The 56,692-nt window shown below is 47.2% G+C and overlaps 3 protein-coding genes, 1 non-coding gene and 1 pseudogene across 5 annotated transcripts; 1 reads left to right on the top strand and 4 right to left on the bottom strand.

Moving 5' to 3' along the window:
- Nucleotides 1–305: 305 nt before the first annotated feature.
- Nucleotides 306–13,930, top strand: RFC5 (replication factor C subunit 5). Its single transcript, XM_061602624.1, has 11 exons — nucleotides 306–477; nucleotides 2,107–2,171; nucleotides 3,836–3,972; nucleotides 5,550–5,629; nucleotides 5,914–5,987; nucleotides 6,637–6,796; nucleotides 7,637–7,718; nucleotides 10,043–10,172; nucleotides 10,763–10,840; nucleotides 11,613–11,667; nucleotides 12,818–13,930. Exons 1-11 carry the CDS (start codon nucleotides 413–415, stop codon nucleotides 12,912–12,914), a joined length of 1,023 nt encoding a protein of 340 aa, XP_061458608.1. The 5' UTR covers nucleotides 306–412; the 3' UTR covers nucleotides 12,915–13,930.
- A 361-nt stretch (nucleotides 13,931–14,291) lies between these two features.
- On the bottom strand, nucleotides 14,292–29,420 carry WSB2 (WD repeat and SOCS box containing 2). The gene is made up of 9 exons (XM_061602623.1): nucleotides 29,299–29,420; nucleotides 27,636–27,810; nucleotides 26,414–26,634; nucleotides 25,169–25,303; nucleotides 23,103–23,203; nucleotides 21,620–21,792; nucleotides 19,768–19,881; nucleotides 18,474–18,581; nucleotides 14,292–16,697 (listed from the first exon to the last, which is right to left on the bottom strand). The coding sequence occupies exons 1-9, from the start codon at nucleotides 29,354–29,356 to the stop codon at nucleotides 16,535–16,537; spliced, it is 1,248 nt and encodes a 415-aa protein (XP_061458607.1). The 5' UTR covers nucleotides 29,357–29,420; the 3' UTR covers nucleotides 14,292–16,534.
- On the bottom strand, nucleotides 24,489–24,607 carry LOC133373580 (5S ribosomal RNA; annotated as a pseudogene).
- A 3,664-nt stretch (nucleotides 29,421–33,084) lies between the features above and the next one.
- VSIG10 (V-set and immunoglobulin domain containing 10) lies at nucleotides 33,085–52,766 on the bottom strand. Of its 2 annotated transcripts, XM_061603087.1 has the most exons (9): nucleotides 52,577–52,766; nucleotides 48,493–48,777; nucleotides 45,988–46,293; nucleotides 40,648–40,920; nucleotides 39,240–39,533; nucleotides 36,977–37,087; nucleotides 36,626–36,638; nucleotides 35,450–35,583; nucleotides 33,085–35,237 (listed from the first exon to the last, which is right to left on the bottom strand). In XM_061603087.1, exons 1-9 carry the CDS (start codon nucleotides 52,647–52,649, stop codon nucleotides 35,167–35,169), a joined length of 1,560 nt encoding a protein of 519 aa, XP_061459071.1. In that variant the 5' UTR covers nucleotides 52,650–52,766; the 3' UTR covers nucleotides 33,085–35,166. The 2 variants fall into 2 exon arrangements, with proteins under 2 accessions (XP_061459071.1, XP_061459072.1); XM_061603088.1 differs by lacking the exons at nucleotides 33,085–35,237; nucleotides 36,626–36,638 and having other exon boundaries at nucleotides 35,456–35,583.
- On the bottom strand, nucleotides 40,321–40,439 carry LOC133373548 (5S ribosomal RNA). The gene has a single exon (XR_009759692.1). It is a non-coding gene; the product is annotated as a 5S ribosomal RNA (ribosomal RNA).
- Nucleotides 52,767–56,692: the final 3,926 nt, after the last annotated feature.

Genomic DNA, 56,692 nt, shown 5'->3' with positions numbered 1-56,692 from the left:
AATATATATCGTAAGGAGAAATATGGAGCGCTTTGAGGAAGGTGTGCATGTGGGGGGAGGGACTTATCACATGCGAGCATCTGAATCAGCAGACAAAGGGACCGCGGGCGAGGCGAGGCGCCCGGCAGCGACACCGACGCCGAGAGCGAGCGAGCGAGACCTTGCTGCTAGGCACCTGCTTTCCCCGCAAGGTTCCGGCAGGCCCCGCCCCTTAGCTACCAGAAGCCGCAGCAGAGGCGGCTTAGCAACGAGGAGGCGGGGGGGGGGGAGGCGGCCTTGCAACTTTATCAGATGATGTCACCGCACGGAAGTCGCGCTTTTTTAAAAAACCGTCTCGCGAGAGGCGGCGTTTGGGTTCTTTGGCGCCAGCGACGCGGCTCCGTGGAGGTTCTGAGAAACTAGAGCGTTCGGTATGGAGCGCGTGGCTGTGGCTTCTGCGGAGAGTACGGTGGCCGGGAGGAACGCGAACTTGCCCTGGTAACAACAAAAAAGGAGGGGCGCTGTTGCTAGGAGTCGTGATGGGGGGTTATTAGTTTCTCTGCCTCTTCTTTTCCCCATCTCCTCTGTATCTGTTCGGGGGGGGGTTATATTTTGTGTCAAGGCTACGCCCCGGAACCTGTTTCCCAAGCCAGGCTTTACCTTGGAATGTTCTGTGTTAGTAATGCCAAGAGCGTCCCTAAGCATGTGCAGAGTGTTCTCCTCACTCAGCCACGTTGTTGTTTTATTCGGCCCTTCACTTGCTTCCCAAGCTAGGTTTTACCTTCCAATGCTCTATATAAATAAAGCCTAGGCTCTAGGATGCCCCTGAGCAGGTGCAGAGTGTTCTCTTCACTCAGCCATGTTGTCCTAGTCATTTAAGGGAAGGGCTGGTATTTTAGTGGTAGAGCATTTGCTTTGTACGCAGGAGGCCCCAGGTTCAATCCCCGGCATGTCCAGGTAGGGGTGGGAGGGGCTTCCCTGTCATAAACCCTGAAGAGCTGCTGCCAGTCAGTGTAGACAATACTGGGCTCGTTGGACCAATGGTTTGAAGCAGCTCCTGATGTTCCTATGGTCACTTCTATCTTTATCGAAGGAGCTCAGGGAAGAATACCCTGTTTCCACCCCTCTTCTTGGCATCATCATCATAGTTTAGTTCACACTTTTGTATATCACCTTGGGATAGGAAGACAGGAAACTGCTTTACGTTGAGTCAGGCCATTGGTCTGTCTAGCTCAGTTGTGTACATTGAGTGACAGCAGCCCTCCAGGCTTTGAAATACTGTAGGGGTCTTTCCTCAGCCCTGGAGATGTCGAAAATTGAACCTGGGACCGTCTGCATGCAACGCAGATGCTCTACCACTGAACTATGGGCCTTTCTCAGCTCTCACGAAAGGCAGTTAAGAAAGAGAGACAGACAGACAGACAGACATACAGGATCTTTAGAAAGAATGAGGGGGCAGGTACAGGCCTTGAGGGATAAAATGGCCCATATGTCTGTACAGTTCCATTCTCTGCTGAGACAAGTTCCAATTGGTCAGCGAGCAAGGCAGCCTTTGATCTTTTTGGTGTCTGTTCTTTCTTTGCCATCAGGCATGGGGAACCTGTGTCCCTCCTGATGTGGTTGGACTACAGCTCCTGGCATCCTTGACTTTTGGCCATGCTTGCTGGGACTGATGGGAGTCTTGAGTCCAGCCACATCTGAAAGGCAACATGTTCCCCATGCCTGCTGTCCATGCTTCTTATAGAATGTCTGCTTCCTCCCCCAAAATAGACAAACCCCACCTCCAAACTTCCTGAACTGTAAAGTGGTACTGCCCAGGATTCTGTCATCTGTGACTACCCCTCCATTCTGGCTACAAGCCACAATGGCTATATTCTACCTCTGCTGTCGGAGGTAATATGCCTCTGAAGACCAATTGCTGGAAATCACAAGTGGGGAGAATGCTGTTGTGCTTAGGTCGTTCCTCCAGGCCCCTGGGTATCTGGTTGGCCACTGTGAGAACAGGATGTGAACCAGATGGGACATTGGCCTGGTCCAGTAGGTAGTTCTTACGTTCCTCTGCATGCGTAGATCACGCCTACACCAATGTGGACAGGATTTTTATCTGCATTTATCTTTTATCGGTAGGGTAGAAAAATATCGACCTCAGACACTGAGTGATTTGATTTCTCATCAGGACATTCTGAGCACCAGTAAGTATGGAATATTTGCAGCATAATTTTTTAAATTAATCTCAAAACCTTCAGCAGACACACAGTACACTCTCGAGTCAGGGGTTCCCGATAGTGAATCTCCCCAAATAGAGAGGAAAACGATCCAAGCCTGTCGAAAAGTAACAAAGCAAAGAAGGGCTGTTTAACTCATGTGATAACAACAAAAATGACAAGCAAACTGAAAGAAGGAAGGAAGGGAAGATATTAAGATTTATTTATTTATTATTTATTTATTTCATTCCATTTCTATACCGCCCTTAGCCTATGGCTCTCTGGGCGGTTCACAGCAAGGAATAAAATACAATACAGTAAAATAAAAGTAGGTAAAATCACTAAAAACATACAAATTTGAGCATATAACAACTTGGTATAAAATTAACTTAACAATGAACATTAACATTAAAATGCCTGGGAGAATAAAAAGGTTTTAACCTGGCGCCGAAAAGATAGAAGAGTAGGCGCCAGGTGCACCTCATCGGAAAGACTGTTCCATAATTCGGGGGCCACCACTGAAAAGGCCCTAGATCTAGTAACAGCCCTCCGAGCTTCCCTATGAGATGGGACTTGGAGGAGGGCCTTAGATGTTGAACGTAGTGAGCGGGTAGGTTCATAGCGGGAGAGGCGTTCCGCAAGGTATTGTGGTCCCGCACCGTGTAAGATTCAAAGAAGGAGGGTTGTAGACTGTGAAAGAGTATCCCATTTTGTCTGTCAACACACTGCAGTGAAGGAATACCAAGACAGTGGTTGTATTTGGACATCACAATAAACCATGGTTTACCATGACAGGGATGGGTCTGTGCAAATCTTGGGATCATGCACTCCCCCTTCCCCTTTCCTCTCCTGGCATGGCAACAAGGAGATGAGAAGCTTCCATTATAGATTAGTCATGGTTGAGCATGTCATCCAAAACCTAAATTGTGGTTCATCTCGAGGATGTTTTGTTTGAAACAGACCAGCTTCATGATGCATGGCTTGACGTCAGCTTATGTCAAACAAGCCGTAGTTAAGACAAATCACATTTTAGATTGTGGATGACGTAACAAGTTCTATTGATAAAATAAAACTTTGGAATTCCCTCCTTTTAAATATTAGACAGGTGCCATCTCTGTTATCTTTTCAGCGCCTACTGAAGACCTTCTACTTTCAACAAGCCTTTTCAAGACCTTATCCCAGTCTGCTTCTGTGTTGGAATTGCTTTTTAATTTCTTTTCAAACCTTTTTTAAGAAGATGTTTTTAAAGCTTTTAAAAATGTTTTAAAGATATTTTGTTTTAATATATTTTAAAGTCTGTTTCTATGATGTTTTAAAGTGTTTTTAGTGCTTTTGTTTGCCGCCTGGGGCTCCTACTGGGAGGAAGGTCAGAATACAAACAGAAGCAGGAGCTTCTGATCTCAAAGCTGCAGTAGAGTGAGATTGGAGTGGCTTGGACCAACAGCTAGTTGGCCTCTCACCACCCAGAAATGTCTTTGCCTGGTCATTCGGTAATTTGGCTATGTAACTTGTTGTCAGGGTTGGTACCTGCTTATTTTCTTCCCTCCCGGCCCCTTTTGTGTTGTGCCTATCAGTTTGCAAGCCATTTTCTTAAATTTGATAAAGCAACCTTGTGTGTACTGGCAAATATGTCCTTTCAACTTTCCTACCAGTTCAGAAGTTCATCAGTGAAGATCGGCTGCCTCATCTCCTCCTCTATGGACCTCCAGGGACTGGCAAGACCTCTACCATTTTGGCTTGCGCTAAACAGCTTTACAAAGAGAAGGAGTTTGGCTCCATGGTCCTAGAGGTAAGGAAACGGAAAGAGTTCCTTGCCTTCTCTAAGCACTTGGCCATTCTGTATACAGGGGGGCGGGGGGGGGAGATAAATTATTCTGAACCCATCATTTTTTGTTATATTTTAAATGTAAATGTACTGCCTTCAAGTTGATTCCGACTTATGGCGACCCTACAAATAGGGTTTTCATGAGGCTGAGAGGCAGTGACTGGCCCAAGGTCACCCAGTGAGCTTCATGGCTATGTGGGGATTCGAAGCCTGTTCTCCCAGGTCATAGTCCAACACCTTAACTACTACACCGCATTGGCTCTCCTTGTTATATTTTGCTACCCTATATTTTACTAGTCTGCTGAACCCAAACTCTCAGGGGGTGACAAGATTTTTGTTTGTTGTTCATCTTTCTGACAACCCCATAAGGCAGGGGTTGCCAACTTGGCACATATCTGCCTGTACAGACCTTCCCTGAAGTGTATAGGGTCTGCACTCCCACCCACCCCAAAATTTGGCTTGAAAGAAGCATTCTGTTTTAGCCTACAGAGTAGGTTGTGGTGTGTGGTGTCTGTGTGGGGTGCCCGTGAAAGTTTCTCCAGTTTGCAAATGTGCCCATGGGACCAAGTTAGTTGGCATCCCCTGCCATAAGATATGCTGCTGTAGCATACTTGTACAGCAAGGGTGGGAAACCTCAGGCCTGGTGGCCAAATGTGGCCCTCCTGGCCTCTTTATCTGGCCCTTGGGCCAACTAAAGAAACCTGGAGAGTTGCATTCAGCACTCAGGCCTGAGATTCCCCACCCCTGAGATAGCAAGGAAGCAGTAACCAACCACAGAGATATGAGCATCACTGCTCTCCAGCATGGGCTTCTCCCTTGAGATCCAGCGTTCCCCTGTGCTTTACCAGGCATGCTGTTATGAGAGAAGGCAAGGCTGGTTTGCTTCTTAGAGGGTACATCTTCCAAACTGCAGCCTATCTCAGTGCTTCCAGGTGGAGCTCTGTTGTGGGATCAGGTGCTCCTTGTGTATTCAAGTGTTTCAGTGTCCAGATGACATTGTTAGCATCAAAATACCAGCCTATATTTCCCTGCATTTAATCCAGATTAATCTTTTCTGCAGAAAGTCTGATTGGGATAAAAAAAATCCCCCAAAAACTGTTTCCAGTGACTCATTTGTGATATCTTGAATGACCCATTTGCAATACTGATTAAGAAAAACCTTTGGATCGACAAAAACATATAAAAACTGCAATGTCAAGCACTATCTTACGAGTCACCTCCTCTGTGAGAGAATACTTAAGTTGATGCAACAGATACCTGCATCATCCACAAAAATAAACTCTGTTTTGCTTTAGAACTGCTGTCGTTTTTCTTGCATGCAAATTAATTGACATTAACATTGATATGCTTCTGAATCAACAAAGATTTCATTAATTGGATGAAACCCCTGCTCCCTAGTAATCGGCTGCAGTGACGTCTTTATGGTGTTCACATCTGTGCCGTTACTTTGAGACAATTAACACCACAGCCTCCTCTTGCCCACCTGCTCCCTGCGTCTTTATTTCTGTCCTTGTATCTTAAATACTGCTTTCTCTTTTCAGCTGAATGCATCAGATGACAGAGGTATTGATATTGTCAGAGGGCCCATCCTGAACTTTGCCAGCACAAGGTCCATCTTTAAGTACGCGCTTTTGAACTTAACCTTGCCCCATCATCGCCCAAGCTCGCCACTTTGGACCGTAACCCAGAATAAGTGTCCCAATTACCTGCAGCAGCTGTTGCTAGGGCTGTTCAAAAGATGCTGCTGAGACATTGGCAGAGGCAGAGGTTCATCAGAAGATGCGGTCTCTTTGCCAGGCTTGTCTCCATCTATTTCTTAAAGCTGGATTTTTTTTATATATGTGTGCCTTTTTGCTCTTTAAAGTTCCATGTTAAACTTCAGCTCCTCTCTCTGCCTTTTGCCAGGAAAGGCTTTAAGCTGGTGATTCTGGATGAAGCAGATGCCATGACACAGGATGCCCAGAATGCTCTCAGGCGCGGTAAGTTTACCTCATGCCAGGTGAGCGATGGGTGTCAATTGCTAAGGCAGCTCCTGTTCTGTACAGTTGCATGTAGCTCGGATCTGAGATCCGCTGCAGAATAGGACTACTGGTGTGTATGCAAATCTGACCTCTTTCTCAGTCTTAATTTTGTTCAGTAAGCCTCTGTCCTGCCTTCAGCCTTAAGTGGGGTCATCTCTCTCCCAAATTATTTATTTGTTGTTGTTGTACTACTAAATAAATTTATATCCCGCCTTTCCTCCAAAGGAGCCCAGGGTGGCAAACACATAAATACTGAAACAATACAATTAAAACTACCTTCTAAAATCAGTTCAAAAATCCTCAAAGCCGTTGCCTACTCTCAAAACTAATAAATTCAGGGTGGCAGAACGGACAGAACTTTCAGCCACTTAAAAGGCTAGGTAAACAGGAATGTTCTAAATTCCTCCCAAAAAAATTAATAAGGAGGGAGACTGACACACCTCACTAGGGAGGTCATTCCACAGATGGGGAGCCACCACTAAGAAGGCCCTGTTATGGGTCACCGCCAACCAGGCAAACCCCAGTGGTGGCCTCACCAACAGGGCCACCCCTGCCGATTGTGGGACCCGAGATGGTTGATCTTGAAATCTGTGTGCTGCCTTCCCAGTGATAGAGAAATTCACTGAGAACACCAGATTTTGCCTGATCTGCAACTACCTCTCCAAGATCATCCCAGCCCTGCAGTCCAGATGCACCAGGTTCCGCTTTGGGCCCCTGACTCCTGAGCTCATGGTTCCCCGGCTGCAGCACGTCATCGAGAGAGAGAAGTGAGTAGAAAGCCCAGCTGGGCGGCGTTGTGACTCTTCCCTTTTGACTGCTCCTGACAATCTCCTTTGTGCAAATGTTGCATTGCAACCCTCTGTTTAGTGTTGGGAGTGTTGTCCATGCAGCATTCGATCACAGCTTCTATCTCTCCTGCATATTAATTGAGTTCTGTGGAACTCCAAAGTTAGAAGGGATCAAAGAGTCCTCTGCAAGATTGCACATTTTGTGGCAGAAGTGGGGAGCTAGATGTTGTTGCCCTACAACTCCCATCAGCCCCAGCCAGCATCGCCAGTAGTCTGAGATGATGGGAGCAGTTGTGGAGGGCCACAGATCTCCCACCCCTGTCTTACGGTATGTAAATGCATATCAGAACTATTACGAAACCTGGGCAGGTGAGCAAAGGGGTCCTAGATGCTACGCCCAGACTGGTTTAATATCACCGATCTTTTATTGATCCTTCTTCACTGTTCTTGGCTGCCTGTTTAGCCTGGAGTTAAGGAACCTCTGGCCTGGGGGCAAACGCAACCCTTGAGGCCTCCCCAGGCCATATCCTCCCCAGGCCTGTGTGCACCCCCCCCCAGTGTTTTTGCTTAGCTGGAATGTGCCCTTGGACTCTAATAATACGTCTTGCTTGTTTGGATGGAAGATAGAGAGAGGTGAGAGTGTAGAAAGCAGCCTAGTGTACAAAGGTAAAACTCATGTTAGTTGCTCCTCCTGCTTTTGCCTCTGGCCCCGCCCACCAGTGGCATGTGGACCACAGAAGGCTGCCTATAATGGAATGTGGCCCTTGGGGTGACAAGGGTTCCCCACCTGCCGATTTAGTCTGTCCTTTTCTCTTCCAGAGTTGACGTAAGCGATGATGGAATGAAGGCTCTGGTGACGCTGTCCAATGGCGATATGCGCAGGTCTCTGAACATCTTGCAGGTATGTGTGGCTTCATAGTTTTGGCCTGCGGCAGACTCTAGAAAGAGCCATCAACCCGATGATGATGTTTCTCCTCTCCTGACCTATTGTACGACCCCTGCTGGAGCAAACCAAAGGTTCTTCACCTCCGTGTGTAGTTTTTCCCCCAGGGGGCAGCCATGTGCTTCCAGAAAACCTACCAGCAAAGTAGAAATACATTGTTTGTCTCCAGCAAATGTAAACTGGAGATGAAGGGCCTTAGCTCAGTGGCAGAGTACATGCTTTTGCTTGCAGAAAGCACCCCAATTCAGTCCCCAGCTATCCCCAGGTAGAGCTGGAAGAGACCACTGTCTCAAACCCTGGAGAGCTCATGCTGGTCAGTGTAGTCGGTTCTGAGCTGGATGAACCAAAAGTCTGACTTGGTATAAGGCAGCTTCCTATATTCCTATTTAACTCAGCTCTTTATTTAGAACCATGAGGACTAGAATCTTTTTCTTTCAGGAAAAGGGCCATAATGCTGTGGTACAGCACATGTTTTGCATGCCAAAGGTCCCTGGTTCAATCCCCGACATCTCAGTAGGGCTGGGAATGTCCTGCGTCTGAAACCCTGGAGAGCCGCTGCTAGTCAGTGTAGATGGACTGGTGGCGACTCCACCTGGTATAAGGCAGCTTCTGAACCTGGCAGTCCCATTTTGCTGTCATGCGTTCATACACAACCCACCACATGCAGTTTATTGTCTAGAAATAGCATGCAAGTCTCTGAATTGCTTTGCATTTTTAAAAATACACTCTGCCCTGTTTATTGGAAGGAGTCGTCAAGTGAAAGATGAAAAGGGGCCTAGGAGGGTATACTGAGTTAGCAGCTCAGTGCCTGTCCGCCCCACAAGCTTCTAAGGGCTTGGACCATCCTTGGCTATACTCTTCTGTTTCCCAACACTCTGTAGTAGATGCTCATCGCTTGTTTTTAAACACATGACCATCTACAACCGCCTGCGTCTTCCCTCACCCCGTCGCTGCGGAACCTGATCGGTGCCTCCCCACCCCCAGCTAACTTCTGTCTTTCACCAACACCACCACATCTACTCCTTTCACTCCCCGTTTTTTTATATAGGAACATAGGAAGCTACCTTACACTAGTGTTGTCTACACAGACAGGCAGTATCTCTCCGGGATTTTATACAGGAGAACATTCCCAGACCAACCCGGAGATGCCGGGGATTGAATCTGGGACCTTCTGCAGATGCTTAACTGTGGCCCAGCCCTTACACTTAACATATACAGGTGAGGAGACATAGCCCAGTGGCAGAGCACCTGCTTTGCATGCAGAAGGTCCCCAGTTCAGTCCCTGGCATCTCCGGGTAGAACTTGGAACTTCCCATCTAGAAAGCCTAATGAACTCAGTACTGGAACATGGATACCTGCCTTAGGCAGAGGCAGAGCGTTGGGTCCATCTAGTTCAGTATTCCCTACACTGACAGGCAATGGCTTTCCAGGGTTTCAGGCAGGGGAACATTTCCAGTCCTAGATAGAAAGATTCCAGGGATTGCTGTACCACTGAGCTACAGCCCTTCCTAATGTTCATGCCACCACTGCCAATTAGTCATGATGACTAAACGGAGCCTCTTACGGTCAGAGGCCCTAAGCCACTGAATCCTGGCTGCTGGGAGTAATGTCAGGAGAGGTCTACTGCTTTCATTCCCTGCTTTTGGGCTTTCTGGGGGCATCTGGTTGGCCTCTGTTGGAGACGGGTGTTGGAGTAGATCAGGGGTGGGGAAAATCAAGCCTAGGGATCTAATGCCATCCTCCAGACCTCTGTGCCTTGTCCTCAGAACTCTGCCCATCCCATCTCTCTCACTGGCCCTGCTTTGCACCCCGAGTTTTATTTTTTTTTGCCTGGCTAGATAACATTTGCATTCATTGCTCCACCCTCTTTTGCCTCTGGCCCTGCCCACTGGCATGCAACCCTCCAAAGGTTGCAGAGACAAGAATGCGGTCTCCGAGCTGAGAAAGGTCCCACAGCTCTGGACTGGATGTACCATTGGCCTTAATACAGCAGGGCTGTCCCTATTGTAATCCAGCAACTGGCCCTAAGTGGGCAAAGAACGTTTCTTAGCTTAAAGCAAGGACAGGGAACCTCCAGTCCTTCAATGGCTGTTGGACTCCAGTTCCCATCAGCCCCAACCGTCATGGCCAGGAACACGATGGGAGGTAGTCCAGCAGTCGCGGGAAGGCCACAGGTTTCCCAGACCTGGTCTAAAGCAGAAGCTACAGCAGCTTTGGCTGCTAGTCTTTGGGGCCTTCATGTTTTTCATCACACAGCTGTTCCTCTTCTCTTTCCCTACTAGAGCACTTACATGGCCTTTGGAAAAGTGACCGAGGAGACTGTCTACACCTGCACTGGACAGCCGCTCAAGACTGACATTGCCAACATCCTTGATTGGATGCTGAACCAAGATTTCACCACTGCCTATCGCAGTATCCTTTGAACCCTGTGCAGCACAGAAATCTGGCTGCAACTGTTCAATGTAAATTATATTTATTTATTTATTATTTGATTTATATCCCGCCCTTCCTCCCAGCAGGAGCCCACGACGGCAAACAGAAGTGTTAAAAACACTTTAAAACATAATAAAAACAGACTTTAAAATACATTAAAACAAAACATCTTTAAAAACATTTTTTAAAAAGCTCTGAAGAAAACTTAAAAAAGAAAAAAAAGGTTAAAAACAATGAGAGTCGGCTTTTTCAGGAGGGGTCGGATCAACACCTCTTTCAGGTGGAACCACTCCCTCCCACAATGTTGCGATAACCACACTCTGGATCCACTCGGTCAAACCCCCTCATAAATGGTGTCCAGTACTCCTGATGTCGGCTTGTGTGTTTGTACCAGTTCTGTTGCCATCTCGCGGCAACAAAGCCTTTGGATCATGAGTAAGCATACCTGTTTGGCTTTCAGATTTAGGCTTAGCACAGGCACTAGAGTTCAACCAGCAAGGATTCAGTTAGCAACTGTGCATTGGCAGCAACTCTGTGGAACGTGTACCTCACCTTGACGCTCTGCTTAGATATCATGGAGTTGAAAACATTGAAGGGTTTGGCTCTTCACGACATCCTGACTGAAATCCACTTGTTCGTCCACCGAGGTAAAAGCACCTTTGGGCTTGAGGCTTGGCTTTCTTTGTGATCTGCATGTCAACACCAAACATTTCATGCCTAAGGCATAGAGGCTGTTCCAGGGAAGTTGGGCGGTGCAGATTGGTAAAAATCTGACTACTGCATAGGACCAATAGCTTTACTACAGTACTCCACTGTAGATCCTGACTGCATATTGGATTGTAGAGAGGAAGGGGAACATCTCTCTCTCTCTCTCTCTCTCTCTCTCTCTCTCTCTCTCTCTCTCTCTCTCTCTCTCTCTCTCTCTCTCTCTCTCTCTGTCTCTGTGTGTGGGGGGGGGGGCAGGGGGGCAAACTTGAGAGAGAGCACCTTCTCCCAGCAGAAACCCCGAATGAGAACTTTAAAAGCCACGTTCACAGGCCTGCATTCTTCTGACCTAGATTTACATTATGATCTTTACTAAATTAGCCTTGCATTTAAGCACTTGCCCTGGTAGCCATAGGCGACAAGGAATTGCATGCAGGCGAGTCAGTGGGGAGGCAGAAGAGGGGTTGAGCACACTGTCCCTCCTCTGCACTCAGCATAGAAACCAAGCTGTCTGCTGGAGCAGAGAAGCTCTCCAAGCACAGAAACAAAGGCCTCCTCTGCCAGCTCCCAATGGACTAGTGAACAATTCTGCAGGCTAGTAACTTACAAACTTACTCCCAAGACTGTAATCAATAAGCCCATCTTCACAGTGACGGAATAACAGGAACTGTTGCCTCTTGTAAAATGTTGCTGATGCCTCTTTCTGCCCTGCAGTTGAGTTCCCGTCATCTGTACGAATCCAGTTGCTGATCAAGATGGCGGATGTTGAGTGAGTGTCACTGGGAGGGAGGAAGTGGCTGCTTGGAGGCACAGCCTTCTCTCGGACCAAAGAACCATCGGCTCTGGCAGGCTGTGGGGCTCCTGTACCTGGGCTATGGCCCCAAGTGTTTCATAACATTTGCATTAGTGTTGAAAGCCCTAATCGCCTTAGCCCCCCACCTCCCCAATGGCTGAAAGATCACCTCCTTCCCTACAAGACCCTTTTGGTAGTTCCACTGCTGTTGGAAGTTTTTTGGGGGGGGAGGGTGACAACCTGAGAAAGGCCATTCGCTGTGACAGTCCATGAGTTGTGGAATTCTCTCCCCCACATAGCGGGGGGGGAGGGGGCACATTCTTTATGTAGTGTCCATTGTATACCAAAAATATACCTCTTTTATCTGGCCTTTGACACTTGAAATTAGGACCCGCCTTATTCTTGAGATTCTAATTTAAATTGTGATCTGCCCTGGGGCCTTTTGATGAAGGTCAGTTAATAAATAAAATAATAAGCATTTTGTCTGGACCCAGAACTCCTTCTTTCTAATGAAGTAATTTGGGTGAACTAGGCACGGTTAGCCTAAGCTTAATGCACCAGTTGTCTTCCAGTTGTAAGCTTAAGAGGTATGTGCACTTTGAGGGCACATTCTGGAAAAAACAAAGTTCGTTCAGAGCAAGTTTCATACATAAAATGTCTCTCCAGGCTCTTTGGGGGCTAGAACTCTGCAATGTGCATGTACTCTTCCCCCCCCCCTTTCTAATGAAAGCTGAGATTTGCCTGAGCCTGCTGGATGGGAGGGACAATTCTGGGCTATGAATGGCCACAATCTTAGATGAGCTATTATGAACAAGTTTGTCCTTAACAAATCTTCCTCCGACGAAAAGCTGCTTTAACACCCTGCTGAGGTTTTTGTGTGTCTCCGTTTGCAGCTTTAAAAATATAATAATAATAATATAATAATAATAATATTTTATTTATTGGTCGCCTATCTGTCCAGGTTAGTGGACACTCTAGGCGACTTACAATAACAAAAAGCTATACATAAAATACATATACAAAAACAACCACAGTCCTAAACATAATTGACTGGTTGGCGAGTCATCCTGTTTTCTCTGTGTGTGTCTCTTGTCTGCAGCTTTAAAAACATAATTTTCTCTTTTAGGCATCGCCTGGCTGCAGGAACAAGTGAGAAGATTCAGCTGGGGGCCCTTGTTGCTGCTTTCCAGGTCACCAGAGATCTGATTGCAGCTGAGGCCTAGGAAAGACGTTTTCTCTCCAGCCGTTTGTGCGCTGTCTAGGCTGCACCGCAGAGACCTGCAGCTTCCACTGGTGTGCAGCTCCAAAGGACTGATCTCTTGCATTGGCATTTAAGGTAGCTCTGCACAGAGCTCCATCAGAAGCTTGAATTTAAGCTCTGGCTGTCTTAAGACAGGAGTGGGAAAGATCTGGCCCACAAGGTCATTCCTTGCAGACCAGACCCACCTGCCACACACCTGACATCAGGTGTGGGGCAAGTGCCCGTGTGGCTACAAAGGAACAGTCGGAGGCTAAAAGTGAGCTCCCACTGGCTCCTTTACTGGTGCTTTTTCGCTTCTGTTTTAGCGGTGGTTTCAACGAAAGCTTTTGGCAAGTGGGCAGGACAATCCACCTGCCAATCCTCTAATGTCATAGTTTCAGGTGATTGACAGGCGGGCTGTCCTGGAGGGGTTGCAAGCAGGTAAAGATCTGCCCCCACCCCTAAAGGGGACAGTAGTAGCATAAAGCAAAGAACACTTTGCTTTCTTACATAGTGTGCAGTAGCACCACCACCACCGTTTATTCAGGACTAAAAAGGGTGACCAGTCTCACTTCAACTGTAGCTGAAAGAGCAAGTTCAGAAAACAGAACTGTCCTCATGCCCGACATTATGGGTGTAGTAGAGTGCCATGTAGGAACAAACTAGTTCCATGGCTAATCCCTAGGCTTTGAGCTCACTGCCAAAAAGGAAAAGGGTCTGCCCCGATGATAGCCTAAAGCTAGGTGCGGAGAATCCGTAATCGAGATGTTGTTGGGCTCTTAATTCCCATCAGCCCCAGCTGCCACGATCACTGAGCCAGGGATGGTGAGCATTGTAGTTCAACAACAGCCCAAGGGTCACAGATTCCCTAACCTCACACAGTTGCCTTATAGCACCTCATGAAGTCTTCCCTTTCTCCTAATAGTGGAATGTAATAATTGTGTGTGTGTGTGTGTGTGTGTGTGTGTATAGAATAATAAAGTTGGATTGGCACCTGAAGTCTCCTTGTTCTACATCCAAGACTCCTAGTAACCTGACTTGCTCTTTCTGCCTGGGTATTAAATACAAGGCCAACGGCGAGGTGATGTTAATTGTGGAAAAGCAAGTCATGTGCAATAGGGACCGCAAGAAGAGTTTATTTAACTGTTGCCATCCTTGCCTTGGTTCCCCCCCCCCCAAAAAAAAAGCTTTCTTGCAGTTGCTATTTCTGCTGCAGGGAGAAAGTCACGTCTGTTTAATGTGGACATGCCACAGACCGTCTGAATGAAGCCTGTAGACTGCTCATGCTCCATGGACCACAGTTTGAGAACCCCTGCTGTAGGCACACTTTTTACTTCAGTCAGGAAAAAAAAAGCAGCAGTTGATTTAATTTAATTTATTCTCCCCTCCTTGATGTGTCAACACATTCGCTAGCAATTTCCATAAATTAACTTGCACCCAAGTAGTGTGGGGGGAAAAAAGGCATTTATAGTAGATCAGTCCTAGAGCATGGCTGCATTAGGCAAAAAGCAATTATAGATGGCTGAGGTCCACTTTTGCTTGCTGCCTGTATGCTAGTAACTGATCCTTCCGCCAGTATCCAAAACTCAGATCTTGATAAGGCTCGGGGAAGGGGTAAGGCCAGGCCATACAAACTCCTTAGGTCAGAGCTAGATTTAAACTCTTGCCTGTGCTGCACCAGTTGATCTCTCAGGGGAAGCTTTGACCACTACACATCCTTAATGGGACTTGCCTCATCAAGGCTCTTGACCTTTTAAAACAATTTTATCAAAGTAGCCAAGGACTATGGCCAGCTGATGCAGTTTGTAGAGCAACCTATGGCCCTCTAGCTAGTTTTGGCTTCCCATAAGCGTGAGCCACACTTTAATTAATTATGGTAATATTTATATCCCACTTTGCATCCAAGGAGCTCAAGCTGGCATAAACCTTTATCCCAGTCTGCATCTGTACTGGAATAGTATTTTAAGATCCTCCGTGGCGCAGAGTGGTAAGTGGTGGTGACGCAGCCGAAGCTCTGCTCACAGCCAGAGTTCGATTCCAACGGAAGGATGAAGTTGAATCTCCAGTAAAAGGAGTTGAGGTCCACTCAGCCTTCCATCCATCCGTGGTCGGTAAAATGAGTACCCGGCATATACTGGGCAGGGTAAAGAAAGGCCGGGGAAGGAACTGGCAATCCCACCCCATATATATGGTCTGCCTAGTAAATGTCGCAAGATGTCACCCTAGGAGTCGGAAACGAAGTGCGGGAACACCTTTACCTTTTAAAAAGATTTTACTTTTATTAGATTTATATCCCGCCCTTCCTCCCAGCAGGAGCCCCAAAGATGTTTTTAATGTTTTAGTCACCTGTTGCCCTGGGCTCCTTTTGGGAGGAAGGATGGGATATACATTTAATAAGTTCTCCCTCTCCCCATCTTATCCTCCCAATAACCCTGTAAGGTAGGCTAAGTTGAGAGACAGTGACTAGCTCAAGGTCAGCGAGCGAGCTTCATGGCTGAGCTGGGGATATGAACCCTAGTCTTCCAAGCCTTACAGACAGAGTTGAAATGGTTCATGTTGGGTTTTCTCCTCACAGCATGACCAGTAGTCAAGGAATGGTGGGAGTTGTAGTCCCCAAAACAACAGGAAGGCCACAGGTTCCTTGTCTCTGACTCTCCCAGACCTGTTTATGCAAAAACTCTTCAGATGGATATGCCAGATTACTGAACCTGGGATCTTCCACATTCTAAAGCCCGAGTTCCCATAATCCTTGACTGCTGGCTGGGGCTGATGGGAGTTGAAAAACAACAGCAGCTGGTGGGGGCAGAGGCTCCCCAGCCCCTCTGATCTTGATCTCTTACAGCCTATGAGTTTTCTCGCAGCATTATTTGTTTCTTGCACAATTCTTTTCAAGCAAACATTAAGGAACCTCCTGCCACGTCTCGCTTTTTTTGGTCTCCGCCTCCCTTCAAAGAGAATCCGCTCTGAAATGAACAATGAACTTTGAAATGTTCCTCTACGACCACAACCTATGGGGGAAGGGCACTCATCCAAATCTGCTCCTCCCCATCTCGCGACTGACCCTCTGTAAAGGGCATAAAAATTAATGTTCAACCTGCAGTGCACGGTTCAAGTAGGAAAGGTGTTTCCCCCCCCCACCCAGTTTCACTGTCATTCATTTTGAAAGGCAAATGGTCCAGATCCGAACAGCAGCCGCCATTTACAGGCTGGGTGACTGCATGGGATGACAGAGTTGTTCCCTTACGGCTCCTGTGTTACATTTCAGCTTCTGATATCCGAGAGGGAGCAAATGCATTTGAACAGAGAAGTCCTGGGGAAGTTTACAACCAACTAATTGGAACTTCTGTTGCAGAGCTATCCATGGGACTGGCACAGAAGAGCTCTTAACGGTTCTTCATCAAGCCCAATTGCATTTGCCATGTTCCCAGATAAAAAAGTTACCTTAGCCACATAAACCCATACGAAAGGGGGAAAATATCGGACTTTTTGCCCTCTTTGTACCACAAAAGCACAACCCTATTGTGTGAGTCTCAGCAAGGCCTGTCCATGTCCAAAAGGGAGGCGGCAAACAACAGGTGCAACTCCATTGCACCGTTCTAAGCATCATAAAGTCCTGTAGGTGAGGAAATCTTTCATCTTCTTTGGGATGGGAAGTGTCAGCACCTGGTACGTTGTAAAGCAGCGGCGGAGGACTTTGCGGCATAAGTGCTTGAGGGAGGAAAGGGCTTGAGGGGCTGTCCAAAACTGTGCATGACCATCTCTTGTCCTGCAACGAGAGAGAGACAGAGAGGAGGTTGCAAAAACCTTTCACCAAGCAAAGACCAGGGGCAGGTAAGGCCATCCCAAGACGGAGTGATGCAAAATGTCAAGTCAAATTTAGTTTAGTGTTATAACTACAGGCCACAGCATAACAGATCAAAATGTACACAGAAACATTTAGACGTCATACATCCAATAAGATTAGCAGAATTAATACAAAATAAGAATAAAACTAACAAAACACCAAATAGTTGTTACAACACTAATAAAAATAATCCAGATATGAAGGGTAGTCCTAAAACTACAATGTAGCCAGTGGTCTAACAGGATTAGCAAATTCAGCTCCCTAATTTTAAGATATAAAAGAGTAGAAATGGACACTTGATAACCAACTTCAGGAAGTGCATCTTCCAATAGGTAGGTGATGTATCCCACTTCAGAACCCGAAAGCTTAACAATAATCTGATTTAGCAGTCTTCCTCTCATTGATTGATAGAAGGAGCACTGTAGGACAACACAATGTTTAATGTCTTCCACTTGACCCTGACCGCAGAACAAAAGGGGCATCGTATCATTATGAATGTCACCAATTTACTGTTTCTATCATTTTCTAAACTTCTCTTTCGGCAAACCTATCCAGATACGTAAAGTTAATGTGAATTTTAATCTATAATTTTAGTTTAGAACGTATACTTTTAAACGTTTAACTAATTTTGCTTTTTTAAAAACTAGATTTTGATGTTGATCTCTATTGGCCATTTTAATGTACATTTCATAGTCTTTGCAAACTGCTTAGAGGTTTTATTCAAAGTGTAGTGATATTCAAATTTTGATGATGATGATTAATTGATTATTAATAATAATTCTATTATTAAATAACTATCCTGCCAAACTAGTTTGTTGAGGGTGCTGGGAACAGCAGCTCTGTGAGGGATAAACTACCGTTCCCAGGATTCTTTGAGGGAAGCCATACCTGTTAAAGTGGTATAAATGTGCTTTATAAGTTTGATTTGGATGTGACCCTAGAAGCATGACACACAGGGAAGTCTGGCTTCTTTCTGGCACACAGGAAGCTGCCTTAAACAGAGTCAGACCACTGATCCATCTAGCTCAGTATCTATTTCTTATTTATTTGATTTATATCCCGTCCTTTCTCCCCGTAGGAGCCCAGGGTGCCATATCTACAATGACCAGCAGCAACTCTCCACAGTTTCAGACAAGGCAATCTTCCAGCTCTACCTGGAAATGCCAGGGATTGAAGCAAGGATCTTCTGCCTGCAAAGCAGATGCTCTGCCACTGAGCTACAGCAGACAACTGCTACACCCTTCACTCTTGGAGCACGAGAGCTAGAATCATGGTTGCTTTCAAAGCGGAAGCTCAGTCTTTCCAGGGCAGTCCATACCAGTTTCTTGGATTCACACATGCACGCGCATTTGTGCGTATGTATACCTCTTTGGACACATCATGAGAAGACATGATTCAGCAGAAAAGACAGTAATGCTGGGAAAAACAGAAGGAAGTAGAAAAAGAGGAAGGCCAAACAAGAGATGGATTGATTCCATAAAGGAAGCCACAGACCTGAACTTACAAGATCTGAGCAGGGTGGTTCATGACAGATGCTCTTGGAGGTCACTGATTCATAGGGTCGCCATAAGTCATGGTCGACTTGAAGGCACATAACAACAACAAATATGTATATCTATACACACACGTACACAAGACGTATGCACACATTCCATTAGGAAAAAGAAGTCATCTTTTGGCTTTTTCCCCAGAACTTACCCTGTGGCAATGATCCCACCATGTGGGAAATAGGTGCAACAGAGCCCGTTCTTCACAGGGGCAAAGGTGACTGGGATCCCCAGCTCTAAGACCCAGATCCTCAGGAGCCTGCAAGAGAGACGGGAAGGGACCTTTATTTGCACTGTGGGGAGGAGAGCCTGGCTGGGAGGCCAGAGTCTGTGAGTTCAAATCCCCGCTCGTGTCTCCTGGGTGTCAAGGGCCAGCTAAAGATCACCCCCACAAGGAGTGGCTCAGGGGTTACGTGCACTGCCACCTGTGCAGCCGTGGGCAGGTGGCACAGTCCCAAGGAGCCCAATTGCCCCCCAGCTGGCAGCTGCGGACAAGGAAGGGGCTGGCTTGTGCAGCTGTGGCCAGCTGAGCAGGCCCTAGCCAGCTGGGGAGGACTGGCCTCAGAGGGAGGCAATGGTAAACCCCCTCTGAATACCGCTTGCCATGAAAACCCTATTCATAGGGTAGCCATAATTCGGGATCGACTTGAAGGCAGGCCATTTCCATTTTCAAATAAAAAAGAACATACAAGGAGCCCTAGCAGGTCAGACAAATGGCCTATGCCAAGAATGCAAAATGCCAGGTACTAGAGACCACATACAAGAAGATAGGAAACTGCTCTATATGGAGTCAGGCTGATGGTCCATCAAGTTCAGTACTGTCTACACTGACTGGCAGCAGCCAGGGTTTCAGACAGGCTTCTCTCTCAGCCCCACCCAGAGATGTCAGGGACTGAACTTGGGACCTTTCTGCATGCAAAGCAGGTGTTCTGCCACTGAGCTAGAACCCCTCCCCCTTCTGTTAACCCTTGCCTCTATCAGCCTAGGTCGAGAGATGTAAGCCCACACCCACACCAGAAAAAAATAGTCTGCCATCTACTGATTTGAGGGGGGCTCCCTCTTTGCTCATCTCAGTTGTGGCCAAGGTGTTCTGTTTCTTTATTTATCACATTTATATCCCACTTTTCCTCCAAGGAGCTCAAGGTAGCATACAAACATGATTCTTCCCCCTCCCCATTTTATCCTCCCGACAACCCTGTGAGGTAGGTTAGGCTGAGAGACAGGGACTGGTCCCAGGATCACCCAAGTGAGCTTCACTTGGTCGAGCAGGGATTCGAGCCCTGGTCTTCTCGTCCCAGTCCGACACTCTGACTACTACACCACACTGCCCCCACTGGTTTTGGGTGAAGAGAACACAGAAAACGGGGACGATGGAAACGCAAGGCTGGAAAAGGGTCAAGAGTGATAGCCCGCATGCCCCCTTGCTCATTCTCTGAGCATCTCACCTGTCGTCTGCCACAGTGGCAAGATAGAGTCCTTCGGGTGAGAAGCACACGGATCGCAGGGCGCTGACGTGGAAGTCCCCGCCGTCGTCCAGGGAAGACTGCAATGGAACGTGGCTGAGGAAGAAAGGAAAGATCAGAAATCAGCAGGACCCTTCGACCTACCAGGTCCCTCGGCGTGATATTCAGTCAAGTCCTACTCAGAGCAGACCCGCTGAAATTAATGGGCATAAATGAGTCATGTCCATTAACATCAATGGGTGTACTCTTGAGCTGGACTAGTGTTGAATATCACCCTCTATGACTGATCTTAAGGCAGCCGTCTGGGAGCAAAAGAACTTCCAGACAAGAAGTTCCTGTCCCACTGCAGACGCTACTCAGCAAAGCTAAGATGATTGTGTTACGGACAAATAAGTGGTGCTCTGAAGGTCGCCTTTTTTTACACATTTAAGCTTTAATTAATTTATGTTTTTTTTATTTAACAAAATTTATATACCGCTTGAATGCAAAGGCCTCTAAGCGGTTTACAAAAAAACATTAAAATTATCAATAAAAACAGAAACACGTAATTCAAAACTTATTTAAAACAGCTACCAACTAGAAAAAAATAAAACAGATCAACATCTGTGTGTCTGGACAGGCTTGCCTAAGCAAAAACTTTTAAGCAGGTGCTGCAAGGAATAGAGCAAAGGTGCCTGCCTGATGTCAATAGGCAGGGAGTTCCAAAGAGCAGGTGCTGCCACGCTAAAATGATGATTTCTTACAAGTGCAGAAGGAATATTACGTGGCACCTGTAAACAGTGCCTGTTTTGCAGAGTGACGTGCTCGAGTGGGCACATGTGAGGTATGGTGGTCTTGTACGTAAACTGGTCCCAAACTGTGAAGGGCTTTATATAGCAGTAGTAACGCCTTGACCTTGGCCTGGTAAACTGACAAGCAGTGCAGATCTCTGAGCAGGGGTGTTATATGCTGACACAATCTCACCCCTGTCGGCAATCTGACTGCAGCATTCTCCACTAAATTGCGGTTTCTGGGTCAGGTGCAAGGGACGCCCCGCATAAAGTGCACAGCAGTAATCCAGTCTTGAAGTCACCAGTGCTTGAACTGCTGTGATCAGACTCTCCGGGTCCAGGAATGGTGCTGTCTGACCAGGTGCAGCTGATACACAGCACTTCTAGCCACTGAGACTACCTAGGCCTCCAGTGACAGAGCTGATTCAGAGAGGCCCCAGACTACGTACCTGCTCCTTCAGGGGGAGTGCAACCCTGTCCAGGGGAGGCAATTGAGCTCAGCTTATTTTCCTTCATCCAACCCACCACTGCATGCAGGCACCGGTCCAGACCCCACACAGCCTCTCCTGATTTGGATGTTATGGAGAAGTAGAGGCGAGTGTCTAATGCAAGTGTGTGGAACCTTTGGCTCTCCAGACGCTGCTGAACTACATCTCCCATCAGGCCCAGCAAGAATGGCCAGTGGCCAGGGATGATGGGACTTATAGTTCAGCAACATCTGGGGTTGGGGACAAAGGGTGCACTGAATACTGCCCTAAAACATCAGCAATTTGCCAAGCCAAACCCCTTCTGAATGAAAAAAGGAGATCTCAGTGAGCCAGCCGAAGACCACCAAGGAGAGGGCAAGACTGACTTCCTTCGGAAGGGGGTTCCCCAGCTGACGCCCGCACCGGCCTTACAATTTTTCTCTGCTATAAAACAAAAAATGACGTTCCCCTGGAGCAGAGAAGCTCTTCCTTCTCAAAAAGAGACGGGGAGGGGGATTGTGCCCCCAACACAACTGCTTCATTGGCGAGGGCAGGTCTGTGCCTCCCCAGGCCCTCTGGTGACCGCCCCTCCCTTACCAGAGGGATTTCAGCTGCTCCCCCGTGCAGGGGTCCCAAAGGATCACAAGGGCGTCGTACGAGGCAGTAGCGAGGAGCGCCGAGTCCGGGGAGAACTCGCAGGAGACAACACAACCCTGGTGCCCTTCCAGCTTCCGGAGGAGGCTGTATGAATCCATACTCCAGAGCAAGGCCTGCAAGGAGGGCAAAAGTACATTAACAAACAACAAGATGACTCCCAGCTGCATGCTGGTACGCCGAACTGCATTTGACTTGTATTTTATACACTGCATTGTTTTTCTGAATTCCGTTTGATGTGTTGCTTTGATATTGCTGCACCATGCTTGGCCTTTATGTTTGTAAGTCGCTCTGAGTTTCATTTTGAAATAACCTCACCCCAGTCTGCGTCTGTGCTGGAATTGCTTTTAATATGTTTTTAAAGCACTTAAAAAAAAAAAAAGATGTTTTGTTTTAATATGTTTTTAAGGATGTTTTGTTGCAATATATTTTAAAGTCTGTTTTTAAGATGCTTTAGAGCGTTTTTAGTGCTTTTGTTTGCCGCCCTGGGCTCCTACTGGGAGGAAGGGTGGGATATAAATTTAATAATAAATAAAAATAAAATAAAAATGACTAACAAATATCATTAATAACAACAGTAACAACCGCCACAACGTGAGCATGGAACATGGGTCAGGAACCTTTTCCTGCCCGAGGGCCAGATTCGTTCCTGGGCAACCCTTCGGGGGCCACATGCCAGTAGTGGGTGGGGCCAGTGGCTAAAGTGGACAAAGCAATGAATGTCAATGTTATTTTTGTACAGTAGGCAAGTTTCTACACACACTTACACACCCCTCTCTGTTGTCCACCCAGGCATGCAACAGGCAGGATCCGAGTTCAAGGGCACAGCCCAGCCAGGCAAAAACCTCCAGGGTGCAAAGCAGGGCCTCTGAGCATGCCACTTTACTTCCCTGGATGGAAGACAGAGAGGGGAGTGTGTATACATGTAGAAACTAGTCTACTATGTAAAATTTACATTCATTGTTCCACCCACTTCTGCCTCTGGCCGTGTCCACTGCTGGCATGTGGCCCCCAGAAGGGAATGCGGCCCTCAGGTTGGAAAAGGTTCCCCACCCCTGGAACCAAGAGGGTATTTAGTGGTGGATTGCTGTTCCCTTCCCCCCCCCCACCGCACACACCAGGGGTTTTGGGGGGTTGCAGCATTTTTAAATCTCCCTGATTAATTTCAGTGGAGCACGACAGCATTCTGCAATTTTTGCAGGTTCGAAAAAAGAAAGAAAATGAGGCAAGAAGGAGAATTAAACTGTTCTTTTTTATTAATTCTTTAGTTGCAGATTTAGCACTGAAAGGAAAGAAGAACAAAACGAAAATAAAAAATATTAAAGGAACAAGACATTAAAAGAAATAAAATATGAATACTACTACGACTACTATCAACAACGATGAACCATGAGCAGCAGCAGTGTAGTGGCAAATTCAGACTCACTGATTTCTCTCCAGCGGCAGAGCACAACATGTGGCCATCAGGGGAGACGCAACAGCAGTAGACCCACTGGAGGTGTCCAGACAGCACCTTCAGTTGCTTTCCTGGAAAAATGGAAGAAGAGGCATTAGCACAGTTTAGGGGGACTTTGGGTTATATCCCATGCCTGTCCTAGAACACTAGAACTCGTGGGCATCCAACGAAGCTGAATGCTGGAAGATTCAGGAGAGATGAAAGAAAAGACTTCTTCCCCCAGCGCAGAGCTAAACTATGGAATTTGCTCCCACCAGAGGCAGTGATGGCCACCAACGTGGATGGCTTTCCAAAAGGGTGAGATAAGTTTATGGAGGAAAAGGCTACCAGTGGCTACTAGTCATGATGGCTATGCTCTGCCTGCATAGGCAGTAGCGCTATCCTTCCAAATACCAGTTGCTGGAAACAGCAGGAGAGGAGAGTGCTCTTCGCACTCGGGTCCTACTGGTAGGCTTCCCAGAGAAGGTATCTGGTTGGCCACTGTGAGACCAGGATGCTGGACTAGAAGGGCCTCTTGGCCTGATCCAAGAGGGCTCTTCTTGTGTTCTTACTCAGAATAGGCCCACTGGTATTTGTGAACATGACTAACTGAGGTTCATTCATTCCAATGGGTCTATTCCAACAGGACTTAGTTGGATACAGCCATTTGGTCTTAACAGAAGTCAAACTGCAACAGCCTCCCCAATCCAGTATAGAAATCACAGAGAAATGGCAGTCCAGGCAGTCACACACTTTTAAGCCCCTCTGACTTCAGCTGAAGACTTCAGCACATGTTTAAATTCTTTTAAGTCAGGGGTGAGGAACTGGATCTGTCCGGTGGGCCAAATCCTTACCTCTCCCAGCCCCTGTGGGCCACACACAACAGGTGGGCAGGGCTGCCTGCCTGTTGATGGGCAGGCATCCCAATGACATTTTCTGCCTACACTGATGATCGCTGGGACTTGCATAGCTCCTTCGAGCCTAGGTATCGTGTGGAACTCTCCAAGGTGCTGCCCACCTCGATTCTTTCCCTTTTGGACTCTGACCTCCTCGGACCAACCTTGCTTATTTGGATTTTGAAGAGAGTTGCTTTAAAGGAAGTCACTTTAATGAGTTAGTGATGAAGGTGAGATTTCAACCCAGGACTGCCCAGCTCTTAGCCATCAGACTAAACCAAGATTTTCCTAATGGGCTCCTATTGGGAGGAAGAGTGGGATAGAAATCTAATAAATAATAATAATCATTAATAATAATGTGCTGTTGTTATATGCCTTCAAGTTAATTACAACTTATGGTGACCCTATGAATCTTTTTTTGGATATATAGGGTTTTCATGGTAAGAGGTATTCAGAGGTGGTTTACCATTGCCTTCCTCTGAGTCTACGGCATCCGGTATTCCCAAGCGGTCTCCCATCCAAGTACTAACCAGGCCTGACCCTGCTTAGCTTCCAAGATCTGACAAGATCGAGCGTGTTCAGGGTAGTATGGCCACAGACGGACTCTTCCTCGATGGCTCTTACGTTTTGGGTAGTACGGCCGAAGGCAGTAATGATAATAATCCATAAATCAGAGTTGCTGTGAGCAACACACCTAACCCAGAACAATTTCTGGTGACATAATATAAAGCAGGTTTGTGGAAACCTTTGGCCTTCCAGATGTTGCTGAACTACAACTCCCATTGGCCCCAGCAAGCATGGCCAATGCCCAGGGATGATGGGAGATGTAGTTCAACATCTGGAGGCCCAGAAGTTTCCCACACCAGATAAAAAGGAACACTCAAATCTTGTAGCATAATTTGCATTCCCCAATTTATCTCAGCCAGTAGGAAGAGAAGTGGGAAAATGCACAACAGCCTATCTTACATGGCTATGGTGAACTAATCCAGTGGGCATGATCCAGAGAAGGCACCTCCAGAAACCTGATCTATTAGTAAGAGTTCAAATGACTATGTTATTACGTTTCCCACTAACCAATCCTGATTTGGTCAAGAAACGATGCCCTTTGCTGATACTCAGAGGGCCCATTCGTGGAACAAGGCCTCCACCACTCACTCCTACCGTTTTGACTCAGATCCCAGACACGCAGAGTTTTGTCACGCGACGCAGAGACCAGGACTGAAGGGCTCTCGCTGGGCACAAAGCTCAAGTCTCTCACCACGTCCTGATGTCCCAAAAGGCTGAACAGCAAACGCCCTAAAAAGGCAAAAAAAAAATGGAAGGCATCACCCCTTTCAGGCAAAGCTACCAAAACTGGAAACAATCTGTCAACCTTAACACCTGTGAGGGTCTGTAGGGAAGGATGGGTCTTTCAGATAATTGGGGTCTAAGTCGTTTGAGCCTCCAAACACTAGTGTGAGCACCTTCAAGTGGGCCTAAAAACAGACGGGCAGCCAATACCTTCAGAAGGCATCTCTGCCTAGCCAGTGAAGAGGAATTTGTTGTTTAACAATACACACCACAGGTTATAGCTAGTGCTAGTCCTACTCAGAGTAGACACAATTAATTTAGGCAACAACAAACAACCTGGGATCAGAAAACCCCCCGAAATGAAATGCTGTAACACTGATATGATAAAGATGTATAACATACACATATTTTTTTAAAAAAACAAGAATGCTCGTTGACCAAGAGGCCTTCTTTAGTAGTCAGTAACATGTGAATGTATATACACACAGCATTTGGCAAATACTAATAATGAGTCCAAAAATATTTCCAACAATGAAATTTAAATAACTGCATAAATCAGATGTAACACCGCCCAATCAGGCTGATTAAAATAATCCTTACCAGGCCAAATGGTTGCCCCACATATACGATGGTATATCAAGGCCACATCCGCACCTGACATTTACATCACTATGATAGTCATGGCTTCTCCCAAAGCATCCTGAGAATTGTAGTTTATTAACAATGTGGAGTGTTGTTAATTCTCCCCTCACAGAGCTATAATTCCCAGAGTGGTTTAACAATCAACCCCTCTTCCTAGGGAACTCTGGGAATTATAGCTCTCAGCACCTTTAGCAAACTACAGTTCCCAGCATGCTTTTGAGGAAGCTGTGATTGTTAAGGTGGCTGAAGCGAAGCCGTGAGCTGTATCCTTCTGCTGTGGCCTGACTGATTTGACGGCAAAGGCTGTTGTGTTTTCCACAATCAATGGGCAACTACCATTCTCCCTCGTTCATTCATATACACACCTCGTGCTAATAAGAACATGTTGCTGGCGTGTCAGACGTGAGAGGCTAAAAGGGAATGGCGCCCAAAGATATCCCCGTTTCCCAGCAAAGAGCAACAGGGTCAGTTTACCTGTCTGCACCTCCCAAACTTTAATCTGCCCATCGTTCAATCCCGTGGCCAGGACCAAAGAGGCAGTACTGCGCACCCACAGGATGTGCTTTCTCGTGCAGGAAGGGAGCCAAGAGCTGAAGGCTAGGCCCCACACAATCTGCCTGCAATCCAGCGTCTTCTCTTTTGCCCTGCTTTGCCCCCTGCCTTCGGCTTTTGTGCGCTCCAGAGATTTGCAGTTCCTGTGGGGAGTAGATGGGAGTTTGGCGAGAGGCATGTCAGAGAGCTGCAAGAGACCCCAAAGCATCCCATGTTACCCCCACCCCCAATTTAAAAGCAAGAACTGCCTCCCCCTCCCTGATGCGTCCACACTCTCAAGACCACAGCAGGCCACAAGGAGCACACTTGTAGCATTCCTGAAAAGCTTTGGCCAAGACATCCACTTTCAACCTCAGTTCCCTGCCTGTGAAATGGGACCAACTGAGACCAACTGGTGTAAATCTGGACCTTGCTAGGCCCGAGGACCCATCAGCCACCTTGTTTGCCCATCACCTGCAAGATTGGAGACACCACGGACTCAATCCAGCACCTTTTGCCTGCTATTCCACCAAATACTTTCCTTCCTAATTTAAAACTGGATTTCGCCCTGATATTCAGATTTAATCCACTAAAACAAAGCACATATTGAATTTTTTTTAAAAAAACACCAATACAATTCATCAACTAAAGATTTATTTAATGGGCAAAGCCCCATTCAATATGCAATCAAACAGGTGCAGGCAGGCTACCCAGGTATCGTGGTACCTTTTAAGGCACACAGTCCAATTGTTTGACAATATAAAATGTGGGTCAACTTAATGCGGAAACCTCATTCGGCCTTCCAGCACGCAGCCCCACGTAACAGAGAAAGACAGGGTAGTTTGGTGGTAGAGCACCTGTTTGGAGTGCAGAAGGTCCAAGGTGCAATCCCTGTCCTCTCCAGTTAAAAGGAACGAAGAGGAAATATGGGAACATTTCTCTACCTGAGACCCCGGAAAGCCACAAACCCATCAAAAGTGGACAATACGTTGGGAAGAGATCAGAGCTGGGGAACCTTCGGCCCTGCAGATGTTGCCGGACTGCAATCGCTAACCATTGGCCCTGCTGGCTGGGGCTGATGGGAACTGGAGTCCAATGAGACCTGGAGGCCACAGTCTCCCCAGACCACCCCGGCCCGGCAGAAAGCATTGATGTGGGTACTCACTGCTCGGTTCCCTCCAACGGCCACGGGAGCAGTTTGACAATGCAGTGGCCCTGAGACCAGGCAAACCAGGCCCCGTCCGGAGAGAAAGCCACACTCCACGTCTCACAACTCGATTTCCAGTCATATTGCTGAGGCCACCGCCCTGGCTTTAGCTCGGCCACGAGGAGGGGTTCTCCTGGCATGAGACAAGGGGGAGGGGGGTTCTCCGTCACTACCCACTATATATTTTGGAACATTGTCGATCTGTTCGCTATGCATTTGGACACCTTTTCCAACATCACAAGCAAGTTTTGCACGACGGTTCCCAAGATCAAGAAGCAGGTTTTCATCCGCGCTTGGATAAAGCTGAATAACATTTTAAATCAAGGTGGCCAGGGGTTCCCAAACTGTGGTCTGCAGGCCACCAGCGGTCTGCCAGCTTCACTTAGGGGGCTCGCAGCCTGCCTGTGGGTTTGTGGTTGAAGACGGGAGATGGCACATCAGTGACGTTAACCGTTTCGATTGATTTTCATTGCTGCTTTTATATCTTATATTGCATGTTATTGCTCCATGGAATTCAAATTTTAATCTGACAAAATACAGAAGGTAAGAAGTCAAAGGAGCAATGCAAATGCAACTAAACATCATGCAGCATCTAGCTGAGTGCAATACAACTGCTACAACAGGCAGAAAAATCATTCAGGTGATCCACCAAGTTCATTCCAAGAAAAAATGTTTGGAAACGACCGACGGCGACTGACTGAAACTTTCTAAACTGCTCCGATTTTAACCAAGTTTTGCACGGTGGTTCCTGAGTTCAACAAATAGGTTTTCACCTATGCCTGGATACCAGGGGTGTAGTCGTCCAGGGTCTCGGGGGGTCTTAGACCCTTTACTTTTTTGGGAGCAGAGTACCAGCAGGGTCCCTACGTCTCCAGCATCCTACAAGCCAATCAGCATGAGAGGGGAGCGTGTTAGCCACTGAAAAGTGTCTTCTAACATGCTTCCTTGTTCTTTCCTGCTGGTTAGAGCCAATCAGAGTGAAAGGAGGTGAGTCAGTATTGTCCACACTGACCGGCAACATCTCAGTCTCTCCAGGATTTCAAAGGACATTCCCAGCTCTACTTGGAGGCGCTTGGATTGAATCTGGGATCCTACATTCGAAGCAGGTGCTCTGTCACTGACCTATGGCCCTGTCTCAACTGCCTTTTAAGCTGCAGTCCCCTTACCACAGCATCCATCTTCCTAACCCTATCCAAATCCCCTTGAATTCAACATGGGAGAACTCTTATGAGTTTTGACATCTGAGTAGGCTAGGGCTGTGTACACACCATACATTGAAAGGGCACTCCCCAGAAGAATCCTGGGAGCCGTAGCTTGTTAAGGGTGCTGGGAGTTGTAGCACTGTGAGGGGTAAACTATAGTTCCCAGGATTCTTTGGAGGTGGGGGGGGGGAATGTCCCTTAAAGGTGTGGTGTGTGCGAGGACTGCACTATACAATGCAATAGCCTGGGGGGATGTGCATGAGAACTAAGGTGGTCCAATGTCCCCCTTTTCGACCGTGAGATGTTGGAAGGGAGGAGGAGGAGGAGGAAGGAAAAAAGAACCAGCTGCTCCTTCCCTCTCTCTCTCTCTCGATCCTTCCTCCACCAGCCCGGGGCTGGGGATGCAGGAGCCTGCTCACCTTCCGCCGCCTCTCTCTCTGGCGGCAGCCGTCGAGGTTCCCCCGGAGGCGCCTCCATCCAGACCTCATCGGAAGCTGGCGATCTCGGCAATGAGGAGGTTTCCTCTTCCCGTTCGGACGGCCGTCGCAGTCCACGTGACCACAGCATCGATGGGGGCGGAGCGTGTGTGTTCGGGTGGGGGAGAGACCTGATGCCTAACCGGGCCGAGTTGGAAACGGCGTGCCCTCGAAGGCTTTGCGCCCCGGGCGCAGCGCTGAAAAGCGGCGCGGCTCCCCGACGACGTTGCTGCTATTTAAAAAGATGTGGGCCGGGTGATAGGGGAGCTCTCTTATGTATGCTTACTCAGAAATAACACCCCATTGTTGTGTAGTGGTTAAAAGGTGTTGGGCTACAACCTGGGAGACCAAGAGTCGAATCCCCACACAGCCATGAAGCTCACTGGGTGACCTTGGGCCAGTCACTGCCTCTCAGCCTTATGAAAACCCTATTCATAGGGTCGCCATAAGGCGGAATCGACTTGGGCAGTACATTTACATTTACACCTCCCACACATTCCAAGCACGTCGAGCACATACTTTGAGCCCAGGCCTTTCCCCAAGGAATTCTGGGAAGTGTGGCTTTCCCTTCACAGAGCACCAAATTCTCAGCACCCTTAACAAACTACAGTTTCCATGATTCTTTGGGGGATGTCGTGCTTTAAATGCACGTTGGATGTGCCTTAAATGTGTGGTGCAGGCGGACTTCGACTTGGCTTACTGCCATCGCAGCCTCTCTCTCTCTATGTTCATGTGTTTATGGCTGCAACAATAATTCACATTGCATAAATCAGACTGAGTTTACTGTGGCTTACTTCCAAGTAAGGGAAGCTTCCAAGGAGGGCAGCTATGAGTGAACTAGAAAAGGTCCTCAAATGCAAAGATGTATCGCTGAACACTAAAGTCAGGATCATTCAGACCATGGTATTCCCGATCTCTATGCATGGATGTGAAAGTTGGACAGTAAAAAAAGCAGATAAGAGAAAAATCAACTCATTTGAAATGTGTTGGGGGAGATCTTTGCGTTTACCAGGGACCATGAAAAATAACAAATAAATTGGGTGTTAGAACAAATTAAACCGGAACTATCACTAGAAGTTAAAATGACTAAACCAGAAACTATCACTAGAAGCTAAAATGATGTCTTCTCACATAATGAGAAGACATGATTCAGCAGAAAAGACAATAATGCTGGGAAAAACAGAAGGGAATAGAAAAAGAGGAAGGCCAAACAAGAGATGGATTGATTCCATAAAGGAAGCCACAGACCTGAACTTACAAGATATGAACAGGGTGGTTCATGACAGCTGCTATTGGAGGTCACTGATTCATAGGGTCGCTGTAAGTCATAATTGACTTGAAGGCACATAACAACAACAAAACCTCCAAGTATATACATATAGGCGTGTGCGCACACACTTCTCCATACTTTTTTTTGGTGGGTGTATTCTGGAACATGTCATGGACACAGCAATTAATAAATTAGTAGAGGATTTATACTGGAACATCCATACATCATCCCGCTTTGTTAATTGTTCAGTGATGCTTCCCCAATGTTACATTCTTGCACTATAGTGTAACAAATGTGGAACACACACACACACCCGACTCAGACCATTTGTGTTGTAAAAAGTTACAGGACTCCAACACGAAGCTACAGGGCATGAGCTGATTGGAAAGGAAACAACATGTTCACTCCCAAAACTTTCACATGCGCAAACCCAGCAGGATCATGTATAACTGCTGCAATAACACCATGAGCACAAATAATCATGAATGAAAAAATGGACTGCCTACAAGTCGATCCCAACTTATGGCGACCCTATGAATAGGATTTTAATGGTAAGCGGTATTCAGAGGTGGTTTCCCATTGCCTCCCTCTGAGGCTAGTCCTCCCCAGCTGAATAGGGCCTGCTCAGCTTGCCACCGCTGCACAAGCCAGCCCCTTCCTTGTCCACAAATGCCAGCTGGAGGGCAACTGGGCTCCTTGGGACTATGCAGCTTGCCCACAGCTGCACAGGTGGCAGGGCACATAACCCCTGAGCCACTCCCTGTGGGGGTGATCTTTAGCTGTCCCTTGACGCCCAGGAGACACGGGCGGGGATTTGAACTCACAGACTCTGGCCTCCCAGCCAGGCTCTCCTCCCCACTGTGCTACACCACAATAATAACAATAAAAATGTCTTGGTGGGGCTTTTGAGTGTGTGAGAGAGGCAGAAATTGGACACCTTGTATGCTCTGAACAGTTCTAAATCCCTGCACCTCAACAAGGATAGTGTAGAACTGGAAAAGGTGCAGAAATGTGCAACCAAAATGACCTCAAGAGGCAACTCTCCTATGAAGAAAGACTACAGACAGCATCAGGGGCTTTTGAGTTTTAAAAGAAGGCAAGCATGGGAGTGGACATGACTTGAGGTATATAAAGGTATACAGGGTGACTGCTGCCTCCAATGGCAGTGGGGCAGTGAATTAGCAATGGGTTTTAGTCTGAACTGTCAAGGAGGTGTCCAAGGTGCTGAAACATAGAGGTTCAGCACCTTGGACAGCCCACTGAAAATTCAGACTAAAATCCAGAGTGGATTCACTGCCCCACTGACATCAAAGCCACCAATCTCCACTGAAATTATGCATGGTGTGGAGGAAGAGGACAGAGAGGTTTCGCACCCTGCTCTCACAACAGTAGGACTTGGGCTCATCCAACGAAGCTGGATGTTGGAAGATCCAGGACAGACAAAAGGAAAGTCTTCCTCTGTTCAGGACAATGCATCATGATCAACTAAGCTTTACTCAGGCCCCATCTGCATTATACATTGAAAGCCATATCTTGCCAATCTAACCAGTCATGGCTTCCCCCAAAGCATCCTGGGAACTGTCATTTGTGAAGGGTGCTGAGAGTTGTTAGGAGACCCCCTATTCTCCCTCACAGAGTGACAATTCCCAGAGCTTCCTGGGAAGAGGGATTGACTGTTTAAACCACCCTGGCAATTGTAAGTCTGGGAGAGGAATAGGGGTCTCCTAACAACTCTTGTCTGCTTCTGCTATCAAAAACACTGGATACAACCCTGTATGTTGAAGACTGGGAACCTGTGGCTCTCCAAAGGTTGATTAGACTCTGAGTCCCAGCAGGCCCAGCTAGCAGAGCCAAAGGTTACAGCCAATGGCAGTTGTAGCCCAATGACACAGCAGCACCTACCCTGTGGAATTCCCTCCCCTTAAATATTAGGCAGGCACCATCTCTGTTGTCTTTTCGGCACCTATTGAAGATTTTCCTCTTTCAACAAGCCTTTTAAGTTGAGACCCATCCCAGTCTGCGTCTGTGTTGGAATTGCTTTTTAATATGTTTTTTTGAAAACCTCCCCCCCAAAAAAACTATGTGTTTTTTTGAACCCTTTTTATTTAAGGTGTTTTTAAAGCTTTAAAAATGTTTTTAAAGGTCAGTTTTTATGATGTTTTAAAGTGTTTTTAGTGCTTTTGTTTGCCGCCCTGAGTTCCTGCTGGGAGGAAGGGCGGGATATAAATCAAATAATAAATAAATAAAATAAATGATGGGAGTTGCAATCCCATCTCCCTGCTATAGGTGATCAGATAGTGAACAAATAATCATGCATGGCCAATAAACAGACAAAAAAGGTGTCTGGATGGGGCCTGTGTGTGAAAAGAGAGGCTGGATAAATCGCCCCAGCTATCTAGTTTGGGGACAGCTTTCTGGGCAGCCCTTACTTCATTTAAAACACAAGCACACAGAGCAGATGCAAAAGAATGCACATTTTTATTCCACAAGCAAAAGCTCACCTCCACAGATACATTGCACGGAAGAAAACACTGCATTTCTGCAAGTCCTTGTAATTGAGTTTGAGAGCCAGCTGTTGCCTCAAGGTAACAATTCTTTCCTAGGGGGCAGTTCGCCATACCCAAACAGCCAAGCATAGACACATATGCAAGGAAGTGGGTGGGTTGGAAAAAGGTTTTTTTTTGGGGGGGTACAGGCTACCTGCACAGTCCTCACTGAAATGGATGTGAGCTGATCAGTGCTCTTACAACCAGAAGCGGCTGGTGCCCATCAGGACTGATAGGGCAGGAGGCAGGGAGCCCAACAGTAGGTGGCGCCAGAGCCAATGGCAGACACAGCCAGCAAACTCTAGTTTTGTCCCCATCTTCCTTTCTGCTGAGTTCCACAAGGGGCAATCCTGAGACTAAGGAGATGAAAGCTGACAGGTAGCGCATCACCCACTGGACTAGATCTAAGTAAGAAGGCAGGCAGGTGAGGGTTGGCTGAGGGCAGACAGAGGTCAGTGGGGCAGTGCCCTACTTACCCTAATGGACTAGCCTCCACTGCTTACAATAGTCGTGGGGAACCTGAGGCTCTCCAGATGTTTCTGAAATACAAATGCCATCATCCCTGGCCATTGGCCATACTTGTTGGGACTGATGGGAGCTGCAGTTCAGCAACAGGAGGCGGGTCAAAATTCTCCCTTCCCCTTGCTTTAGATCCTGGGATTCAATAACAGAGAACTGACGAGCCTGAAGACTTCAAACTTTCTTCATAGGATCTGCTTTCTTGTATCATTTCTGGCAGGTCAAAGTGGCCTGGTAGTCTCTGCAGGTTTACATGGCCCCAATCCTGAAATTTACTGCGCAGGACCCCACACAGGAAGCTGCCTAATTCAGAGTCACACCATTGGTTCACCTACCTTAGTACTGCCTACACTGAAGGGCAGCGACTCTCCATGGTTTCAGTCAGGGAGTGTTTCTCAGCTCTACCTGAAGATGCCGAGGACTGAACCAAGGACCTCCTGCATGCAAGGCAGATGCTCTACCACTGAGTTACAGCTCTTCCCAAAAGAGAATTCCGGAACAGATGAAATTATTTGGGGGGGGGCACATTCAGCTTGCTCAAGGCCACAGTGGAAATGTACTGGCCACTTCCCCTGCAAAGACACAAGCTGAGGGTGGCACGCAATGGACACGGAGTCACCAAGCCCTTATTTATTTAGTTTTTATTTAATTTGTATCCTGCCCTTCCTCCCAGCAGGAGCCCTTGGATCTTAAGAACCGCAAACATCAGAACCCCGATTCATTTTCATGCCAAGAAAAAATCCAAGCTGCAAAAATGGAATTGGGTTCCAGACAAGGCAACCCTCCCCTCTCTACCTCCAGCCCTTCAAACTGCCCTGGAGCCCTTCTTGTCCAACAAAGCTTGGTCCTAACATGGTCTTGGTCTTCCCACCTTGTTCCCAAGAAAAGAAGCAACCAAACTGCTGTCCTCCGCATCTAGACACACGTCCTGCATTGCGAAAGCATTCCGTTGACCTAACAAGCCAGTATCGATTTGAGTTCAATCTATTGTCCTCTAGACCCTGCTTTTACTAAACTGTTTGTCTTTCATACAAAAAACACCCCAAAATAAAATCAGTATTTTGAAGGGAAATTCAACAAATGAAAGGAAATACCAATAAAATTATTATTTGTAATTTCGGTATTTTTTAGAGGTGGATTTTTTTTAAAAAAACACAAAAGTTTCCAAAAATCATTACATAAAAATACAATCCACAATGATGGAGAATAAGCGAAGTCATGGAAAACTCAGTACCAAATCCAAATGGGGTGGATTTCTAGAGCCATCTCTATGGAGAAATACAAAAAGTGCGAAAAGTGAACAAAAGGGGTTGAAGAAAGACTCTGAGAAGAGAACCATCTGGCTGCTGAAAGCACTCCTTCTCCCTGGATATAGCTGCTGAAAGCTTTCCTTTCCTCTTATTCGAATCCAGACAGAGCCACATTGTGATGATGCTTTGGTTCCTAGCGCATGAAAGGCAAAGATGGAGAACTCCTCTATGGTTTGGGTCCCCCTTCTCTGTTGGTTTCCTCCAGGGAGATTTCGCTGGGCACTTCTGCACAAGAGCCTGAAACAAAGCACAGGAGGCCAGAAGTTGCACACGATCGCACTTGACCTGCTTCTGTTTTAATTAGTGTGTTGCTTTAATGGCACTGCTTTCCTGCATATTTTAATTATGATCCAGAGTACTACTACAAATACTGCAGTGGGGAACAAGGGCGTAACAGCAGGACTGGTCCACTAAACACACAACTCAGGTTCCGAAGGTTCACAGCTTACTTTTAGTAGGCTTGGGAGAACATCCATTTGCCAATACAGCCCCCTGATGTGAAGGAGGCTCCTCTGCTGTTTCCATCATGACATCCTCTTCCTCCGAATCCATCAGCATAAGGATGTCGCTCGTATCTCGATTCCTAGGATCAGGAGAACAGAAAGCTCAAATAATGATCAAAGGGACCTTTGCTTGCCTCTTACTAAGCAGAACCTGGCAAATGGAATTTTATCGTTTGCCATCTACCACCTTGACTGGCTCTGTGAACTGGACGAAGGTTCATCCCTCACTGGGGAAGGGAATGTGGTTTGGATTCTTGTGCAGCTCTATTTCCATTTGGTGAGGAGGACTTAGTAGAGGATTTTCGCCATCAACATAGTGACGTGTGTGTGTGTGAGACAGAGAGTGAGAGAGTGAGAGAGTGAGTGAGTGAGTGAGTGAGTGAGTGAGTGAGTGAGTGAGTGAGTGAGAGAGAGAGAGAGAGAGAGAGAGAGAGAGAGAGAGGGAGGGAGAGAGAGAGAGAGAGAGATGAGGTGCTGGTATTCATACAGTGATAAAAGTGCGGTGGGATCCAGCACAAAATAAGTTCAATGGGCAGGGGGGGGGAAAGGTGCTGGGACTCTGTACCACCAAGTACAAACAAAAACAGAAGGGGGGGGAGCCTTCAGCATAGATGCCTTTTAGGCAATGGCGGCTCCAACTGCAGTGGAATCTACTCCGGGTTTTCGTCTGAACTTTCAAGGAGCTGTCCAAGGTGCTTCAGTCTATTGTATAAAAGTAACATTTACATCCAGAGAGCCAGTGTGGTGTAGTGGTTAAGGTGCTGGACTATGACCCGGGAGACCAGGGTTCAAATCCCCACACCTTGGGCCAGTCACTGCCTCTCAGCTATTTGTACGGGCCATACGTTGGAATCGACTTGAAGGCAGTCCATTTCATTTTTCAACATTTACATCCATTGCTCTGCCCACTTTTGCCTCTGGTCCTGCTCACAGCAGATATGTGGCCCCAGAAGGCTGCCCAGAAGGGAATGTGGCCCTTGGGCTGAAAAAATGGTTCCCCTGCTCCTGTTCTAACTGAAGATGCCAGGGATTGAACCTGGGACTTGCTGCAAGCCACTGAGTATCAGTCCCACTGGGTGAAGCTGGTTGGGTCTTTTCCCTTTCAGAAACAGTAACACTCACCTGAGCATGTTGCCTGTACACAAGAGAGAGAGAGAGAGAGAGAGAGAGAGAGAGAGAGAGAGAGAGAGAGAGGACACTTTAATACCAATGGCTGAACATATGATTCCTCAGAGCGTACAACAAGCATTTGATGTGACATCGAAGGTCACAGAGTTCATGTTCCACTAAATTAAAGAAACCACATTTGTGACATTTCCACCCAGAATCTGATCTGATGGAACTCAGATCTTGTTTCCAGAATGAATTCAATTCAGCAAGATTACTGCAACTAGTGCTATGAACCTGCCCCTGAAGACGGTTTCAGAAACATTTTTGTCTCCCAGAAGGGCCCTGCAAGCTAGCTCCTCTTACCTTTCGGGCACAGACGGGGTCCAGCGTATAAGAGGACTCCAGAGAGGATCAGGACCCCCAACAGCAGAAGGACCACAATAGCTCCTACTATGCCTCCGACATTCACAGGTTCTGGAGGGGAGGGAACGTTGGGGGAAAAGGGGAAGTAGTGAAACATCAACACTTGGATACGTAGTTTGTTTATTTTCAAAGGGTTATATTCAACACAGTGCTAAGCAAAACGTTCTACGAACAATGAGATTTCTCCTTGCATAATGGAATGTTCTCCTCCCTCCTCTCTCCCCTCCACACCCTAATTATGCTGCAAACTTTCAAGTGATACTTAAAATTGTCCCAGAGGAAAACAATATAGTAAAAGCCTGTCAGTTCTGCAAGAACAAAAAATTGAGTGTTATTCTGGATATTCCATGTCAAGCCATGGATCCTTTTTCTTTTTTGCTAAGGTAAAAAGTAGCACGCCACTTTTAAAAGACTCTCCCAAAACATCTATATAAATTCAATTTGTTTTGTGTATTAAAATACTGTACTAAGGGAACCAAAACTTCATCGAGCCCATCTAAGTTCTCAACACAACCTCTTCTGGGTCACGGACGTCTGTGATGCCTCCATCATTCGTTCCACAGCTCTGCAACCTTATTTCCTTTTGCCACACTATCATTTTCCCTCTTGGAACACCTCTGTGCTCCCAATACATTTCTCCTGCCTCCCTTATCACAATGCCTTATCTCTTCCCAACATTCAGTGTCACATTGTCCTTCCCCAGAATTCACATTACTCCTCGAGTCTAAGCTATTATTTTTTTTGTAAACCACCTGCTTTGGGTTTGCAGGCTGTACTGAACAGACCCCACCAGCTCTGTGGCCATATCCACATTTAAGTCAGTACTTTAACACCTAGAAATGGAATGAATGAACAACATAAGAAGAGTCCAGCTGCCGGAGTAGGCCAAAGAGCCATCTGGTCCAGCCTCCTGTTCTCACAGTGGCCAGCCAGATGCCTACGGGAAGTCCTCAAGCAGGACTTGAGCGCAGCAGCAGCTCCCCAATTTGTGATTCCCAGCAACTCGTAATCGGAGGTATACTGCCTCTGACAGTGGAGGGACGACATGGCCATGGTGGCTAGTAGCCATTGATGGCCTTCTCCTCCAGGGATACGTCTAATCCTCTTTTAAAGCCATCTAAGTTGGTGACCCTCACTGCCTCTTGTGGGAGCGAATGTCAACAGGTGCTTCATTTCGTCTGCTCCGAATCACCTAACATTCAGCTTCACTGAATGTCCTAAAGTTCTAGTGTTGTTAAGAGAAAGGGGGCTGTGGCCTAGCATCACGGGGAAAGACCGTAACTCAGTAGCAGAGCATCTGCTTGCTTGCTTGCTTGGTTTATTTATTTATTTGAAGTATTTTTATCCCGCTCTTCAGCTGAAAGGCTCCCAGAGTGGCTTACAACAATCAATAAGATGGTCCCTGTTCTCAGGTTTACATTCTAAAGGGAGTGAGATGCAAGATAAAGGGGCTGGGAGGAAGGAGCAAAAACAGCCAACTTGGGTACTACTCCTTAGCCTTGAAGTCCTTATAAGTGTTCTTTCTAGCAGGGAGAGGTGAAGCAAGTCCATTGCAGCTGCTCATCCTTTGATTAATGGATAGGGCCAAGCTGGTCTCACCCCTGCCATGATGTGGGAAGCATCTTCTCCGTGCCCTTAATCTCCTGGCTGATAGTAGAGGCCAGAGTGTACATCAGCTCTGCAGCCCCCGGGCAACGTCACTGTTTTAAATCTTTCCTTCTTCAGGATGTGCATTGCCAAATCGTTTTGTGGCCAGTTTCTATCTTCCTCCCAAGAATAAGGCCAGTACAATCATCTCATCCAAAGATGAGATGATTTACATGCAGAAGGTCCCGGGTTCAGTCCCCGGCATCTCCAGGTAGGGCGGGAACCCTGGAGAGACACTGCCGGTCAGTGCAGACAATCCTGAGTAAGATGGAGTGATGGTCTGATTCAGAATAAAGCATCCTCCTGTGTTCCCATCACAGGTCGTATTCAGCTGAGTCCTATTCAGAGCAGACCCACTGAAATTAATAAACCTTAGTCAGTCATGCCTATTAACCTCAATGGGTCTACTCCAAGTAGGACGAGTGTTTCATACCACTCCATTGTTGCTACTCAGTCATGCCTGAAGGCTTTCCTTGGTGCTTGGAGAGTGCACAGTCATTGCCCCACCTCATTCCTCAACACGCCAGTAGACTGTCGTAGGAAGGTTATCACTTACCGATCACCGAGAGGTAAACATACGCCTCCTTCAGCCCCAGGGGGTTTTCGACCTTGCAAAGGTAGTAACCGCTGTCCGTGCTGTCAGAGCAGTTCTGGATGACGAGAGTGGAGACGTTGCCCTTTTGGCTGACCAGGAACCTCCCGCCAGAGCGGATCTCCGTCTGCGTCCAGGAGGTGTTACGGAGCCAGGTGATTTTGGCAGGCGGATTGCCGGCTGTCGACTGGCAGGTCATCATCGCGGCTCCCCCTGCAAAGCAGCTCCTCATGGGGTCAGACATGAGCCAAGGGGCCTCTAAATCAGGTGGAAACACAACCCAAAATTGATTGAAAGGGCACGCAGAGAAAGCAGGCAAGGCAGACACCCTTTGCTTGCTTCACCATCCCACTGACGGTAAAAGGAGATTGGGGAGGAGGAACCTCAGGCCTGCAGGCCAAAAGTTGCCCTCCAGGCTCCTCTGTCTGGCCCTTGGGACTCTCCCCAGGCCACGCCCCCTCCCAGGGCCACACCCCTCAGGTGCTTTTGCGTCCTGGAATTTGCAAACAACAAAGCCGCACAACAATGTAATTGGGGGGGAAAAAAGCACTAAAAACATTCAAAAGCAATTAAAACCAGCTAATTATCTCCAGGTTGCCAGGGACAGACTCTTTCAGCCATCAAATGGTGGGGGAACAGACACGCCTTACCAGGGAAAGCATTCAACAAATGGGGAAGCCACCACCGAGAAGGGCTCATCACGAGTCAGCAACACAGGATAGATGGACCTATGGAGAGCAGTGGGCTAACAGCCCTGCTTTGGGTTTGCAGGCTGTACTGGGCAGACCCCACCAGCTCTGTGGCCATATCCGCATTTAAGTGAATACCTTAACACCTTAAACAGTGATGGCTTCTCCCAAAGAATCCTGGGAAATGTAGCTGCCAAGGGTGTGAGAGTTGTTTGCTGTTATATGCCTTCAAGTCAATTACGACTTATAGCAACCCTATGAATCTTTTTTTAAGATATATATATATATCTTATATATATTCATAGGGTTTTCATGGTAAGAGGTCTTCAGAGGTGGTTAACCATTGCCTTCCTCTAAGCCTACGGCACCCGGTATTCCCAGGCGGTCTCCCATCCAAGTACGAACCAGGACTGACCCTGCTGAGCTTCCGAGATCAGACGAGATCAGGCGTGTTCAGGGTAGTATGGCCATAGGCATGACAGTTATTAGGAGACCCGTATTCCCTTCACAGAGCTACCATTCCCAGCGTTCCCTGGAAAAGGGGATTGATAGTTAAACCACTCTCAGCACCCTTGACAAGCTCCAGTTCCCAGGATTCTTTGGGGGAAGCCATGACTGTTTAGTGGCATGATACTGCTTTTCATGTATAGTGCAGATGGGGCTTTTACCAGTCCGTGACTCACCCAACAGCACTGTGCAGGCTTCGCTGGACTGCTTTAGGAGATGTCTCCCTTGGCACACAAACTCCCTCCCGTACAGCAGGTGGGAGCTGTTCAGAGCCACCACGCTGGTGTCGGCAGTGCCCGTTGTGTTCATGTCCCAGCTCAGCTTCCCGAGATGGGTCCACTGAAGCATGGGGGGTGGGTAACCCCCGGTCCAACTGCAGAACAGCTGCACCCCTTCAGAGTCTCCCGCGAAGGTCTGAGCCCAGCACCGAGGCAGAGATGGAGGAGGATCTGGAGGTGGAAATCCAGTGTTAACGGGGAGGAAGAGGGCACACTCTGCAACCTTCAGAGGCCTGATGTAATCCCTACAATAAGAGACACTTCGTGCTGTTAGCAGACTTGAGCACCGGCGTCACACAAAGCTGAAACGACGAGACTGCACCACAGGGCAGCTGAACCTGGGGATCTGGGGAATTAATAAATGATTATAATGAATTTGGGGAAATAAAGTTGCTATAAAAATTGCAATGCAATAGGAGAACAGCAGCATTTTTGAGGGAGGGGGAATCAGCCTTATTATTATTCATCTAAATGGAAATAAATAAATAATGAATTGTTTGGGTAGGTAGTCAACCACACCGAAAGCATCAGGAAAACAAATCCCTTCGCAAGATAAACAGTAATGGCTGGTGCCCATTGGGACTGGCGGGGCAGGAGGCTGGGAGGCCAACAGTAGGTGGCGCCACAGCCAAGGACAGGCAAAACCTAATTCTAGTTTTGTCTGCATCCTCCTTCCTGCCGAGTTCTACAAGGCGCAGCACTGAGGCTAAAGAGGAGGAGGAAGCGGATGGGCATGGCTGCCACCGTGGACTAGACGTAAGTAAGAAGGCAGGGGGTTTAAGGAGTGAGGTTAGTGGGGCAGGGCCCCATTTGCCCTCATAGATCAGCCTCCACTTTAGATTAAACTAGAAATCAAAGTGAACAAGGGGAGCCAGAAATGAAGTCCTCAATGGCATCAGTCTAGAAATCCTATCACACTTTTCTTTTCTTTTGTAAAAGATTAGGTGCCAGTACTCCGTACCAGTGAGTTCCCTCACAAAAAAAAAGCACTTGCTCCGCCTGAAGAGAATAAGGAATTATGGCAGTGGTTCCCAAACTTTTCTCCCAACGGACCATTTGAAAACTGCTGACGATTTAGGTGGACTGCTTCATGATATAGGAGGCAAAGGAGAGAGAAAAATCAAACAGAGGGTTGCTGCTGTGAGGGGCCTGTAAGGCCATCAAGTCCAACCCTCTGCTCAATGCCCACTACCTCTCTAGGTCACTGGTTCCGTTGTCTTACAGCTCTAACAGTTAGGAAGTTTTACCCGATGTTCAGCCAAAATCTGGCTTCCTGTCACTGGAGCCCATTATTCCATGTCCTGCACTCTGGGATGATAAAGAAGAGATCCCAGCCCTCCTCTGGGTAACAACCTTTCGAATGCTTGAAGAGTGCTATCGTATCTCCCCTCAGTCTTCTCAAGGCTAAACATGCCCAGTTCTTTCAGTCTTTCCTCATAGGGCTTTGTTTCCAGTCCCCTGATCATCCTTGTTGCCATCCTCTGAACCTTTTCCTTCCTAAACATTCAGAAGGGGGGGAAGAAGAGGAGATAGACTTGATTTGGGGAAGGGCGATACTTCAGCGGTAAACCATCTGCTTTGCTTGCAGGTTCAATCCCCGGCATCTCCAGGTAAGGCTGGGAGAGACTCCTTGTCCGAAAACCTGGAGAGCTGCTGCCAGTCAGTGTACTGGCAAATTCAGAAGTGCAGGGTCCCTTCATGATAGTCACAGCCATGCCCATCCACTCACTCCTTTTTTTTTGTGGCTGGATTGAAAACGAAATTCTTGTGAATACCTCCTTCCACAACAGATGTCACTAGGAGACAATCAGCATGAAAGGGGAGAATGTTAGCAACTCAGAAGAGTCTTCTCAGAAACTGACTCACCTCCTTTCACTCTGATTGGCTCTAATCAGCAGGAAAGGACAAGGAAGCAGTTAGAAGACTCTTCTCAGTGACTAACACACTCCCCTTTCATGCTTATTGGTTTGTAGGATGCTGGAGATGTAGGGATCCTGCTCCCCAAAAGGTAAGGGACCTAAGACCCCTGCTGCCAGTCAGAGTAGGCAGTACTGAGATAGATGGACCAATGGCCTGACTAAGCATAAACCAGCTTCTTATTAAGGGAAGGTCCATAGCTCACAGGCAGAGCACTTGCTTTGCATGCAGAAGGCCTCAAGTTAAATCCCTGGAATCTCCATACAGGCCTGGGAAAGCCTGCCTGAAACCCTGGAGATATGCTGCCAATCAGTGTAGACAACACTGAGGTTGATGGGCTAGCGGTCTGCCTCTGTATAAGACAGCCTCTTATGTTCCTATAATTTCTCTCCAGGAACGTTTCCAGATGTTGTGCAGAGAAAGAAGGATGTTGTATCAGCCATGTATGACAACCATCAGTAATTTCCAAGTGGTCCACGGAGGAAAAAACCGTTTGGAAACCTCTTAGAATGCCAACGTGAATGTTTTTTTGTACATGAAAATCAAAACTGAAGATATTTAGCTCTACATAGCACTGGTTGTTAATGTGGGGTGAGATTTCTGGCTGGTTTCTTAAAATGGGAGCTTTAACTGCTTTGGAGAAGTTATTTGGGAAACAAAGCAGTGTATAGAAACGATGGAAATAAAAACCTATAGAATGAAAGAGCTTCATCTGAGTCACTGCCTCCCTGGGCTTCGCCCCAGAACCTGTTTTTCAGTGCAAGAGTTCCGCCCTGGAACCAGCAAAACAAAGATGCCTGTGAGCAATGTTGTCATAAGGGATGGGCTGGACAGACTCTCCCGGCAAAGGTGTAGCTGTATGAAGGGCATAGCCAAGGAGACCAAATGTGCAAACTGCCTACTGCAAAAACAAAGCAACCCTGAGGGTGTTTTTTTTAAAAAAAAAAAAAAAACCTTGTAGCTGTGCATGTACCAAACACACACATTGTGTTGCACATATGCAGGTACTGCTCCCCAAGCCTGATTTTCAGAGATGCAACCCCTTAAAGCAGAGGTCAGGAACCCCCATCCCACAGGCCTAATCAGGCCCACCAGGCTTCTCCACTTGGCCCGCAAGGCCATTTGAGCCAAGCCACATCTCACTGACCTACACCTGACGTCATATACAGTGTTAGGTGCAGGGCAGGTAAAGACATGGCTGGGCCAAAAGGGGTGTGGTTTTTTTTGTCTCACAGGCTTAAAGCAGAGGTGGCAATTTGCTGGCCCCAGCCTAATTTCATGTAGCCCTTGGCAAGCAATCAGTTCAGACCTCTAGCAAGAGCAATCTGGCAGCTCGCTGGGTGGGGGAGAGAGAGAGAGAGAGAGAGAGAGAGATGGGGGTATGAGGAAGAGAGAGAGGTGGGTGTCAGAGAGACAGTGGCCACATTCACACCATACACTTATTCCATTATTATTCCACTTTAAACAGTCATGGCTTCCCCCAGTGAATCTTGCGAAGTGTAGTTGGTGAAAGATGCTGACAGTTGTTAGGAGACTCCTGTTCTCTTCACAGAACTACCGTTCCCAGAGTTCCCTGGGAAGAGGGACTGACTGTTAAACCACCCTGGAACTCTAGTTGTGTGAAGAGAATCAGAATCTCCTAATCACTCTCGCCACCCTTCGCAAACTACACTTCAAGTTCCCAGGATTCTTTTGGGGGAAGCCATGACTGCTTAAAGTGGACTAATAGTGGAATAAATGTATGGTGTGAATGTGGCCAAAGAAAAGAGGAGCAGCCTGCCCAGTTTTGGTTCTGCCCTCACCCCATGCTTTGGCCTCACCCACCATCAGCGTTCGGCCCCTGACAGATGCCTTTTGAGAGCTGCAATCTCTCGGGATTAAAAAAGTTGCCCGCCCCAACTTGAAAGGACCTTTAAAGGCCCAAATCGTCTAGGATATCTGAAGAACTGCCTCCTTTGACGGTGAACTTGACAGCTTGCTGAGGCCTTTGCTGCAAGCCCTGTTACAGCCTCCCTGCCTTCAGAAGTTGGGTGGGCGGTGTAGTGGTTAGGCTGTAATACTGGGGAGACCCAGGAACCTCCCTTAAGCTTACTTGGTGAGATCAGTGAGAGGGCACCTGCGCCATCACCACCAAATCCGGATTTTGCACACACGCATATCCCACATCAGGGCACAGGGAGCAGGACTCCAAGGCTCACCAAAATGCACCGCTAGGTGCATACCTAAAGACCGACACCTTAAGATAGCAATCGATTATTTAAACGGAAACACTGAAGAGTTGCCCGGTTTGCGCATCATGTTAAACCATGGTTTAGTTAAGCATCACGACGATGAGCCACAGCGAGCGGCAGGCAAACACTGTCTAGCCACCCTCGTAGCTTAGCATGCAGACGGTCTCTGGGTGCCCCCCGATCTGAAACCCTGTAGAGCCGCTGCCAGTCTGTGTAGACAGTACTGCCCTGGATGGACCGGTATAAGGCGGCTTGCTAAGTTCTAAGGAGTTGTTGTTAACTTCGTCCTTCACCAGAAGGTCCCAGGGCAAGTCACAACAACATAATAAAATAAAAATATTAAAAACCACGTAAAACTGTTTAGACAGGCCTGATGTTAACACCAGCATCCTTGGGCAATGACTGAGGACAAGTATTCAACAGCAGTCAGAGCACACCCATTGAAGTTAATGGATGCGCCTAACTGAGGTTCATTATTTTCAGTGGAACAACTCTGATGGGACTTAGTTGAACAACACCTAAAGAGTCTCCCCCAACCGTACCTGGAGATGCCGGGGATTGAACCTGGGACCTTCTGCATTCTTCTGCCACTGAGCTACAGTCTTTTCCAAACAGGAACAGAGGAAGTTCCTTATACCAAGAGAGACCATTGGTCTATCTCAGCCTTTCCCAAACTTTGGGTCCCCATATATTGCTGGACTACAATTCCCATCATTCCTGACCATCAGCCATGCTGGCTGAGGCTGATGGGAATTGAAGTCCAACAACATCTGTGGTCCCCAAAGTTGGGAAAGGCTGGTCTATCTGGCTCAGTATTGTCAAACCTGGAGGCCTTCAAGAGGCAGCTAGACAGCCACCTGTCGGGGATGCTTTAATTTGGATTCCTTCACTGAGCAGGGGGTTGGACTCGACGGCCTTACAGGCCCCCTCCAACTCTACGATTCTGTGACTGAACCTGGGACCTTATGCCAGTGAGCCACGGTCCTTCAGGCATGACAAACAAGTTATTGTGGATCCTGGACACTGTACTGAGCCGTTTCGGTGCAAAATTCTGCAGTGACTCTCCATAAGCATTTCTTAGCATACGTACAGTAGATCAGGAGTTCACGGGTGACTGTCTCCCGGCGACCGCTGAGCGGGTTGGTTGCCGAACACGAGTAGTTCCCTTGGTAGCTGGGCGACAGGTTGTAGAGGACAAAGTAGCTCAGGGAGCTGTTGACATCCGTGAATGGCTCCTGTTCGGGGCTGCGCTGGGAGAAATCCCATTTGGTTGTGGGGATGGGGCGGGATTCACTGGTGCAGGTGAAGTTGAGGGTACCTTGTCTCCATGCGTAGAGTGTGCCATTCGGCAATGCCACGGCAGGGCTGATGTTGACTGTCACCCTGTCAGGGCCACCTGGAAAACAGGCAGAAGAGGCATGTCTCCGTTTTTGTATATTTATTTATTGCCCTTGTATACCGCTCCATAGCTGAAGCTCTCTGGACGGTTTACAGCAACCAAAAACATTGAAACAAATATACAATTTAAAACACATATTTTAAAAACAATTTAAAACACAATTAAAAAATTTAAAACAATTTAAAACACATGCTAAAATGCCTGGGAGAAGAGGAAAGTCTTGACCTGGCACCGAAAAGATAACAGTGTTGGCGCCAGGCGCACCTCGTCACAAACATCATTCCATAATTTGGGGGCCACCACTGAGAAGGCCCTCTCCCTTGTTGCCACCCTCCGAGCTTCCCTTGGAGTAGGCACCCGGAGGAGGGCCTTTGATCTTGAACTTAGTGTACAGGTGGGTTCATATCAGGAGAGGCATTCCATCAGGTATTGTGGTCCCAAGCCGTGTAAGGCTTTATAGGTCAAAAACAGCATGAATCGAGCTCGGAAACATACAGGCAGCCAATGCAAGCAGGCCAGAATCAGTTTTATATGTTTGGACCATCTGGTCCCTGTTACTAGCACCTCAGCTTCCTCCCTTTCCAAGCCCTGAGTAGCCTTCTCTGCTGACAGACTCCGATGGTCGGCTCACAATGTCCTTGGAGAACCAAGAGAGCCCCAAGGAGACATCCCCACTTCTGGAAGCCCTATTACCTTGAAGGTGCCAACGACTGCAGAAGAGGCAGGCACTGGCCCTTAAACTGGCCAGGAGGCAGCACTCGGGAGGTGCAGTCTATGATTACTTTGACTTCTTGTAAAAGCCAGTTGCTCCAGGTCTTTGCTGAGACAACTTGGATGCTTGGCCTCAGCTGCAGGAACGCTGTCCATGGTCCTGATTCCACATCTTGCACTCCTCCCAGAGGAGGAAAGCAGGATATAAATGCAACTAATTAATTAAAAAAAAGGCTTGTTGTTGTTATGTGCCTTCAAGTCGATTAAGACTTATGGCAACCCTCGGAATCAGCGACCTCCAAGAGCATCTGTTATAAACCACCCTGTTCAGATCTTGTAAGTTCAGGTCTGTGGCTTCCCTTTATGGCCTTCCTCTTGTCCTACTCCCTTCTGTTTTTCCCACCTTATTGTCTTTTCTAGTGAATCATGTCCTCATCAGCTCCTCCTAAGGAACCCTGTTCCCCTCTTCTGCATGGGAGATGTCTGTGCATTGATTCAGCCCACAGAGTCACACTTCCCCATGCTGGGCCCCAGCCCTCAGACTGCAACCTTTCCAAGCTGCCTTTCAGAGCTGTAATGCCCTGGACAAGAGTGGTGCCCCTCTCTGCCCTCAGGACACACACCCTGCACAATAAACAACATACCACACCTTTTAAGTAAATAGGAAGCTATGCTGGGAGCGAAGCCAGAAAGCAAAGGGATAGGGACAAGAGGGGGCTAATCAGTCAGTAAAGGCACACATAAACACACATATATATATTAGAGCTCCCACTGGGGTGGTAGGAGTTAGGGGAACTTTGCTTGAAAAGAATGACTAGGGGACGCTATAGCACGGTGGTAGCATGCTCTTTTGCAAGCACAAGGTCCCAGGTTCAATGCCCGTCATTTCCAATTTTAGGGGAACTTTGCTGGGCAAGAATGAATAGGAGAGGCTATAGCACAGTGTTAATGGGCATGCTTGGCAGGCTCAGGGTCCCCAGTTCAGTCCCTAGCATCTCCAACTGCAGGAGGACTTTGCTGGGGAAGAATGAGTAGGAGAGGCTACAGCACAGTGGAAGCACTTCGCCTTTGCAAGCACAAGGTCCCAGGTTCAATGCCAGGCATTGCCAGTGTCAGGGAGACTTTGCTGGAGAATATTGAGTAGGAGAGGCTATAGCACAGTGGAAGCACTTCGCCTTTGCAAGCACAAGGTCCCAGGTTCAATGCCAGGCATTTCCAATTTTAGGGAAACTTTGCTGGGCAAGAATGAATAAGAGAGGCTATAGCACAGTGGTAGTGGGCGTGCCTGGCAGGCTCAAGGTCCCTAGTTCAATCCCCGGCATCTTCAACGTCAGGGAGACTTTGTTGAAGAATGAGTAGAAGAGGCTACAGCACAGCGGTAGCACACCTGCTCTACAAGCCCAAAGTCCTTGGTCCAATCCTTCACACCATGTTGGCTACCCCTGAGCTAGCTGCAGAGCAAAAACAGAGGAAATGGCAACTTACTGGCTACAAACAACTGGATCCTGTGCATGTGGTCTGTCTTGTTCAGCACTTCCTTGCAGGTGTAGTTCCCTTCGTCCTGCGGGCGCAACCCGGAGATGTGCAAGGCACTGTTGTGTATGAGGGAGAAGCGAGTGTCGGAAGGGAGACTGCCGTCCGAGGAGAAGAGGATAGGGATAGCACCTGGTTCCCCATGAAACCATTCCACTTTGACCGCTTGCTCAGACACATTCCGACACGTCAGGGTGACGTTACCTTCGACTTCCCCAGTCACCAGCTCTTCCGTGCCTAGGGATAGCCAAAGGGGGAAAAGTTAGTACCCACAGAAAATCCCTGTGCTCCTTCATACAAAGCACCTGTCTTCTGCAGCAGGGACAAAGCACCAACACTTATTGCACAGGAGGGATGATAATGCTGATGTCACCACCTGGGGCACTATGTGCCAATCGTCCCCACACCGAATAAATAAGCATTTATTTATTTATTTCCTGGCCAAGGGTGCCCAGGCTGTGGTCTGCGGACGACAGAGCCTCCAGATTTAGAGGCAGCATGCTTTTGAATACCAAATATTAGGGGAAAATAGGTAGACAGCTGTTGCCTTCACATCCCGCCTGCAACTAGTTTGTTGGAACAAGAGGAAGTACTTCTTCACGTTCAACACGTGCATGAAATCTGCCGCCACAAGTCAGCACTAAACTCAGACGGCTTTCAAACAGAATGCAGATAAATAAGTAACTGATAGGGCATGTTGGCTAAAATGACACCTCCATGTTCAGAGGTAGTATATCTTGGAATCAACCTCCCCCCCTCCTCTGAGGATTCTAACTGCCATCAGACTGTGTGGCAAGGAGCTCCCTGTCCTGGCCTGGACATTTTCACCTGAAATGCTCCTGGTACTGATCTGGCGGGCAGGGGATTCTGGGAAGGGACCACTCTTTATCAAGGGCAAGACAACCAAAACCAGTGCTCACATTGGCTGTGACTTGAAGAACCGCAATTGGAAGAACTGCTTGAGCTTTGCTTTTCTCTCTCCCCTCCCCTTCCTTTTTCATTGTATGCCTTGTCTTTTTCAGATTGTGACCCCTGACGGCAGGGACTCATCTTAGAACTGATTTTTGTAAAACTCTCTGGGATATAAATGCCATAAATCAGTGGTTCCCAACACATTTTTTCCCCCAAGGACCACTTGAAAATTGCAGCTGGTCTTGGCAATAGACCAAAAATAGTTAACTATTTTTCTGCCTCTTGCAGCAATTGTAACGTGCTGTGCTAGATGCTGCGTGATTTCGAATTGCACTTTTATCGCTTCTTGTATTTTATTGTGCTATAACTTGTGTTCCATAGGACTCCAGACTGTAACATGACAAAATACGATTTTATCAGAAATAAAATCAATAAAAATGCACTTGAAAACCAATACGAATATTTAATACAGTCATGCCGTGGGCCACCTGAATTAAGCTCGTGGCACATGGGTGGTCCGGGGACCCCAGTCTGGGAACCCCTGCCATAAATAAACAAAAAAGCCAGGGGCTGAGGCCCAACAACATGGGAGGGCTCCTGTCCTCCAGCCCTGCTTGTGAGCTTCCTGGGGCCATCTGGCTGGCCAGTGTGAGAAACAGGATGTGGGCCGAGACAGATCCTGGGTCTGATCCATCAAAGCTCTCCTTGTGGATGGAGGCCTCATTGATTGAAATGTGATCTCGGGTTTGCACATCACTTCCTGCAGCACAATTGTTTGAGTATACTCACTTAAGGAGCTGGTCAATTCCAGGCCGGTCTGTTTCAGTCTCTCTAGTTAATGGACTCATTCCTAGTCCTAGGTCTGCTGCCTTAAATCTTTGAACCACTGTTCCATATTTATAAAGCGTCTCTTGTCTTGTATATGTATTGGAAGCCTGCGGTATGGAAGGCACTGCACCCCAAAACAGGCACCTTCTCTGTTGTCTTGGGCACCATAGTTGAAAGACTCTCCTCTTTCAACAAACCTTCTAAAATCTTCCTCCCAGGTGGTGTCTGTCCTGGATCTGATTTTGTGGATGCCCTGTTGTTTTAAGCTGTTGTTAAATTCCTAATTTTTAAATATTGTTTTTATATATGCAGTTGTCTTAACTGGGTTTTTTAAAAAGATATGTAACAGTTACGTATGTTGTTATATTGTAAATCGCTCCTGCATACCTCCTGGGAAGCAATTCATAAAATAAATAATATGTAGGCAGACAATGAATGATATCTTCAACTGGCTGGTAAAGAATCTCAGATTTGAAAGGTCTGTCTGAATAATAAAGTTTTTAGAAGATGTCTAAAAGTGAAATGAAATGACTCCTACCGATGCTCTATTGGCAAGGCGTTCCAGAGTGTAGGGCCCGTCACACTAAAAGCTCAGTCTCCTGGTAAAGGCCAGTCAAATCTTACAGACATGTGGGACCACCAACAGCAGCCTGTCAGAAGACCTCAGCGATCAAGGCAGAGCATAAGGAGCGAGGCAGCCCTAACTGGAAAGTAGACTAGTCCAAAGCTTACTCTAGGTAATCTTGGGACTGACATTAATTCAGAACTTGACCTCTCTCACAGGATGCTGTGAAAAGAAACCCAGATGATGAAGGCAGAGAAAGAAGAAAGGGTGGATTGCAACTGTACACTCCTTGGGGCAGAGACCTGCCCTCATGTACTCAGTGAAGCACGATACATTCTATAAATAAGTAACTAATAAGTACATACAAAATAATACAAAAGAAATCCTTCTAAGAGTTTGTTGAACCCAAGACAGATGTGCCAAAACAGAGTGTGCACACACAGGTGTACACACAGAGTTTGTCAACTTTTATTGCAGTCTGCTGGACTTCTTAGTTTTGTATGGCTGTTTGTTAACTTTTTTGAAAAATGGGGTTTGTTTGTGTGTTGTTGTTTTAAAAAAAACCCACAAGTCAATAACAATTTGGTCAGATTCCAATCAAGAAGAGCCTGTTCTTGTCGATGTTTTTGTTATTAATTGCTTTAGGATGTTTCATGTGAAAGCAAGCGATTCAGGAATTAAATTAAACAAATAATAGAGGTGATGCCGTCAATAGAGTGTAGGGCTTACTGCAGAGCACTGGCTTCAAATCTCCTCCCAGCAACATCAACATCAGTTTCTTGATCATAAGTTTGATTTTATTTCTGCAGTGTTCTATTTTTTAAAAAAAACTGTAAACTGCTTTGATGGTTATTTGACAAGAAAGCAGGATACAGATATTAAATGATCTCTCTGTCTTACACACACAAACACACATGCACACATACACAGTAAGACAAATCCAGAAACACTTCCAGAGCTGTCCAGTCAATATCCTCATTTTAACAGGAAGCCTGGCAAGGGGGAAAAAAGCACAATCCCATTTGTCTACTAAAAAGCAAGCCCAACAAAATGCAATGCAGTTTACTTTTGAGTCTGCACATACAGGGCTGTGCTGTAATTGACTTTGTGGCTGGAGGGAATTCCTACCTATGGGACAATTTTATATGAATTCATACCACTTTTTTTAAAAAAAAATGGAAGTTGTTTTTATTTTATCTAATTGAAGACTGTCTACACAATCTAGATTATGGAAGCAAATTATACATGGAAACAATATCATATTACTGTGGACTGGAATCAGTCAAGATAAAAGGCAGCTTGTTCTAAAGTAAGTAACTAAGGCTGCAATCCAACACACATCTGTCTACTCAGAAGTATGCTCCATTGGGTTCAATGGGAGTTACTCCCAGATAAGTGTGTATTCGTTTCAGATGATTGGCATGGCCAGAACAAAGTTTTAGTCTGATGATTAGAAACAATACCATTATTATTATTACTAATACTACTACTACTACTAGTAGTAGTAAATTTAAAAGAGGGATACAAAAATAAGAGAAAGGCTACCCTGAAATCTCTGCCAACTAAGAGGGGGGGCACCATGTCAGTTGGGGGGGCACATCAACCTTCATCCCACTAGTAACGTCGGAAGAGTAAGAAAAGCGGCGCGGGCGAGGTCACGCGCAAAACACCCGCCGCAGATCACGGACCGTCCCGTCCCCACGTGCGCCCAGCCCGCTCCCGCGTACCTACCGGCGGCGCCGCCTTTGCCCAAGCAAAGGGCGAGAAGGAAGGAGAAAAGTCTCGCGGTCAGTTTACGCGCCATAGCGGCAGTTGGAGCGGCGGCGGCAGCCGGAGCGACCCGGCGGTGCCCCGCAGGATCCAACAGGGAGAGGCGGAGGAACCTTCGGCGGCTTCCCCGCCCCGTCGGAGGCGGATCCGCTCTGTGCTCTCGCCCGGTTTGCTCAGCTGGCGAGCCGCCCGTCGCTTAGCGAGATTTCTCCGCCTAGTGTCGGTTCTGAGGAAAGGTGGATCGCTAATCAGTAACCCGGGGTTGTTGTTGTGACATGCTCTCTCTCCCTCTCTTTGCACCAGAGATTGGCAGCCTGTGGATTTCGACATGCTGTGCAGTCTGTCGGCCCTCCCAGCAAGGCCAGTGGTTAGGGACAGAGCTGCCTTACACCGACTCATCTAGCTCAGTGTTGCCTACACTGACTGGCAGCTGCTCTCTAGGGTTACTGGTAGGGGGCATTCCCAGCCTTACTTGGAGAAGCCGGGGACTGAACCTGGGACCGTGGATATGAAGAGGAACATAGGAAGCCGCCCTGTAGGGAGTCAGCCCAATGGTCCAGCTATTGTCTACACAGACTGGCAGCAGCTCTCCTGGGTTTCAGGCAGGAATCTCGCCGAGCCCTAGCTGGAGATGCTGTTGGGGGGACTGAACTTGGAAACTTCTGCATGCAAAGCAGATGCTCCACCACTGAGCTATGGCCCTTCCACGGATACATCTTGGGGTTCAGCAATATCTAGAAGGCACCATGTTGGCTAACCCTGATCTATAGGCAATAGTATAGTGGCAAATTCAGAAGTGCAGGGTCTCTTCATGTTAGTCACAGCTCCGCCCTGCCTTATTTTGCTCCTGGGTTGAGAATGAGATCCTAGTTAATGCCTTCTCCCACAACAACAGATATCCCTAGGAGCTAATAAGCATGAAATGGGAGAGTGTAAGCTTCTGATAAGAGTCTTCTCTGTGGCTGACTCACCTCCTTTCACTCTGATTGGCTCCAATCAGCAGGAAAGGACAAGGAAGCATGTTGGAAGACTCTTTCAGTGGTAACAGTCTCCCCTGTCATGCTAATTTTCTCATAGGACGCTGGAGATGTTGGGACCCTGATGGGACCCTAATCCCAAAAAAGTAAAGGGTCTAAGACACACACACACCCAAACCATGGACGACTACACCCCTGCCTATAGGAGAACAGGCCCCCGTAATGTTAAGCTGCAAGGTATAACAATGTTAGAACGTGAAATACAGGCAATCAGACTAGCAGTTGAAACAGTGGTGTATTCAGGGATGGAGAAACTGTGGCCCTTCGGATGTTGACCCTCCAGATGTTGTTGGGACTCCAACTCCCAACAGCCCCAGCCAGCATGGCCAGTGGTTAGAGACAATGGAAACTGGAGTCCAACAACATCTGTAAGGTCACAGGTTTTCCCACCACTTTAGGCTTTTATTTATTTTTGTTGCATAGATTATTCTGTTTTTTTTAAAAAAGAAAAGAAACTTTCTGACAAGGGGCACCCACAAGGTGTACAGACCAAACAAATATAAGGATAATATATAAAAGTCATGATTTAAAACTGATATAATCAATAACACCAAAGGTGATTAAAATTACAGTTATTCAGGGTTGTTGTTTTTAAGTCCTCATGAAAATTCATCTGCATTTTAGCACGAATGTCTCCTTATATGCACATTTTTGGTGCCATTTTGCCTAATATACACAGCACTGCAAAGCGATTTCCCCTAGCAGAATGCACGTTTGTGTGTCATTTTCACTAACATGTGCATTTATATGCAAACTTTACCCTAGTACAGAGCTTGGAAAAGTTACTTTTTTTGAACTACAACTCCCACCAGCCCAATCCAGTGGCCATGATGGCTGGGGCTGATGGGAGTTGTAGTTCAAAAAAAGTAACTTTTCCAAGCTCTGCCCTGGTATATGCATTTTTGCACACACGACTTAGCCAGAGAACTGCATTGTAAAACCCAGAGAAGTGCAAATTTCGGAGGATGGCTGTGTTTCGGTGCGCGTACTGTTTTGGGAAGAGCAAATCTGGGACGTTCGCTTTTAAATCTGAACTGAACCAAATTTCTCCCCCGTCCTTATAGCAACACTTCAGCTGGGGACTCCTCCTCCCCACACCTGCCCCCTGGCAGCGCAACCTGCCACAGCTTCCCCACCCCACATTCCAGACAACAAATCTTTTGCTGGGCCGATTAATGCAAATCTGCTGAATGTCTAATATTTCCCCCCCTCCCCTCTTCTACAGGTGTGCATTTAGAAAGGCCTCTAAGCCCTGCTTTCCTCCCTGTCCCTCAAGGATTACAGTGCCCAGAAAACTCATAGCAGAATACGTGCTATTAAGCAAACTGATCAGCGACAACAGCACGCACACCCATAACAGACAGGCGGCTTTGGCATAGTCTTACACAAACATCAACACATGCAGGTCCACCGGGAGCATCAAGAAACCTCAGAGGAGTGGGAGATTAGCAACCTACAAGATCACCAGGAGAAGCCTACCATTTGAAGCAGCAACAAGTAAACAAACAAACAATAAAGAAGGTGAGGGGATATTTGCAGTTCAAAGGAATTGGCTCCAGAAGGGATCCAGTCTGTTTTTTGTGTGTGTGTGTGTTTTCTGTACTTGTAACCCAGGATCGTCTCTTCACGGCATAGCCAGCAAACAGAACACACGGCCTGAAAAGGAAAGAAGGGTGAAGGGGAAATAAAGGAATGAACGAGGCGGAAGGAAAGAGTCAAGACCCAGAATGCTGTGAAGGTCAATGTGTTGAGGAAGGTAGACGTAACCAGCAAGAGAAGCCAGAAGGTGGAGGTCAGCCAGGGAGATGATTCAAGAAAGTGCAGGATTGCCAGATGAAGTCAAACTGAAAGAGAAGCCATCCAACGATTTGGCTTCCAGTTGTTTTGTGCTTAATAAGCGCTTTGCCATCTTCCAGGTTTCGATAATAGCAAGATGTGATGAGGGAAATATAATGAGAGGCCCACCTTACCTCCATCATCCCAAGTGGTGGCCTTGAATCCGCTCTGGGGGAACAGACTCATCTTGGCACCATTTTCTACCACCTGTGAGACCAGGACGATATATTATGGGGGTGGGATCCATGCATATATCTGTGCGCCCACTTTCCACAATCTCCCTCACTCCCTTTTTGAGGAGAGAGGGACCGTACAGATTGGCACCATCTGTTTCTTACAAGCAGTGTGCATGTGGAGGTTTGAGGGCATCTCCCATTTACCATCCACGATGATGTCGATGATTTTGCTTACCCACCCTTTCCTATAAGGTCCCAGGATGGAAAAATTACAATATTAAAACCAGTTTTTAAAAATTACCATCAGAAGATCAAGATGGGTTCTCTATATCAGGTATCAAAGGCCAGGGTAAAGAGGTGTGTCTTCAATTCAGTATATGATGAAAGCTATACAATGCAGTATTTATTTAAAAGCATTTATAAACTGCTTAATATATATATAAAGCCTCTAAGCGGTGTACAATCTAAATCAACAACAATGTATCGTTAAAACAACAACACAATCTAAAACCAATAAAACAGCAATATAAAAACACAAAGCCAATAAAACGGATATTCAGAAGGTTCAAACCTGTAAAAACAGAGACTAATCCTATGAGTCAGGGAAAGCCAAGGGAAAAACTCTTTACAGAATTTCCCCAGATTATCTAAATCAGGCATGAGGAACCTTTGGCCCTCCAGATGTTGCTGAACTACAACTCCCCTAAATCCTAGCCAACAAGGCCAATGGTCAGGGATGTTGGAATCTGTAGTCCAGCAACCTCTGGAGAGCCAACGTTTCCCTACTTCTGATTGAAGCGATCTTACAGGTCTGCACAGGGGGATGTGGTCCTTCAGTTAACCTGGTCCAGAGTTGTAGGATCCTTGACTGCAGAGATTTGGGATTTTGGTTTAGGATAAGCACTCCTTCCCTGTGATCAGATGGTAGGGAGAGATAGAGCTGAGTGTCATCAGCATATTGATGACATTGTACTCAAAATCTCTGGATGACCTCTCCCAGAGGTTTCATATAAAGAGCATGGGAGACA

The sequence above is a fragment of the Rhineura floridana genome, chromosome 19 (assembly GCF_030035675.1).
Source record: "Rhineura floridana isolate rRhiFlo1 chromosome 19, rRhiFlo1.hap2, whole genome shotgun sequence".
Lineage (NCBI taxonomy): Eukaryota > Metazoa > Chordata > Lepidosauria > Squamata > Rhineuridae > Rhineura > Rhineura floridana.
Note: the sequence above shows the minus strand (reverse complement) of the source record. Positions and strands in the feature narration are given on the sequence as shown.

What these genes read in the sequence shown, in the direction of transcription:
- RFC5 (XM_061602624.1), top strand. Translation starts at nt 413, where the DNA reads ATGGAGCGCGTGGCTGTGGCTTCTGCGGAGAGTACGGTGGCCGGGAGG. An exon ending in CCAGAATGCTCTCAGGCGCG is followed by an intron (nt 5,988 to 6,636) that starts GTAAGTTTACCT and finishes CTGCCTTCCCAG; the next exon opens with TGATAGAGAAATTCACTGAG. An exon ending in ATCAAGATGGCGGATGTTGA is followed by an intron (nt 11,668 to 12,817) that starts GTGAGTGTCACT and finishes TTTCTCTTTTAG; the next exon opens with GCATCGCCTGGCTGCAGGAA.
- WSB2 (XM_061602623.1), bottom strand. Translation starts at nt 29,356, where the DNA reads ATGGAGGCGCCTCCGGGGGAACCTCGACGGCTGCCGCCAGAGAGAGAG. An exon ending in CTGGGATCTGAGTCAAAACG is followed by an intron (nt 23,204 to 25,168) that starts GTAGGAGTGAGT and finishes CCATTTTTCCAG; the next exon opens with GAAAGCAACTGAAGGTGCTG. An exon ending in GAGCAGCTGAAATCCCTCTG is followed by an intron (nt 19,882 to 21,619) that starts GTAAGGGAGGGG and finishes TTTCTTCCTCAG; the next exon opens with CCACGTTCCATTGCAGTCTT.
- VSIG10 (XM_061603087.1), bottom strand. Translation starts at nt 52,649, where the DNA reads ATGGCGCGTAAACTGACCGCGAGACTTTTCTCCTTCCTTCTCGCCCTT. An exon ending in GATCCAGTTGTTTGTAGCCA is followed by an intron (nt 46,294 to 48,492) that starts GTAAGTTGCCAT and finishes CCTGTTTTCCAG; the next exon opens with GTGGCCCTGACAGGGTGACA. An exon ending in AGCCTGCACAGTGCTGTTGG is followed by an intron (nt 39,534 to 40,647) that starts GTGAGTCACGGA and finishes CACCTGATTTAG; the next exon opens with AGGCCCCTTGGCTCATGTCT.